The sequence below is a fragment of the Peromyscus californicus genome, unplaced genomic scaffold (genome assembly GCF_007827085.1).
Source record: "Peromyscus californicus insignis strain IS unplaced genomic scaffold, ASM782708v3 Scaffold_8__1_contigs__length_139910024, whole genome shotgun sequence".
In the NCBI taxonomy this organism is placed as follows: Eukaryota; Metazoa; Chordata; class Mammalia; order Rodentia; family Cricetidae; genus Peromyscus; species Peromyscus californicus.
Window position 1 is genome coordinate 91,357,960 of NW_026294606.1, and position 71,146 is coordinate 91,429,105.

Here is a 71,146-nt window from a genome sequence, read left to right on the forward strand (position 1 = left end):
TCCTTCCTCATCATGGCTTTGCCTTGAGTTCCTGGTTTCTGCAGACAGGCCTCATGGCCCCAATTTCCTGTTCTCAGCAAGGCGCCTGTGACATTCCAGGCCTCAGAACATCCTTGAAACACTGACTGACTCAGTCATGGTACTGGTCAAGGCCACTCACAGAAGATCACCCTGTGGCCACGTGCCATGGTAGTTGGCACTCACTGTGGTCCACAGAATCACCGCACTCCACAGGGTCGCACCCTTGGCCATCCCTCTGCGCTGGGTGGTGTAATGTCACAGCCTCTGTCTGTCAGGAGATTGCACTGGAGCAGGTAGGTTACTCCTGGCTGTGGGTCCCCTCTGCATCAGCAGTACATGAGAGATGCAAACCAGCCCCATACTCACTGAGTCCCAAGCCCTAAGCTGAATGCCACAGTGGCTTTCCACAGCTCCCAGGAGCCTGATGGCTGAGCTTCCCACACCCCCTGGTCACCCAGTACCCATTCAGGAAGGAAGGATCTAAAATGGAAGGTCTGTTTCTTCAAGTAGAGCATCATTGTTTTTAAAGGCAGGCAGCACATGGGTTGACAGTGTCTGTTACATGAGCAGAGCAGCACAACCTCCATGAAGACCCCTGCCGGCCCCCAGGTCAACACTGATGTGCTCCTGCCTGGAAGTGGGGCGGGGGGGGGGGGGGGGGCGGCGGCGGGGCATCGCATCTTCCCTCCCAAGGGCAGAAGCTGCTTGCCAAACGTATCCCACCAGCTTTCCCGACACACTGACTCCTTCACGGCTCTCTCTGAGTCCTAGGAGACTGGACCCTGGGAACTCCATGCCCAAGCACTACACAAGCTTGCTTTCTGGTTGCACTTGATCAAGGCAGCCATAGCAAGAGGTTGAAGAACAGGATGGGAGTGGCCAGGGGGGGAGGGGGGTGCTGGCAAGTGCTTAATCAGCTTTTCAGGGCCAGCAAGATGGCTCAGGAGGCAAAGGTGCCTGTGTCCAAGCCCGATGACCTGAGTTTCATCCCTGGGACCCACATGGTGGAGGAGAGGACAGACTCCCCCGCCTGACCTACACACACATGCCACTCCCCAACAATAACTAAAAGTCAATACAAAATTAGAAACGCAAGAACCAGCTTTGGGGGTGATTAGAAAACTGTACTGTGGGCTGCTTCCTGGGGTGCAACAGCCCCTCCACCGCCGATGTCACGTGACCAGAGAGACATCTGGGCCTTCTGAAGGGTATGAGTGGCTGGACACTGCTACTTCAAAGACACACAGCCCCGAGACTTGGAGACCACAGGCAGGGCCAAGGGGGTGGGGCCAGCCAGCCTGTCTCACGTTTATGAATGTGCTGATTTCTAGTTGGTACCATTTGACCTTTAATAGCAGGTGTACTCAACAACGGAGTCACAAAAATTCCTAGAAACTTAACAACAAGCCCTGGACGCTGGGCATGAACAGGCTGGCACTCCGTTGGGCCAAGGCAATGTTTCCTCACTTGGGCCTGTCAAGGCTCCCACTGGGGCCAGGTTCAGTGCCGTGGTTCTGTCGGACTGTCCTCAGGGTTCATGGCACTTGTTGGACAACCCAGGGCAGCTCAAGCTTCCCGCGGCTGCTGTCTTTTGGCATGTCTGTGCCTCTGCCCCTGTTGGGCTTCTTTGAGGGAGCTTGCTGGGGAGCGGATGGATGGACGGACACCCACCTAGCCTGTCAAACTGCAGCCACTTCCTTCACAGGTCAGCCTTCCTTGTGAGGCTTCAGAATTTTCAAAATGAATGTCTCTGAGACCAAACAACAGGAAACCGCAGAGCAGGGTGAATTTGAGGACAGGAAGCTGCTGATCAAGGTGACATCAGCCCCCAGCATGGCTGGTAGGTATGACAGTCAGAGGCCCTCTGGGAGGTCACCAGTTAGCCATGGGACTCAGAGACAGCCAGTCATAGCCTGTGTGCCTGGTTAGGCGTTTGACACACGGACAGACTTTTGGTGACGGCTGTGAGAAGCTATGCACTGTGTGGAGGCCCAATGTGGGCCTCAAGCCAGTGTCAATCATGGAGCCTCATTAAAGAAGCTCTGGCATGTCCTCCTGTTGGAGAATCCCTAAGGCAGGTGGGAAGGGTGCCCAAAGCTGCACGTGAACAGACTGGTGGGTAGAGTATGCCCACTGTGTGAAGGCAGAAGATGGGCTGCAGGAGGGAGGCCAGAGGGGATCAAGGGGCCAGTGGCAGCAGATGGGATGGGTGGCCAAGGCTGGTTCATTTTCCAGATCTTTTTTTCTCTAGGTCTTATTACATGGCCCAGGCTGTCCCAACACTCATTCTGTCTGCAGCCTGAGCTAACCTAGACCTTGTGGAGGTTCTCCTGTGCGAGTATGGGAATGGACTTGACTCTCACTTATGCCCTGGCCCAACAGTGACACACAGTTTAAACATGGATATTTGATCCCACAACAGGCTAGCTCGGTGGCTCCTCTCCTGGAGAGCCTGTGAAATTTCCACTGCCTGACAGAGGACATTCCTGGCCCCTCGGGCTTTGCCACTGTCATGCCAGCCCTCAGCCCCCACACATGGCTTGTCTGCGAAGCCAGCTTGGGTTCCAGTCTTTCTGCTGAGGGGGGAAGAGTCAGGGTAGGAGTGCGAAGGGCTGAAGCTCCATGGGGTGGTGTGGGAGCAGCAACCATTACTTCATTTAGCCACGATGAATGATCTCCAAGGTTACAGAGGGAGACAAGCCAGCTTAAGGCATGCTTCAGGGAACTCCTGAATATTTATGAGCAGGGGGTAAGGAGAAGGGCCAGGGTAAGATGTGGGTAGATGCAGGCAATAGTGGCGGGGTTAGCGACCTGGTGTGCCTTGGTCAGTCCTCAAAGGCAACACTTCACGTGGGCCCCTGAATATAGAGTTATCAGGTGAACAAGATCGGCTCTAGTCTGGGGAGGATGGAAGGGAGGAGGGCTTTGCCCTGTGGCCTGGAGGACAGCGAAGTTCCAGGGGAGTGCTGGGAACCGCAGGGTGTGCAAAGGGCCTGGGGTAAAGGGGTGGGTATGAGGGCCACAGCAGGGCCCCACGGTGAATGCAGTGGGCTTAAGTGGCAGTGGTGACGACAGAGAGTTTTCCACTAAGCACGGTGGGGACCTGGGCCTGTCTATCCTGGAGAAGCGGCCCAACCACTGTGAGCCTCGGTTTCTGTGTGCCCAGGGAGGAGCTGAGGAGAGGACTGGACGAGGCAAATGCGTCAGCAGCCATCTTTATCAGCAGCAGGGAAGAGAGCTGGGTTGAATTCTAGGCCAGCTGGGCTGGGTTTCTGGTCTTCTATCCAACTACACCCCCCTCCTGCCTGCACACCCCAGCTCTGGAAGGCTCATCTGGCTAAGGCCCTGCCTTCCTATCCAAATCTTTTGTGGTGAGCTGGGTTTCTAGAGAGGGCTGTCTACTATCTTGGCCCAAGGGCTTGGGTCTGCCATCCCCACAGCTGGGTGTACTGCAGGATGCCATGTCCTACTCTGGATAGCAGTGAGCTGAAGGAGGGTGGGCTGGGGATGATGAACTTTGCTCTGAGGGCACTCAGGGACACAGTGTTCCCTTGATGATCCTACTGCCAGGGCTGCCGACGGCTGGGTGTGGCTGGGTGCTGGCAGTGGCTGGTGCTCAGGGCAGGCAATGGCAACAGGCAGAGGGGAGGAGAGCAGCTAAGAGCAGAAGGTAGACCCCCAGGAGGCCCAGCAGTCTCCTTCCTTGGGCTCAAACTGCTCAAGGTGTGAGGAAGCTATAGCCACCTCCATGCCAAAGCGGCTCCCACCGCACTGAGTTTCCTCCCTCAAATGCTTCTCCTATCTCAATGGCTCAAACAACTCCATGCTCACCCTGACCCACAGACTCCATGCTCACCCTGACCCACAGACTCCATGCTCACCCTGACCCACAGACTCTATGCTCACCCTGACCCATGAACTCCATGCACACTCTGACCCACGGACTCCACGCACACTCTGACCCATGGGTTCCATGCATTCGCTGACCCACGGACTCTGTGCACACTCTGACCCACAGACTCCATGCACACCCTGACCCATCGACTCCACATCCACTCTGACCCACGGACTCCACAAACACTCTGATCCACAGACTCCGTGCACACCCTGACTCACAGACTCCATGCACACCCTGACCCACGGACTCCATGCACACTCTGACCCACGGACTCCACAAACACCCTGACCCACAGACTCCGTGTACACTCCAACTCCTCAGACTCCATGCTCACCCTGAGCCACGGACTCCATGCACACTCCAACTCCTCAGACTCCATGCTCACCCTGAGCCACGGACTCCATGCACACTCCAACTCCTCAGACTCCATGCTCACCCTGAGCCACGGACTCCATGCACACTCCAACTCCTCAGACTCCATGCTCACTCTGACCCACAGGTTTTCCTCCTGAAAACCCCTCTGGGAGTTGGTTTTGTTCCATGCCTGACAATCCTGTCTCAGAGGCTTGGTGTAGCTGTCCCCTAGGCATACAATGCTCTTCTCACTTCCTCAGTTTGCAAGCTTCCACTAAAACACTGTCTCCTCAGGGATAGCACAGCATCCTGTATATAACTGCTTTCTGGGGCTGGAGAGACGGCTCAGTGGGTAAGCCCACTTGCTATGTAGGAGTTCAGAGGACCTGAATCTGAATTCATATAGAAGCCAGGCATGGCTGTGCATGCTTGTCACTCAACTGTTAGGGGGTGGAGACCCTAAACATTGTGAGTTTCAGGTGTAGTGAGAAGTCTGAGTACAGTAGCAAATGCCTTTAAACCCAGCACTTGGGGACCTGGTAAAAAATAAAATGGAGAGCAATAGAGGGAGACACCCAAGTCTTCCTTTGGCTTCCATGCACACACACACACACACACACACACACACACACACACACACACACACACACAGAGGTTTACCCACACACTGGACGGATCTGTGTTTTTTCCACAGAGTCCTCACTGCTCCTTCATGTGCTTTACACTTACTTACCTATTCGTTTGTTCGTGTGATCCTCCACACAGGGATGTGAGTTCCAGGGAGGTGGGGTAGGGTGTCTTCCCTTCTCTCCCTCTCAGGGATGGATCTTTCTGACCCTGAAGAAACAAAACCAGATGGCCAGCTCTGGCAGGGTACCAGATTCGGGGCTACAAGCTGGAGTTGGGCTCTGAATGGTCTGGGGGGCCCAGGAGGGTGTGTTCTAAAGCCCTAGCTTGGGTCTGTCAGATGGTGGAGGAAGGGATGATCTGGCCAGCAGGAGGCTTTTGGGAGCCAAAGGATCCTGGGCACACAGGGAGCCTCCAACCCTGTCTGAGTGCTGGGGAGTTCACAAGGCAAAAGCCAGGTATGATTAGCTGGGGGAGCCTGGGAGGAGGCACCTTCATGGAGGTTCCAAAGGGACTAGGCTTGGAAGGGCAGCGCTCTGCTGTTGCTCAGGTACACAGATGAGCTTTGAGGGGTGCAGAGATCACAGGGCTACCTCCCCTTGCTTCTGGGGGAAGGCGAGATGGACAGGGACAAGACCCTATGGGTGGTGCAGGGCACCAGACTCGGGGAGGTCAGGAAGCCCTAGGAGGAAGGGCTGAGAGAGTGGGGAGGGCCAGGCTTGGTGGTGTGCAGAGCAACAGGGAATTTAAGTGAGCGAGTAAGGCCCCAGCCTTGCTCAAGAGCCCCAGCCTGGCCCAAGGTCTAACTCTATAAGCCAGCTGGCCAGCTTCTCCCCAAGTGGCTATCCAGAATATTCTGTTTCTTTGCATCTCTCCTATTACTATAAAGGGAAGAATGGGAGGAGGGAAGACAGCGAGTGTGAAAGGGGAAAGGGGGAGGGGAGTGTGAGTGTGCATGTGTGTGTGTGTGTGTGTGTGTGATGTCAGCAGCCTGTTACACCAGACTGCTCATGCATGTGAACAGTTGCAGCAGACCCACATCTATGTAAGACACCATCACCTCTGACGAGAGGGAGCAGGTGTCACAAAGTGTCGGTGGCTGACACATGCCCACGTCCTAACCCCAGGACCTGAGCGTGGGACTGTGTGGGGAAAGGGTCTTTACAGACGTATCAAAGACCTTGAAATGAGATCAGCCTGGGCTGGTTAACCCTGAGCCTGATGTCCAGTGTGTTTCTAAGAAACAGGCTGGGAGATCTGACAGAAGTGGAGACAGGTCAGGGCTGAGGCAGCCTGAAGTACTGGGGATGGCAGGACCAGCAGGAGTAATCCTGGGACTGGGATGAGCTGACCTGTCAGGCTCTGGTCTTCATCTACCCGCTAAGAGATTCTTCTGTGGTCTTAAAGCCCCAGCCTGTGACTACGGACTACACTAGCCACAGGACACTTGCACAAGAGGAGGAGGAGGAGGAGGAGGAGGAGGAGGAGGAGGAGGAGGAGGAGGCAGACGGCGGGAGACAAAGGGACAGTATGGTGCAGAGCAGGGATGGTGCAGCCGGCCCTCCCCACCCAGGCCAACCATGCCCAGTGGCACCTCTGCCTCTGCCAGCAGCTGAGTCTCACAAGGCACTGGGGACCCAGGGCCACATGAAAGGTGAAAACCAGCTGCCTGCGGCTTCATTTGCCTGTGGCTGTGAACTTGGAAGGCTTGGGAGTTGTGCTGTCAGCCTTGGAGGCCTTTTAAAAGTGGGGAGAGACTGTGTGGTGGGGAGGACCTGCAGACCCTGCGGTATGTGCATGGAGGACTATGCTCAAGGGAAACTGAGGCAAGCCAACTTTCCTGAGGTCATTGCATCAGGAAGTAGCAGGGTGCCATGGAAGGCCAAGGGATCTCAGGCTGGGCCAAGTAGCTCCGGACTACCCTGAGCTGTGGAGGCCACTACCTCACAGGTTATCTGCTTCTGTGTGATCTAGGGATCAACCTGTCCGTGGAATGGATGCTCATGTCCAAGAGCCTGGAATCATGACAGAGACAAGTCCCAGCACCGAGAACTGTGATCTGGGCTGAAGGTGCCCTGGGGCCCCCAGCAGGCAGGGCCAGGGAAGGCTGGGCAGCAGAGGCTGAGGGTCCAGGGGGTAAGCCAAGGAGGCAGGACTGGACAGGACATCTAGAGCTCAGTTGCAGTGTCTGCTGGGGGACAGGAAGAAGGACAAACCTGGTGGGCCTCACCCAGGACTCAGGGTGGCAGGGAGAGCCCCTACTGACTTTGAAGGACAGTCAGGGTTTAGTGGATAGGGGTGGGGCCAGCAGGACCCTGTGGGATCTCTGCAAAGACGGGGGAAGGTGAGGTCAGCCTATAAGCCAGGTCTTATAAGCAGGCCCAGGGAGATGAGGTTTCTGCCCGGACAGGACGAAGGGAGCTGGGAGGGCCATGGGCATCTGGGAGAATCCAGTGGCTCACTCCCCTAGGAGTTCCCTGCTGGGGTGTACTGTCATCCCTAGCACACCCATTCAGAATGAGCCTTGGCTAAATCAAGAAAACCCGAGGCTATTTCCATACTTTCTGGGCCCAAGCTGTCCCTGGGTCTAGACAAAAAGCCACTGAGGGCCACAAAAACCAGAACAGAGTCTGGGCAGCAGATCTGACATTCAGTGAGGGCATGTAAGATGAGGAGAACCTAGCCAGGCTAAGATGGGGGTGTCTGTAGTCAGTTCCAGGGTCTGAGGCCCTTGCCACATGTTTGAAGGCCATTCTTCCAAAGTGCCATTCCCATGGCAGAGAGCCAATAAACCCATTTTGATGGGAAGACTGAGGCTTGGGACTCTCAGCACTCTCTTGGGATTACCCAAGAAGAGCTGCTTTGGGGTCCGATTTAACCAACTGACTCCTTAAGGGGCTCAGCTACCACCTCCCTGGAGCCCCCTGCTCTACTGCCCCCAGACTCCAAACAGATCCCACTGGCCCTGCCTGCCTCAGGCCTGTTTACCTGATGAAGTGCTGGTGGCTGAGTTGCTGGAAGGGGCTGCTGGTGGGGTGGGGGGAAGGCACAGTGCAGCTGGCCACCCCCCAGGGGACCCCCATCCCTGATGAGGCAACAGAGGATCTGGGGGTCAAGGATACAGGCGCCTCTTTGTTGCATCACCAAGTTCTGCCTGGTTTCAGACAGTGGGCAGCCTCTGAGAGGCTGGGGCTGTGAGGCTAGACTGCTGCTTCTGCCTGAGCTGGTTCCGGGTGTCTGGGCAGCCTCAGCAGGGCACTGTAAGAACGAAGCATTCTGCTCAGTGAGCTGAGGCTGGTGGGAACTCTGGTGTGATCACCCCAGCCTCCCAGAGCTGCCTGGAGGGGGCAGGCGTGTTCAGGAGTGGGTAGGACAAGGCAGGTTTGAAGGAAGACAGTGAAGGAGAGAAGAGAGAGGGGACCCACGGAGGATGTGAGAGGAGGGGAGGGAGAAAGAGGGGGCAATGTGGGGCTAGAGAGAGGGAGGGAGGAGGAAGAGGAGGGACAGACAGAGAAGAGCAAAAGGAAGGGGAGAAGAGGAAGAGGAAGGAGGGGAAGGGGGAGCTGGGAGGGAGAGGGGGGAGGAGGAAGGAGAGAAAGGGAGAAGCAGAGGGAAGTACTGGGAAGGGGAGAGAGGGGAATAGGGAGGAGAGAAGTGGGGTAAAGAGGGAGGAGATGGGGAAGAGATGGAGGGAGAGAGAGTGGAAAGGAGGGGATAGAGGAGGGAGGGGAGGGAAGGAGGGAGTGCGGGGAAAGAGAGAAAAAGAGGGAAGGGAGAGAAGAGGGGAGGAGGGAGGAGGGGGTGGAATGGAGAGGAAGAAAAGAGGTGGAAGAGGAGGAAGGGGAGAGAAAGGAGATGGGAAGACATGAAAGAGGTAGGAGGGGACAGGAGGGAAAATGGGAGAGGGAGGGGGGGAGGGACATGGGAAGAGAAGGGGAGAACAGAGGCTCAGAGAGGGGGATGGAAAGAAGAGGGGTTGACAAAGGAAGAGAAGTCTGGAAGGAGGAGGTGGGAAAGAGAAAAGGAGTTAGAGCAGTGGAGAAGAGAGGATGGTGCAGAGAGGGAAGAGGAAGGAGGAAGGAGGGGAAGGGGGAGAAGAAGAGGTACAGGGGAGGAAGGGAGAGTGAGATGGAAGGAAGGAGAAAGGAAAAGCGGAGGAAGGATGGGGAAGGGAAGAACAGGGAGAGGAGGAAGAAAAAATCCTGAAAAAGAGAGACAGGAGACGGGAGGAGAGGGGGAAGGTGGGAGAGAGAAAGGACAGAAAGCGAGAAGGGGGAAAGTGGGAGGATGGGAAGTGGAGATGGAGTAGGTGGAGGAGAGGAAGTAGGAGGAGGGTGGGGGAGAGGGAGAGTGTGGGAGGAGGAAGAGTGTGGGAGGGGGAGGCTGTGGGTGGAGGGTGTGGGTGGAGGGAGGGTGTGGGTGGAGGGAGGGTGTGTGTGGGGGAGGGTGTGGGAGGAGGGAGGGTGTGGGAGGGGGAGGCTGTGAGAGGAGGGAGGGTGTGGGTGGAGGGAGGCTGTGGGAGGAGGGAGGCTGTGGGTGGAGGGTGTGGGTGGAGGGAGGCTGTGGGTGGAGGGAGGGTGTGGGGGGGGGAGGGTGTGTGTGGGGGAGGGTGTGTGTGGGGGAGGGTGTGGGTGGAGGGTGTGGGAGGAGGGAGGGTGTGGGTGGGGGAGGGTGTGTGTGGGGGAGGGTGTGGGAGGAGGGAGGGTGTGGGAGGAGGGAGGGTGTGGGTGGGGGAGGGTGTGGGAGGGGAGGCTGTGGGTGGAGGGTGTGGGAGGAGGGAGGGTGTGTGTGGGGGAGGGTGTGGGAGGAGGGAGGGTGTGGGAGGAGGGAGGGTGTGGGAGGGGAGGCTGTGGGTGGAGGGTGTGGGAGGAGGGAGGGTGTGGGGGGGATGGTGTGGGACGAGGGAGGCTGTGGGAAGAGGGGGTTTGTGGGAGCAGGAAGGCTGTGGGTGGAGGGTGTGGGTGGAGGAAGGGTGTGGGGGGGGAGGGTGTGGGGGGGAGGGTGTGTGGGGGGAGGGTGTGTGTGGGGGAGGGTGTGGGAGGAGGGGGTTTGTGGGAGCAGGAAGGCTGTGGGTGGAGGGAGAATATGGGAGGAGGGAGACTATGGGAGGAGGGAGACTATGGGAGGAGGGAGGTTGTGGAAGAGGAAGTGGGAGGACTGGGTGATTGTGAGAGGAGTTGGGAGGAGGGAGAGAAGTGTGGGAGGGGGAAGAGGTAGGTGGGAGAAGATGAGAGGGAGGAGGTGTATAAAAGGAGTGGGAGGATGGAGGAGGAGGGAGGGAAGGGATGGGGGAGTATTTGGCTGGCAAGTGGCTGTGCCTTGCTCTCTTCCTGGGATGGCCAAGAAAGGGTGACTGTGGAGCTGGGGCAGCGTGGGGCAGGCTGCTGTGTGGCTGCTGTTCTGAGCAGTGGCTCTTGAGGAAGGGGCTTTGCTAGTTCTCCTGAGGTGCCTGGGCCCCAGCTAACAGGCGGAGGAGCTGGGGAGAGGGGGCACTGGTGTGACTGCCTGCAAGTTGCCTTGGATCTCCAGGAAGAGGAGAGTCACCTACCCTTGCAGGTGGGAAGGGCTCTGAAGTCACCCCTGTCCTGTGTCCTGTGAGTATCTCCTTGCCTGTGCCCCTGGGAGGGGGCAGAGGAGGAGGATTGGGGGCAGACTGGTCCTTCCCTGAGAGAGGGCCTTCACCATGCCCACAGTCCGGTGTAGGCAGGCACCCTAAACTGCCTCTGAGTTGATCTGGTACAGGCCTGCTTCATGTGCAGGGGAGTCAGGCCCTCACCTTGTCTCTCGGTCCCCTTTCCCATGGTGCCACCACCACAGCCACCCTAAGGACACTTCAGATGCGCAGTGAGCAAAGTCGCTGTTCCCTGGAGGACAGGCTGATAGTGTGAGGTCCGCAGCATGGCTGGCTAGTGGGAGGAGCACACTGGTATGGGGGAGCACGGCTCCTACTCAACTTGGGCTGCTCAGGTGTGCCTGTCTTTCAGCCTAGACATGGGTAGCTGTTCTCCGGGGATGGGGCTGTGGAAGAGGCAAGGACTCGGTTCCCTACGAGCCAACAGAACTCAGAAGCACCTGTCACCAGCCCAAGCACTGCCCCAAGAAGTGTGATGGGGACCAGGTCTTGCTGGCCAGGCTAGTCCCTCTGGAGTTGGAGTGTTACAACAATCCCTTCTCTAACTCCAAGTATGCTCCTGGTGCTTCACAGGGCGGGCTGTGATGGTCCTCTCTGTCTGGGGAGAAGACAAAAGGCACAGCCTGGGGACATGGCTCAATGGGTGAAGACACCTGATGACCTGAGTTCAGTCCTGGGGGCCCTACCTGGTGGAAGGAGAGAACCGACTTCCACAAGGTGTCTTCTGACCTCCACATTGGTGCTTCGCACCCCTCCCAATAACTAAAAATGTAATTGAAAACTTTTTAAAAATCGTCATCGGTCTCCTTTATAATTGTAGAAAACACTGATTTCCATTCAGAGGTGAGAAAAACAGAGCTTCCTCACGATGCAGGTCTGAGTCCTGGTGTCTAAGACCCACGTGGAGTACAGTGTTAGGGGGCAGGCATGGACTCGCTCCCTGTATTAGTACACAGCAACATCCAACCTTCCACGAGGAAGGTCACCACTCAACTTCACCCCCACGCCAACAAGTGTCACTTGGATATCCATCCTATGCCCAGCTCTAGGTGGCTCGCATCTGGCCATATAAGGAAAGAATATTAAACTAGGTGACCTTTGCTCTTGTACACATATTTTAAAGAAAAATGTATCTTTTTGGGATAAACGAACCTCTCTTCCCTATGCTATTGAAGGACCAGTTGCAACAGAACTATTTTTTTTTTATTTTTAAAAAGTATTTGAAGCTTTTCAGGCTCGCATAGGAACCCAACCTTTATTTGTACTCCTGTTTCTATTCCAAAAGGTATTGTAGGTTCCAAAAGGCCAAATGAAACATTTCAAGAACAGTGACCGCATGCTGATAGAAGTCTGTCACCGGCTAACTGACAATAAAGTAACGATGTAAGTAGTTAATTAATGTTGCTTCCTACACATTTCTCCTGTAGGTGAGCTCATGATCCAGGTAGGGTGTACCAGAAAATGTGCACACAAAGATGGGCAGCCAGAAAACACATCAGGGCACACGAGACGGCTCACCTGTAAAGGCCCTGATGCCAAGACTCACTGCCTGAGTTCGATCCCTGGGATCCATGGTAGGGGACAGCTGACTCCTGCAAGTTGTCCTCTGACCTCCACATGAATGCCGTAGTATATGAGTGCCCACACACACTCATAAATAGAAAAACTGAATGTAATTTTAAAAAAAGAGAGAGAAAACACATCAAACGTGAAAGCAGATGGATGATACAAACGCTCTAAAATTCTTGTTCCTGATTAAAAACTTAAAAAAAAAAATGGGAAAAGTAATGCAACAGGATCCATGGTAGAGTTCTAATAAAACACATTCTAGTATCCCTCCTTTGAAACCACCAAGCTGCGAATCTGGGCCAGGCTGTGACGTATGTCCACAGGTTGCAAGATCCACAGATAGCTGACATGGCTTCGTCCGAGACTCCGTGGAGGACAGTGAGATCTGGATGAGATCAAGTGCAGGCGCCCGTCATCGACAAGCCCCACTGGGAGGACGTTCTGCTCTGTTCTGCATCTCTGGGCTCCTGCCAAGGGTGCTGCTGGCTACAGGTATACTTCCTCTTGAGGCTGCCTAGGCTTCACTCTGACCTCTTCCACTCTGAAGCAGGGTCCGCCTCTGTGAGTGGAGTGCAGTCAGCCTTCATTTCACAGACTAAGATGAGGGGCGGTTCAGGCTTGACTGGCCTTAGTGATGCTTCTTGTCTTCTGACGTGCTCACTTCCACCCTGCCCCCCCTTGTGTGTGTGAAGCAATGTGTGGACATGTGGAGGTCAGAGGCTGACGTCAAGTGTCTTCCACTAGTGTCCTCCACTTTATCTTTGGAGGCTGCTCTGAAGTCAGAGCTTAGGGCTGGCTAGACAGCTGACTGGTGAGCTCCAGGGAATCCTGGGGTCCCTGCCTCTCCACTGCTAGGGTTACAGATATGTATCATCATGCCCCATTTTCATGTGGGTCCTGGGGATCCCACTTCAGGCCCTCATGCCTACATGGCAGGCATTTTAGCCCCAGACAAATTCTCCAGCCCCCACCCCTTTCTGAGAGAAAAAGCAACTACCTAATAAGCCTTTAATATGATTGTTTTCAATCACCCATTTTTCAGTCTTATATTGAATTCAAGGACATGAAATACTGAATCCTTAAGGCACAGAGGTGATATGGGAAAATTCTAACAATGGTCACCCAAGGGCTGATGCCTGAAACCTGGCCACTAGTGCACTGGGATTTGGATCTGTGATCTGGGCTCAGGCCTGAAACTGCTGTTTAGTCAGCCTGAATGAGACTCATGGGAGGTAGAGAGGGACTCTCTGCAACACGGGCAGACAGCCTTTGTTGGCAAAGCAGACCAGGGCTAGAAGAGCCAGGGAGCTTTGGCGGGATGGGAAGTGGCAGTTTCATGTCTCTAGCTCTGTTCCTCCACCATTATGTGTATCTTCAGCTCCATGCACTCCCAATTTCTGCTCCCCTACAGTTCTGTGGTCCCCCTCAGCTCTGAACCCTCAGCTCCCTGTCTGCCACTAGCTCAGTATTCTGGGAACCTAGAGTTGGTTGTGCAGCCCAAGCTCAGGTTCAAGGTCTATGTGGGCTGTTACAGCTCTGGATAGACTGCCTTTGCATGCAAGGGAGCAGCTCACACCCAAACCCCGCTCTTCTGCACCCTTTGGAAAAGGCAGGGGAATCACAGCAGTGCTATCTGACGGCAATGGGGTGGACAGCGCCTACCATGACTGGACGGCCTAAGAAAGGACCAGAGATATCTACCATATCCCAGGCGCTGTGTTAATTCCAGTCCCGCATTTCCACCATCCTCATTTCATTTAGATTCCCCAAAGTCCTGGAGGGAGCTTCCAGGAATGTCACTCAGGATGGAAGCAGCAGTGCCTGAGGCCACTACGAAATGTCTGAGGGATGTGGGAAGCAGCCCAGCTCCTGAGAAGGGAAGTGGGATTACCAAGAAGTGTCCTTTTTAATTTCCCCTTTGTATGGACAGGAGCTCCCTGTGACGGGTCTTAGTGAGAATGGGGTTCCAGAGCTGCTGGAAGGCCCTGTAGACTGTAGGGCCAGTCACAGTGGGATCCCAGCAAGTCAGATGGCTCAGCACGGAGAACACACCACAAAGGGAAGCCAGTGCTGGAGTGCTGGCAGCAGGTAAAGACCGGGGAGGGAGGGGCTCCAGGACCACACTTCGAAGGGTAGTCAGCAAGCTGATGCAGAGAGCCAGGTGGTATGAGGGTGCTCTGCAGAGCAGGGTACTGAGTGCAGCTGGGGGATGGATGCCTTGGAGGTCTCCCTGTCTCAGGCACTCCCTGCCTCTAGTTGGGTGAAGACAGACACTAGCCCCTAATCCCAGCTACTCCCAGGAGCCCTCTGCAGTGGAACCCACAGTTCACCTGATGTTCTGTGTGTTACAGGCAGCCCTGTTTCTGTAAGCTGAAGCTAAACCAAGAAAAGCCTTTAATACATTGTTACAGACTTAACAAGGCAGGGATGGGACTCCCTGGTTGTGGAAAGTTGGAATGTTGCAGATCAGAGTCAAACTATCCTTTCCTTTTGAAAGTCTGACCTTAAGCATGTTCAATGCAACTCTTAGGTTTGACCTAGTAACCTTGTGACTGTCAAAACCTTTAAAATGTATTAAGAAGTATCATTACATTTTTATTTCTTTTGTGCATGTGCCATGGCATGTATGTGGAGGTCAAGGGACAACTTGTGGGAGATGATTCTCTTTTTACTGAGTGTCCTGGACTCAGGCTGTCACAATTAGTGCCCATGAGCTGACTTGCTGGCCCTAAAATGCTTCATAACACATCACTAGCTCCCATCAGTCAAAAGGTAAGAATGGCATTAGCACCTTAACAACCTTTATCAGGTTTCCTGCATTACTGTAACCCGCCTATATGGTCCCTATATGCCTATATGCCAACATGTTTGGCAAATGCTTTACAACTTAGCTCTGTAATTAATAAAATCAAACAGAAATACTTTCATGATGGGACTGTCTTTTGGGGCAACCTAAAGCTATGTTCCTTGGACCATGGTCACTTGCATTTGGCTTAAGTATAAATGGTCTTTAATTCTCAGGCTTTGAGGTGAGAGCTGTTTTCTGTTGACATTTCCACCTAGGCCAACGTTGAGCCTGAGGCCATGGAATCCAGTCGATCTAGGGAGGCCAATCCGGGAAGGTCTAGAAGATGCAGTCAGGGAGAGCAAGGGGACATGTGTGTCCAACCAAGAGCTGCAGCACTGTGCCTGCTGATGTGTGTCATGCCCACAGATGCACATGTACGGGTGTAGATGCATACAGATACACTCACAGACCGCCCCCCCATAAGCATACACACACACACAGTCACACACACATACAGTGTGTCTCAGACCTTCTCACAGCCACGTAGACATGCTGAGATACAGACAACCACACATACACCACACATACTTGTCTTGCACCTCTGTCCTCATCCACACTCTGTTCCCAATGGGATGGCTGGGGAACATACGCTGTGGACATTTCAGGGCTGATCCTAAGCCTTGCCAGGACTCTAACCTGGAAGAAAAGCACACAGGGAAGTCCACTCAAAGAAAGGTGTACAATGAACAATCATGTTTAATGTTTACAGAACAAACTTGTTCCTTACTGTTCAGTTCATTATGAACTGGAATCTCATTTAAAACCTCTAAGGCAACCCTGGCCTCAAGCAGCAGCATCTTGAGGAGCTGGCTATGTCTTGTGCATGTCACAAAGCCTCCAGTCTGAGCTTCAGCTGCAGTGGCAGCCACAGCACAGACCTTAGCCCTCTCACTGCAGAGAGGACAGAAGACAAGACTGTCAGCTCTACAAGCTCTGCCCTGGGCAGCCTGTGGGTGATGCAGCAGAGCTTCCTGAAGGCACAGGCTGGGGGCAGCAGCAAGGGCTTCTGGAGGAGCACAGGGATATTCCCAGGCATGTGTACCCACATCACCACCTTCTCCAAGCAGTGAGTCAGCCAGCACAGTGACAGCTGAGGTAGGGCCTCCTGAGTGCCTGCTGAGGTCAGGGGACACAGCACAGCTGTGGCTTCCCTGAAAAGGCTCCTGGGGTAAGTAAGCCTGGCCCATCAGAACGTAGCAGCTCCCGTTCTGAGCAGGGGCCCAGGCTTTGGGAGGATGTTGCTAGAGCTTACTGTTATTCTGGAACTGGGCCACCAGGCTGAGGACCTGCTCAGAGGCTTTGATGTTCTTGGAGCCCAGGTAGCTGACGCTGTTGGTGCCTGTCTCCTCCAGGTAGTAGCGGTAGTTGACCATGAGGCCACAGGAGCTGGTGAGGCCTTTCAGGCTGCTGTCAGCCATCCAGTTGATACGCCACATCACAGCCCCATTCTGCAGATGGAAGTTGGCCACAGGGTTGAGGGCATAACCTCGGTGCTTCTCACCATACAGGTACCAGGCACACAGCCTCATCAGTGGCCCCTGCAGGGCCTGTACCAGCTTCTCCGATTTCACCCACTCACCACTGCTCAGGAAGCCCTTGAGGCTTTCGTGAACTGGGTCACCTGTGACCTCTGAGATTTCTTTGCACTCTGAGTCTGTGAACAGCTCGTTCCTCCCATTCTCCTTTCCCTGCACATTCAGGAGGCCCAGAAGCCACTTGGTGAATCCAGGTATAGGCGACAGACTTGAGAAGGCCCCCAGGTGAGGAAACTCCTTCTGCACAGCAGGTAGGGAGAGGAGGGAAGGCAGAGGGCACATGGTCAGCAGGGGGGCACACACACGGAACGCTCCCAACACACAGCCTATGTGTGCTGCCTCAGGCAGCAGAGCCAGCTGATGGCATCACTGTACTTTCTTTCAAGCCTTGTCCATGAGGACCCTGGTGAGGGTCAAGGCCTGGAAGCATCTTGCATTCTCAAGATCAGCCTATAACCATGATATTTCCAACCACACCATTGTCACAGTGGTGACACAGGAAGTGGTCAGGAGCGGGCAGCCTGCTTACACCCAGAGAGCTGGCCCTTAGGATGGGATGTAGTCTTTATCTTCTCTCTGCACCACACCTCTCCTACAAGTGTCCTAGAGCCAGGTCCTCCTGATGCTTGCTTGACATAAAGACGCCATGTTATGTGACTGTCCAGCTCTAACCCAGTGGTGGCAGAGGGGTCAGCAGGGCCAGGCAAAGATGTATTACCACAGGACATAGCTTAATCACCTCCATACAAATTACACATAGATCTTACGGAGGGTCTTCACACATGAGCACTCCCTGGCTATACACACAGTAAGTCCACTATGGGAAAATCCCACTGCTGTGGGAACACAGCTCTCTGGAGTCCAGCATGTCATGGTACCTTTGGTTTTTCGCTGCAGCTCTTGCACAGCTGAGGCTATTTTACATCTTGTATGGGAGTTTACAGTGTGCACATGTCCTACTTATCATTTAGAAAACAGACCAGTACTGAACGGTCAGAGGGTTCCTACTTCTCCTTACTAGCACTGGGGCTCTCAAGTGTGCTGCCTCTGGAACCCTGGTGAGCCTTTGGTGCAGAATGGTGCCAGGCCTCTGCCAGCATTCAGGAGAGGACACTGAGAAGGACTTCTGGCTCACAAATGAGTATCAGAAGTGGCCACAGGTGGCTCCTGGTCAAGCTCTTGGGTAGCTCACCCAATCCTGGATCCTGTTCTCTCCCTGCCTTCCTTGTCCTCTGTGTCTCCTCTCCCTGTGGCACTCATGACAGCAGCAGAGAGAACGGAGAGGAGACGTGTTGTCCCTCTCTGGGGGATGGAGGTAGAATGATGACAAGGCAGGTTCCCAACACTCAATTCTCCAGTCTGATTCCTGCCAGGCATGTTGGCACTACTAAGACCAGCCTGAAAAAGTTTGAGGTACTTTGGCTCAAAATAAAATGTTAAAATGGGGGGACGGGGAACAGGGGACTGTGGTTGCAGGTCAGTGATAGGTTGCTTGCCTTACATGATCAAACCAAATTCCTAGTGTCAGCCAGTGCAAAACCAGCATGGAATCAGTTTGACTGCCCTTGGCTGGTGAGGCCACCACTGTGAGTCTGCCACTGTGTACCGTGCCTGGGTAGAAAAACGTAGGGAGCAGGAAGCAGCTGGTGCAGAACGCTGTCAGCAGCCCGGAGTTAGACTCTCCTCACCTGGCTACCCGGCTCCCCATGGAGCAGCCGGAAAAGCTGAGCCCAGGGTAAACGCAGCATTTTTGTCTCAGGACAGTAATGTGTCCCTCCCAGGCAGCAAAGAAACAGAATCAGACCAACACAGCTAATGCATTTATCTTCATGCTGCCTGGCCTAACTGGGGAACTTCCCTCGCAAGGCCCTGAGGGCTGCAGGGAGGGAGTGTCTGGCATGGCATAGTGGGGAGGGCTGCCAACTGTATTATATGGATCAGAGCAGCAGAGAGTGATAGGTGGCCATGCGAACATGTGTGCCCAGATGTGTGCCCCCAGGAGTGTAGAGCAAGGTCTCCCCAGACAGCTGGTGTCATGTGACACGTGTGCTGCACAGCCAGTGAGATGCTAGGCTTTAGTCACCTGCTCTTTGGGCTCCAGGCCTGGCCCAGCGGCCCTGATGCTGTTCTGCCTCCTTCCCTCTTCTCCAACCCTTCCTGTCTGGGTCCTTGTCCCCAGGGAGTGGCAGACCTTACCTGCCATCACGACAGGGACTTAGGGAGCAGTGACCTACTTCACCAGGCTTACCTGCAGCTCCTTGACCACTCGCTTTATGAGGAAGGTCCCGAGCTCCACCCCCTGCAGGCCCTGCTGGGTCAGGCTGATGGAGTAGAAGATAGCAGCCGAGATCCTGTTCCTCTCCTCGGTTTCAGAGGGAGGGCACTCCTTCACAATGCTCTGGAAAATACCCACAGCAAGCCTCAGCAGGGCTCCATGACTGCTCACACCCAGTCACCCTGTCACTATTCACAGGACAAGCCCCAAGGAGACTTCAGTCCCCATCCCCACTCCCAGGTTCTGGTGGCTCCGGTTCAGGGCCTGTTTTGAGAACACTGGAGGACACAATTTCATACTGCCCTGCCACTACTTGGAGAACCCCTGCCAGCTCCACTGAAGAGCAGCGCCTTTGGTCTTTCCAGGCCCCTCTGGAATAAGCGGCTTCACACACTGAGCCTGTGTAGAGGGCAATGGGCTACACGTGGGGATCCTTCCAACTCTCTGCCCAGTTCCGTCTCTGTTCCTTTGCTCAGCTTGCATTTGCGTTCCTCAGAGGGCCCCAGGCAGCCCAGTGTAAGGTTTCCTTCTCAAAATGTACCCATTAGAGGATTTTCTATGCATTTCTTTAGCCTCACGCCAGCACCCTTATTTTCTCTAAATAAAACACATTCACATAGTCGCCTCCACACAGTAAGTTAAGAAACGACTTCTGCTGTGAAGTCTCTTAGCTGACTTTACTGGCTCTCATTTTTTACTAAATGTGTGGGTTTTTCTGTTTTGCTTTTGTCTTACACAAGGTCTCTCTGTGTAGCTCTCACTGTCCTGGAACTCACTCTGTAGACCAGGTTATCTTCAAACTCACAGAGATCTGCCTACCTTTGCCCTCCACCCATGCTGAGATTAAAGGTGTGTGTCACTACTGACAGCTTCATTTCTAATTTTTCTAATTTTTTTTTTTTCGAGACAGGGTTTCTCTGTGTAGCCCTAGATGTCCTGGAACTCGCTCTGTAGACCAGGCTGGCCTTGAACTCACAGAGATTGGCCTGCCTCTGCCTCCCAAGTGCTGGGATTAAAGATGTGCGCCACCTTGTCCAGTTCACTACGGCGTTTTTAAGCCGATTCTCTGAAGGTCACTTCATGGCAGGTGATACTCTTGGTGCTTAATCAGGCACAGCTTGTCTTGGATGAACAAACAGGTTTACAACACAAGTGCCCACCAGCAAGTGATCCCTGGAGCAGGGCTGCTCAGCCCAAAGCCCTCACCAGCATGTGATCCCTGGAGCACTTTTTTCCTGTACTCCGGATATGAGGCCCCTTCAGCCTCAGCACTGTCTAAAAAGAGGCCTATGGTAACCAGGTGTTCTGTGGACTGACAAGCACAGAGCACACATTCAACAGGTGTTATGAAGTCACAAATGAGGCCATACCACATACACTCTTCTACAGTTTGGAGTCCAATCTTCAGGAAGTCAAGGTTGGCCTTTCATGCAAAACATGAACCTACAGCAACATTTCAATAGACACAGGTCAAAGGTTCCTGAAGCCACCTCTGAAGGACACTTACACATGGCTGCTGCCTTCTAGTTATACACAGGAGCTGTACATACGAGCATCTGGACTTTCAGGCTGGACAAGAGCTGAGTTTTCAGATAAGAAGGAATACATTCTCAACTTTAACACACATGTCGAGCTGCCCCCAGACAAGCACCAGCAACTGGTCCCCATGCCAGCGTGAAGGTGTGGGAACTTTGAGGGACTTTGTCTCTGCTCATCAAGAACATGTGCCCATTTGCCTGATGCTCATCCTCTGAGTCCCCAGCTGGGAAGCCGAAGCCAGGGAGCCTATCTCACGATGTGTCATCATTCATTCACCTCTGTAATGTCTATCCAGACCTGAGTCCGCCCCACATCTTCTAGCACTGAGCAAACCTGCTCTCCCCAGGGATCTCCCTTCCTTCATGGTCTGGAGGTCCTGTTGTGTGGCCATTCACCTACTGTCCCAAGTGTCACATGCTTGTCCATACATTCCTGCCAGAAGCCTGCGGAGGACCAGCTTTCATAGGAAGGGGCAAATCAAGTCCTCACAACTTCACCTCCCCAGTGGCTCCCGGTTTGCAGCAGCACACAGAACCAAAGTCCATCTCTTGTCAAGTTGCCTCTCAATGTCTTAGCACATCTGCCCTGCACGCCTCTTCCATCACACAGGGTCCTGTTAATGGACTTCAGATCTTCTCAACTCAAAACCACAGTCAGGTGAGAGCTTGTCCTTGTCCTGGCCCAAAACTATAAATCAGGAAATTTACCAACTCAGTCACACTATCCATGAGAGTTTAAAGCAGATTCTCTTAAAAAGGGAGAAAGCCACACTAAAAATCAACATTTAAAAAATACTTGGAAGCTGGGCATGGTCACATAGTATTCAGGAGGCAGAGGGAAGCAGATCTCTGAGTTTGAAACTAGCCTGGACTACACAGAGAGTTCCAGGCCAGCCAGGGCTACACAGTGAGACCTATTTGAAAAACAACACAAAAAGACAATGGGGTCAGATGAGAAGGATCAGAGGTACAGGCACTTGCTGCCAAGCTTTCGGGCCGAAATTTAGTCACTGGGACCTATGAAGTAGAAGAGTGCCACCATAAGCCTGGAAGTGGTGGTGCATGCCTTTAATCCCAGCACTCGGGAGGCAGAGCCAGGCTAATCTCTGTGAGTTCGAGGCCAGCTTGCTCTATAGATCGAGATCCAATACTACACAGAGAAACCCTGTCTCAAAAAACAAAAACAAAAACAAAAAAGGGTTCCAACACATGCACGCACACGCACGCCACAGTGACAGGCCCATTTTGTCTTGAAAGGATCACCCCTAAGTACCTGAATGTTGTTGGAAATGTCACTGGTCAGAGCCACATGCAGGACAACCAGGGGCTCCTCAGGGGTGGAGCAATGGGAGAAGAAATAACATCTCCGGTACGGCCCCACACGCCGCTTCATGTCCATCCAGTTTTTCACAGGGTGCACAGCCTCACACCTGACCAAGTAACACAGAGATTAGACAGATGTGAGAACTACAAACTGACAAGTGCTGAGTTCTAGTCCTGCTAGCCACTTCTGCTCTGCATCTTCACACCAGTCCATCTGATCTGAGACAGGGTCTGGCTTTATAGTCCTGGCTAGTCTGATACTATAACCCAGGCTGACCTTGAACTTTTGATGATCCTCCTGCTCCAGCCTTCCAAGTACTGGGATAACAGGATATGCTGCCCCATTGAACACTTGTTTTCAGAGTACTGTGTGGGGCTCTCAGGTGCATTTATGCAGCAGTTTCATGCAAACCTACTGGAATTTCTTGCTGCTGAACACTTTATCTTTGCTTTGGGTCCCAGCAGTTTGGAAGCAGATGTCCATGCTGCAAACATTGGTGGTTACACCTCTCTCCAGCCTCATCCCACATGTTCCTGCTTCCAGCGTGGGGAATAGTAGACATTACCAAGGTTTACATCCTGGGATGCTTTCCAGTCCTCGATTATACGGGCCAGCATGGAGTGTGGGCAGGACAGCAGGCCATGTACTGCACTGTGCCCTGAGCATGTGATTATGCTGACAGTGTATTTTAACAACTGGATGAAATAGCACCATTCTGACCTCTCAGGCCAACAATTGTTCAACTAGTCTCTACAGCTTTGGTGATCGGGCCATTTGCTTTAAATAACCTTGGGTAACTAACAGACTGGTTAGGGTCTTTATGGGGTGCACCCCAATCTCCACCCTCTCTGTGGTAACAGCCCAGCACCCACACATACAATGTGTTCATGCATCAGGTGAAATAAAACCCATGCAGGCCATGGCCGCCATACTCACTCACTGATCTTCTGAAGCACCTCACAGGGTGAGTGCCAGGTGACCCGCTCCAGGCTCAGGAAGCCAGAGGAGAACCACTCAGACAGCATGCTTTTTAGTACTCCATTCATTTCCTGGGCAGGAGAGAGGAAGGCAGCCTCAGAGGAGCAGGTGCCCATCCAGGAGCCTATCCACCCACTCACAGACATACACTTCCATATCCTGATGTCTTGGAGTCCATACCCACGCTTTCAGCTGGCTCATGGCTGCAGAATCAAGTTTGTACTGCACATGGCAGTGACCGTGTGCCTAACTTCTGGCCAATGAGCTGTAAACAGAGGAGTCTTTTTTTTTTTTTTTTTTTTTTTTAAGATTTATTTATTTATTAGGTATACAGCATGTGTGCCTGCAGGCCAGAAGAGGGCACCAGATCTCATTACAGATGGTTGTGAGCCACCATGTGGTTGCTGGGAATTGAACTCAGGACCTCTGGAAGAGCAGTCAGTGCTCTTAACCTCTGAGCCATCTCTCCAGCCCAACAGAGGAGTCTTATAATGGCTTTGGGAGCCTTAAATGACATCAGGGAATTGGCTTTTGCTGACCTTTTTCTTTTGTCTTTTCCATGGTGAGATGGTAGTTGCTAGGATAGATAATTTTGGAGCAGCCACACTGGGTCAGGAGGTAACTGTGGTGGTTTTTCAGAGCAGAAAGAACAGTATGCCTCCAATCCAGGACACCAAAGAGCAGGTTCAGCCTGGGGCTTCTCCACTCCAGACTTTGACCCAAATGATCAACTCCTCTGCTATACAGACCTCTGTGACTCTGGGTCTATTACTCACAGATTGATTCCACACTGATAGAACGGTAAACATCCCAGGGCATCTAGGTGCACTGAGGTGACTTTCCACATACCCTGTAAGGTTCACTACATGTGTGATCTGTACCTATGGAGATTAGTTTTATCACAGCTATAAAAACTTTACAATGCATCTTAATTCTCAATAAAAGATTAAAGGTCTCCAATTTGGGTGACCTGGGCATAAGCTGCAGGTAAGGGGTAGGTGGTGGTTCTAAAGAAGTCTTTACATAAATATGACTTTGCCATTCAAGTAGCTAAGTACCAGGGCACAGAGGAGGCAGTTTTGTCGTGTGTGGCTTTACGGGGTGGGGAGGACAGACCCAGGACCAAGGTGTGAAAAAGGTGTTTTGAATGTCAGGGCTGCACACAGCTTCAGGCTCATGGAGAGTGAGAGCGCTGGAAGTGACTGCTTGCAGGGTACACGAGAACTCAATGGACCTGTTCTGGAAGGGATGCAAGACTGGAAAAGTGGCTGGCTGGAAGCTATGCAGGCCTTTACCTTATGCTCCCAACCTCATTTTCTTTACTCGCTGAAGGCTCTACAGGGCAAAGCCCACCTCAGTCAAAGCATTCACCCACACACTAATACCCAAGAAGAAAGAGAAAGTGTTGACAATGGTGACTGGGGAGCGGCAGGCTGGCAATACAGGACAGCTTTTTATGAAACCTCATGCTCTGGCTGACGATAGATCAATGGGTAAAGTGCCTCCCACTCAAAAGTATGAGGATGAAGCTGGACACATGGCCTGTGTGCCTGCAATCACAACACTCCTAAGGAGAGATGGGAGGTACAGTCAAGAGAATACTTGGAAACTGTAGGCCTGTAGCACTCACAGGAGTGAAGAAGAGACCTATCTCAAACAAGCTGGCAGACAAGGGCCAATACCCACGGCTGCCCTCTGATGGCAAGTGCATTTGTGCTCACAACACATACATAATGATTTAAAAAAAAAAAAAAAGCTAGGTAGAGTGGTGGTCCACACTAGCACTCAGGGGTAGAGGCAAGTTGATTTCTATGATTTTGAGGCTAGCCTGGTCTACACAGTGAGACCCTGTCTCCAAAACAAACAAAGAAGCTTCTGTACACTCTGCACTGACTATGATTCTTCTTCATGGTCCTGAGATCCTCTCCATTTTTAAAGAGTAAGCTAGGTATCACTAACGCTATCCCTAGGAAAAACAGTCTCTAGAGCTTGGGGATCTGTTTCTGTGCCCCTCGCTGTGGGGCTAGAACAGGCTGGCTGTGCAGATGTGATGGGCTACATTTTGACACACACACGGCAGGAAAAGGCCAGGAGCCCTGGCTCCATTGATGACGCCTCTCCTCTGGAAGCCTCTTCTATTTTGGGCTGCTGACAGCTGCGACATGTGATGCTGGACACAAGAGCAAGGAATGTGGGCTAAAGGTGAGAAGTCTCACTGTCTGGTGCTATAACAACTGTTCCGGTGGGAAGTGACCAGAGAGGGCCGGGTCACCAGGTCACACACAACAGTCTCCTGTGCTTTCTGCTCATTAGCACAGCAGTTATGAGGCACAGCAAAAGCTGAGGCACCTGAGAGCCCCGAGAACCCCAGCAGGCTGCCAGCCTTCCCTGTGCCTGCTTGGGGCACTTAGCCCCAGTGCTGTGGAGGCTGCTGTTTTCTCAGCAGAAAGCTCTCTGGTCTCTCTTCGGAGATGCTTGGCTTTCTAGAGTGACCTCTTTGGGGATTGTGAGGAAAAGTTGCTTTGCCTTGTGCAGAACCCAGAGCTGGGAGGGAGGCAGAGCTACTGTCAGGGAAAAAGGGTAGGGCCAGAAAGAGTGCAGCTCCAGCTCAAGGGCCAAAGGGGTGGGGTGGAGCACTTGATATTCTGGGATCTCTGTCTGTATCAAAAACTAAACTTTGGTCTAACACAGAAAAGCACGAAATTAACACAGAACTTCTTAGAACACGGAATTTGCTAGAGCGCTTAGGAGGTACTCGATAGCCTAGCAGGCAGGAGGCTGTCCAGCAGCACCAAGCATGGTGGCTGTGAGGGGAAGGCGGGTGGTCTCCTTCTGCTTCTCATGCTGGCAAGGGTCACTATCTCCTACCTTACTATGAATCCTGGCCCGAACTGCCTGTTCAAAATCCTTTAGGGCTGTAACTGCCAATTTTGGTCTGGTGCCTGCCAACTGCTAAACAGTACTGACTATCCTTCCCCAACCTGGGGACAGTCCCCCTTCACTGCATTTTTACCTATAAGAAATGTAATTGATAACCACATGGGCAGGTGCAACTGTGTGGAGAAACAAAAAGCCTGCCAACATCACCCAGTGGGAACTTCCCTGGCACCCTCCCATACACCCACAGACACAGCCTGAGGCAGGGGCCACCACACAGGGCTAGCCATTGTCCTCTGGTGAGGACTCAGCTCCTGCTAGGGAGCCCTGCCTGGCTGACATTGAGTATTACCTCTCAAACTGCTCCCAGGTCACCTAAGGGCATGTTAGAGACAAAACTGAACACAGGAGGCCAAGCCCAGCTGGCTCAGATCTCAACTGGTGCCTCTTTAAGCCCAAGCCCTCGGTGTGCATCTCCAGAAAGACCATCAAGCCAAGCATAGCAAAGAGCCTTTGGACTCAGCAGCTATTTTTTTTTTTTTAAACAACACTGTTTAACTTGTAACCAAAGGGAACTTTTCCTGGCACGGCAACACTGCTTTCAGGATTTTGTATTAGTCCCCACACTGAATAATCCATTCATGTTCTCTTCCCTATGGGCTAACATTCTGGTTTTTTTGGAAACAGGGGCTTATATAGCCCAGCTTGGCTTCTTACTATCAGCTAACAGCTCACCTCAGCGGATAGACCAAGAATTCCATGGGAATTGAGGAACTTAGCTACAATCATCCAGACCACACCCACCACCCATAGCAAGACAGGTAACAAGACAGGCTCATCTCCTCACTCAGAGCTTCTTCTACTCTGTCCTGGGAAACACACAGAATCTGCACTGGGGGCTGCCATTTGCCACTTATTCTAACATGACAGCGCCAGCCAGGGTTCAACACACAGAGACCTGAACCCACATGATGGGAGACCTTGGGTCTATAACCAACTGTCCCGAAAATACAAAGGTCACACGGGCCAGGCAAGCAACAAACCTGTCAATCAGTAGTTCTAACGTTGGGGACACTCAGTGTGAGCACACTCTTGTCCTAGTTAGCTTCAGTTGTCAACCAGACACACTTTGGAAGAGGGGAAGTCCACTGAGGGGCTGCCTCCATCAGACTGCCCGGGGGGTGGGGGGCATTTTCTGGAGTGATAATTGACATGGGAGCACCCAGCCTACTGTGGGGGGTGCTACCCACTGGGCAGGTTGGGCCTGGGCAGCATAACAAAGGTGGCTGAGCAAGCCAGTAAGCAGCATCTCTCCACGGTCTCTGCTTCAGTTATCGGCTCCAGGTTCCTGCCTTGGCATCCCTCCATGATGGACTGTAACCTGTAAGCCAAATAAACACTTTTCTCCTCAAGTTGCTTTGGTCAGAATGTAGACACAGAAGAGGAAAGCAAACTGGGACACTTCCTAAGAAAACACTGCATTTAAGAAAGCTCTGGGAGCCCGGTGGTGACACATGCCTTTAATCTCAGCACTCGGGAGGCAGAGCCAGGTGGATCTCTGAGTTCAAGGCCAGCCTGATCTACAGAGCAAATTACAGGACAGTCAGGGTCACACAGAGAAACCCTGTCTCAAAAAACAAACAAAACAAACCAAAAAGGCCCAAGGGTCTGCAGTCAGTTCTAAAGCCTTGTGAGCCAAATTGGTGGTTTTGTCCTCACCCCAGTGGCCTGGCGAATGCAGGTATCTGCACACCAAGTTCACAGACACCTAGCAGTGGAACCCTCTGGGTGTGGTGATAATGGCGAGGCTGTGCCTGTACAGTGCAGAGACTTGGAGAGTCTGAACCTTGCACTCAGGTTTACTGTGATCCTAAAACTGCTCTAAACAGTCTTTAAAATGGGACTGTTCAGGGCTGAGGAGATACCTCAGTCGATTAAGAGCTTTCCTGAGTTTGATCCCTAACACTAGTGTTTTAAAACTGGGGTGGGGCTGGAGAGATGGCTCCAAGGTTAAGAGCACCAACTGACCTTGCAGAGGATATGGGTTTGGTTCCCAGATCCACATGCCATCTCACAACTGGCTGTAACTTCATTTCCAGGGGATCTGATGCCTTCTTCTGGCCTCTGTAGACACTGTATGTACATGGTACACATACATACATGCAAGCAAAACACTGGTACACATAAAATAAAAAAACCAGTACAGTGGTGCACTTTGTTGGCTGGCACTGGGAAGGTGGGAAAGGATTATTTCTGGGACTTACTAAGCAGTCCACCTAATCTAACTGGTGAGTCCCAAATCTCAGTGAGAGACCCTGTCTCAAAAACTAAGGTGGATAGCTTCTGAGGATGACACTCAAGGTTGACCTCTGGCTCAGGCATGTACATACATACTCACACTCCAAGTTCTTCTGGTGACAGGTGACAATACCAAATCCTGACTGACAAATGCTAGGGAGAGGAATAAAATCTCTAATCTCAAAACAACTTAACTGATAAAATGTTATAGAACCGTGTGAGGGATAAAGAAATTGATCAGCTTAACTATGTACAGTTAATCAGAGCAATTAGCCTAGGATCTAGGTGGAGAAACATACAGGGCCTCCAAAGTGTGCACCATGTGGAAGGGAAAAGGTCAGGCTGTGGCTATTCCTTCTTTGCTGACAAATACCTCTAAGCCTCATTCATGACTCCTGGCCGGCAGGAGGCACTGTCTTTCTCCCTTAAGTGGAGGGCAGCCAAAGCTAAAAAGCAAGGGGACCTGTATGTAAGATATCTAAGCGTGGCTTGCTTCTGATTGCCAGATACAAGCTCCTCCCTAAAGTCAGCCTCAATGTTACAAGTGTCAGTGGCCATGATGAGCTACCAAGAGCTCTGGCTGGTAAAGGAACTCCCAGAATCAGAGAATTTGGAATTGGATGGGGCATTAGAAGCTATCTGAGGGCTGTGGTTTTTGCCTTGTATCTGGGTGTCTTTCAGGCCCTTCCTGACTTCCTTTCTAGTTCTGAACCTCAAAAACAAACAGTGGGTTAACATTTGCCTCCCTGGAGCCTATCTCCAGGACTCTGCCATCACTTCACTATGCAGAAGGTTTAAGACAAGGTTCCAGTTTTCAAAGAACTGACCATATAGTTGTGGGGACATTCTGAATGCCACAGAGCATGGAATACAAAAGTTCACCCACTCTGACTGCGACAGAGCCTGGAACAGGGTATCACAGAAACCAAGACAGATTCTGCAATACCCACTGAACATCTGGGGCTTTCAGTCTGGCATGAAAGCTTACAGCCCTGGGTAACACTTAGCCTCGGAAATGAACCAGCTATCTTGAAAAATCTGGTCATATGCACTGTTGTTACACATATTAGTCCCTGAACTATACCCAAGATTAAGCAACCAAACTGAGAAGAAATTCCAGGGTTAACCCTCACAGAGAATGGTGCTGGGCAGTGCAAAGGAGCCTATCTTGGGGGAATGTATCAGAAATGGATGTCTTTGCTCTGAGGTCTGGAGCAACTCAACACCTGGCATGGGTGCCCTTCACTGTAAAGGAGATACATGTCACCCAAAACGAGGGACTGGAAGTAAAAAACTGTCCTGCTTGTCTTAGAGTTCTCAAGTGAGTCAGGACACAATCACTCCACTGTTTGACTTTGAAAAAGTAGATGAAGCTCTGAATGCCAGGAACTTCTGAAATGTTGGTATCACTGTGCATGAACTCAGGGTCAGGCCAGTGTTGAGCTCTATTGAATATTAATGGTATAAAGGGCTGGGAGCAACCCTAGACAATCTGTTGGGTCGCAGCTATGTAAACCTCCGTTATTTGTAAGCTTGGTGATCTCGCTGGGTAAGCAGCTGACTGGTTCAAATACTAAATCACTGCGTCTAGAGCTGAGCTCGGAGTCAAATCTCCTATCCAGAGTCGCACTGCAGAAAGAAGGCTGGAGGCTTCGGAGACTCATAAGGTGGTGACCTTCACTTCTGGCCATCTTTGTGCATGCCACATAACCTGTTAGGGCTACGTGGCGCTCGCGGTAGGCACTCAAACTTTGCCGTGCTCCATTCTTGCTCAGGTAAAGAGCAGTTAAAACCAGAGCTATTTTGGAGTGAGCGCAATGAGTACCGCACCTGACAGTCGCCCCAAGTATAGCGCTACGTACCACGCAGTAAGCACTGTGTACCTGCGGCCGGCAAGGTGGAGCTGCAGGGGCTTGGATATGGACCTGGGTAGCGGGGGGAGGGAAGGGGCAGGGCCCCGGGGTGGTGGCGGGGGGCCCGGGTGGGGCCTTACCCGGACGTGCGGCCCCTCCACCAGCTTGAGGGCCTGCGCCTCCAGCAGATCGGCCCGCAGCTGCACCAGGAAGCGCACGCCGCCGTCCAGCTTGCTGATGTGGTGGAAGAGGCCGCGGTAGCGCGGCACGAGCGCATAGCGTAGCCGGTCCTCGGCCTGCAGCAGCACGGCCGCCTCGCGCGACTGCTGGCGCAGCTGCAGCACTCCGGCGCTCTGCTCGGCCACCTGGCCGTGGTCCACGCCGAAGCCCTGCGCTAGGCGGCCGAGCAGCTCGGCGCGCTGGGCCGTCTCGGCCAAGGCGCCGTAGAAGCTCACGAAGTCGGCGCACTGCCCCTCGGCGGGCGCCGGCGTCTTCTCGCGCAGCTCGTAGGCCGGCGTGGGTGGCACGGCTCGCCGCAGCAGCTCGTCCATGGCGCCGGCCGTGAGCCCGCTGCACAGCCGAGGCACCCGAGGCCCCGGCGGCCGCGGCGGGTACCGGGGTGGCAGCAGGCGCCGAGCCCTCAGGGTTGGCCCAAGGCCTCTCATGATAGCCTTGCAACAGCTGCTAACGGGAGACGCCGCGGGACCCTGCCTCACTTCCTGTTCCGGCTTCCGGTACCTCGCCGGTCCTATTGGTCAAGGCGGGACGACGGACGGGGCATCGGCCAATCGGGAGGCGGAGCTGTAGGGCGGGGCGAAAGAGTTCCCTCAGGCTGGAGGCCAAGTGCAGCTAAAGGTCCCGGGGGGAGTACTCTCCAGGCACCTGACTCGCCCCCTTGGCCTGCATCCTGACACTTGTCCTGAGAGTCACCCTCTCAGCCCCTTGCCTCTTTCCCTACCGACTACGCACGCGCTTCTCTTAATCTGTGTGCTTGCCATTTCAGCTCCTCCAGGGACCGCGCTGTGCACGCAGTTTCCTAGGCTATAGCTCGGATCCAGCGTGAGCAAGGAGCTGAGGAATTTGCGTTTGCATGCTGAACGAGGATTCCTAGGGCTGGGGATAGCTCAGTTGGTAAAGCATTGGAGGACTTGAGTTCATGTCTAGAATCCATGGGAAAACGTGTGTAACCCCAGCGTTGGGGAGGTGGATACAGGAGGATCCCTGGGGCTGGCTGGCTGACCTGCCAGTCCAACTTACATGGTGAATCCAGGCCTGCCAGAGACCCTATCTCCAAGCCAAACCAGGCAGCTAGCGCCCAACACCCGAGGCGTCCTCTGGCTTCCACAACACATGTGTGCATTCGTGCACCCCCACTCGTGTGTACACGAAGTGTCATTCTCTGGCAAGACATTTTGTTTGACCCTGCCTAGGCCCTCTCCTGCTCTTGTCAAGGGTCCCACCCAGAGAGGACTGCCAGAGACCCAACCCATGCCTCCTACTGCACCCTGGAGAGCTGGCCACGCTGCAAATGGAGATCCTGGGAATCTTCCCTACCAGCCTCCTTGCTGAGCCTCATTCATTCATTTTTATTCGTTCATTCATTTAACAGACTGGTTCTTATCTGCCTGGTGTGGTCTAGGTCCCACACTAGGCTTGCATTTAAAATGGTCCTGCCCTTGTTCTCATTCAGTTTACAGTCTGAGGAAGAGACACGTTAAAATAACTACAAAAAAGAATCAGAATGCTGGAGTAGGCTCTGTATGGATTCAGCTTGATATGACCACAACCATCTTGAATCCAGACCGACACGACTATCCTAGAGAAACCACAGTCCATTTTCAGTGTATAATTTCACCTCACACTATAGGTAGACCAAATCCTGGGAATGAATGATGCATGGGGTCTTACAACCAGATCCAGGCTCCAACCTGTGCCTGGTACTTTGATAAGAACTTAAGATGAACTACGTACATCCCAGCCAGGGTGAAGTCACTTCATCCTAACTCATATACATGACTCTCTTTCTGACCCGTATGGTGGGATCCAGTTGGTTTTGCTGTCTCCCAAGACTAATACATTTTTTAATAAGTCTGCCAATAAACTGTGCTCTCCAGTTCTTCATCTGCCTGCATCTTCCTTCGGTCTTGCAGCACCTCAGGCTGGGCTGTGCACACTAACTAGGAGCTGCTGTTTTGGAAGAGTTTGCCATCGTGGATAGGACAGCCAGGAAAGGCCTGTCAGAGGAGATGACATTTAAAGTCAGGGGCAGACACTGGTTATGGAATAGGAACAAAGAGAGCTGTCCAATCTATTCTTCTAGCTCAAACACATGACACATAACTGCTGCCCTGAGCTCCACTGCAGTATCTAAATGCCACTGATTTCTAGTTCTTTCTGGTCCCCTGTTCCTGTGGCTCCTGTCCTGTCTCACCGCTGCCCTTCTTTGCACCCAGGCTCGCTCCCTGGAGCCCACCATCTGCTCCACCTGCTGAGTGTGGTTTTTTTTCCCCTTGTCCATTTATTAACACCTGCTGTTCACTTGCTCAACAGCCAGGCACTGTAGTCCTACACACAGAGCTGGCTTCTATGCTCCCCCTGTGTCCTGCCCGTCTTCTGTCTCTCCTTGCATCATGATGCCTCCTAAGCATAGAAAATTTGACTATCATGTGGGAGCTCATTTTCAGGTTCCTAGTGGCTTTACCCAGCAGGTCCACATAGAGAGGATGATTGGACCACGGGCCAGAGTGCAGGTGTCTGAGATGGTCTGCACTTAGCTGTGCTGGGGGGAGGTCTTTTGCTCCACCCCTTGGCATTTCTATAAATACCTTAGGGCAGAGACAGTCAAGGCCCATTGGAATAGGTTCTAGGCCCTCTTGAGGCTACTTTGTATTTTCTATCTGTTTATCTCCACACTCTAAATCCTTCTATCTAATATTTCCTGCTGCTCTTACACAAGAAAACTCTGGGGAACTGGGGGGAATGTTGGGTAGCTGCCCCGCACTATCAGTTTTGAAAAAGACTTTAAAACAGGGACGGGAATGAATCTAGGATGGGAGGATGGGGTGGACAAGTGAGCTCCAAAGATGAGGCTTAGACCCGAGGAGGTGGATACAGAAGGATCTCTGGGTCTCATGGGGACCCCTAAAAGATCTGTGGGTGCTAGAGGGTGGGCCCTTCTTTTCTGTAGTCACAATAGTTGTAACTTATGCCCCCCCCCCTTGAGCAGACCTGAAGAGGCAGATGTACAGAGCAGTCGAGCACTTTTTGTACTTACATACACGAACCACTCTGTCACTTTAGCATGTGCTAGATGCAGGCCTTCCACAGTTCTTGCACATTTAAGGCCACAATAACTGTTATACAGTGACAACTGTTATTCCCATGTGATGAAGGTGGAACTGAAGCCCAGAGAGATACAGGGAAGGATTTTCATGAATGAAAGTCCAGCTGGAAGATGGCAGTCAGAATCCCTAGGCTGCTCTGAGCCTGGGGTGGGTGTGTTAGGAGGACTTGAACACAGGCCCGCCTCCCTCCAGCCCGTGCTTCTTCCACCCTGGGCTTTCCGTGCTGAGAAAAGCACTTGTTTGCATTGTGAGGCTTGGGGTTGTCTTGTTTGCATTGTGAGGCTTGTTTTTGTGCTGTGGTGCTGAGGGAAACACCAAGAGTTGGGATGTAACAGACACCACATCCACCATCAGGAAAGTTCATGCTTTAATTCCCATGTCCGTTATATCAGCCAGCAGATAAAGTGGAGACCCGATGGGGTCACCTGACTTACCAAGGCAAATGTGTGAGTGAGAGGCAAAGCCTACATTTGACCCTTGTCCTGTGACTCTAAAGATCTTTCTTTATTCTACTTTTGGAAGTGAGGTTTCTAGAGTTTTCTTCCTAGAGGCCATAGGGGAATATTTTCCTTATTCCCCAGCTGGGTACCAATGATGATGCATTCAGGAAGATGCTGGGAGAGGATATTCAACAGACTGATGGATCTAGCCAGACCTAGTGGTGCAAGCCTATGATCTAAGCTATTTGAATGGCTGAGGCAAGAGGATCATCGGTTCAAGTCCAGCTTGGGCTACAGAATGAGGTCAAGACCAGTCTGGGCAATTTAGTAAGACCCTGTCTCAAAATAATAAACCAAAAGAAGGTGGGGGATGTAGCTCGGTGGTAAAGCACCTGCCCAGAGTGTGTGAGGCTCTGGGGGTTCAATCTCCAGTACAGGAACCAAACAAAATGGTGACAGTACAGTAATTGAAACTGTGAGCAAACAGCTGTAAGGCATAATTGAAGGCCCAGAAAGAGGCCCAGCAGTGTGGGGTATTTAGTGTGTAATGGATATGTTATGAGAAAAACCTTAAACAAGCCGGCTGGCTTTGCTGAAGTGACCCCAGAGGCCAGAAGAAGGTAGAGCTAGAGCTACAGGTGATTGTACTCGGGTCCTCTACAAAAGCAGCAAGTGCTTTTTTAGTTATTTATTTTTGTATTTATTTGTTTGGTTGGTTTGTTTTTACATCCCGTCCACAGTTTCTCCTCCCTCCTCTTCTCCCAGTCCCTCCCCGCCCACTCCTCTGTTACAGAAATTTTATTTATGCCATTGGCCCATTGGTTAATTGAAAAGAGGCGGAGTTTCCATTCAGCTGGGCGGAATGGATCAGCAAGCAAGCCTTGGAGGACCCAGGAGAGGAGAGAGTGGCCCCAGGGGAGGGACGAGGAGGGCCTGAAGGTTGCAGGGCTGCTTTTGGGCTTTTGGATGCCAGGAATCGACCAGCCGAGGGATGCTCTCGCCATAACTTGGATCCCTCTCAGGCTTTCCTTTTCCTTTAATATTTGTGCATGGGATTTGTTTATTAATAAATGATAAAAGAATCATTTCCACTCCTCTGTTTCTCTTCAGAAAAGGGTGGACCTCCTGTGGTTATCAACCAGCCATGGTATATCAAGTTGCAGTGAGACTAGGCACCTCTGTTAAGGCTGGATGAGGCAACCCAGTAGGAGGAATAGGTCCCCAAAGCAACAGGATCAGAGACAACCCTTGCTCCCACTGTTAGGAGTCCCATATGAAGACCAAGATACACAACTGTAATATATATGTGGAAGACCTAGGTCAATCGCGTACAGGCTCCCTAGCAACTACACTGAGCCATCTCTCCAGCCTCCCACCTTTTGAATCTTAATAACTGCAGAATCAACTGTTTCTGGCAGAAGAGGAACTAAAGAGATGTATGTCATAAGACTTTTCTCACCAGTAACGATTTCTTCCACTCATAGAACACAGAACATCCAAGACTTACAGAGACAGCAATCAGTGTGTCAGCAAAGCAGTCCCTTCCACCTCCCCGCCCCCGCCAGCCTCCCCTTCAAACCCTCCCCCCACAGCCTCCTCCGACTCTCATATGTAAACTTTGAACCAGGAACCCTAAGGCAAGATGGTCTCTGCCAGTGCTAGCCTGTCTCTCTGGTTTCCTAGCTTTGCAATGACATCATTTTCTTATACTGGCTTGTCCTCCAGTCATTGACTTCTCTTGCCTCAGGTTCATGGTGACAGAAGCCTTGCACATTACTGGGGGGAAATAAATGTGTCTCCTGGGAGAAGGGACACAGTTGAGTGCCAAACTCGGACTGTACACACTAAAACTCAGACGCATGAAGCTTTCAGTGGTTTAAAATGAAATAAAAACAGAGCACTGACTCCAAGTGAGACACACACAATCCTGCAGGATTGGAGGTGTCTGATACATGCTGCCACCAGGGCCAGACTGATCTGGGTGGCCTGTGCTGCCACTGGGGCCATGTTTGGGTCTGTGGTCCTGCTGCAGCTGGGGTCTGTGATGATGCCCATGGCTGGTGTTAATACAGGGGTCATAGGAACCACACATGGGGAAATCTGAGGCGACTCTCTGTCAGCCTTGCCCTTCACTGACCCTGATATAGATGGCCCTGCCTCTGGCTGGATACTACAGCAGGAGAGCTGGACCAGTCTCTCGGGAGAGCTGTCCCCACCACCACACACACTACACTTGGAAAAGATGGCTCCACCCCTCACCACAGGTGTGCAACTCACCTGGACAGCATGCTAGAGCCAGCCCTGAGGTCATGAGAGCAGGATACCAATCCCACCCCCTTCCTCTGCCATGTGGTGGCTTGTGTGAGAACGATGCCCTCCCCCCTCACCCATTGCCACCTGCAGCAGGTGAGAGAGCTGGCCCTGCCCCTCAGCAGCTGCAGCACACAGAAGAGCAGGCCCTGCACCCACCCTGGACAGCACACTAGAGCTGACCCTGTTGTCAGGTGAGCCAACCCTGGGAGCATGAGGGGAGGAAAGTTGACACCCCTGCCCCCTCTTCACATCATATTCCCCGCTACAGCAATCGGGAGAGATGGTCCTGCACCTTGCCTGGGCAAAACAGGCAGAATTGGCCCTGGTGGTATGAGAGTGTGTGAGACGGATCTGAGGACCTAAGAACAGGAGAACTGGCCTCGCCTCTTGCTGCAGGCTGCACTGGACAAGCTAGCCGAGGCTGGGTAGTGACGATGAGGGAAAGCTGGCAGGCTGACCAAACCAGCTACAAAGGCCCAGCACCAGGTCGAAGAGAGCCCACTCCACCACCCACCGCATCACATAAAGGGAACATACAAAGGGGCTGAATCTACAGATCCGAAACTGCAGGATCTCTACGACACAGGGCAACAGCAGGATATCCAAGAGGAGCCCCAGTGAGAGCCCATTATCTATAGTGTAGCAGAGACCAGAGGCCTCAAACCAGACCAATAAGTCATAGCATTGAACACGTGCAAGTAAAGATGAATGGACTAAAGGGTACACTGTGTGACTCAACAGACTGCACTACAACCTCCAAGATGAGATTCTTCTCCTTTTTTGCTTGTTTGATTTGGTTTTTCTTTTAAATTTGGTTTTGTTTTGGGGGCGGGGAGGTTGCATGGGCAGAGGGCAGAAGTGAGGGGATGGGGAGGTAAGTGGGATCGGGATGCATGATGTGATCCACAGAGAATCAATAAAAATTAAAAAAAAAAAAACCAGAATGTAACAAGCCAGGCAGTGGCGGTGTGGGCCTTTAATCCCAGCACTCAGGAGGCAGAAGCAGGCAGATCTCTGAGTCTGAGGCTAGTGTGGTCTACAGAGCGAGTTCCAGGACAGCCAGGGCTACACAGAGAAACGCTGTCTCCATCGAAAAACCACTAGGTATATACTACAGCATGTTTAAACAAAACTTATTGTTAAAGCACAATTTTCAGCACCCATGACATAGCTTGAATTGATTTCCCTAAGACATGGAGAGTGATAAGGCCCAAGGGAAAAAGACTCCGAACATAGGAAATGGGGAAAGGAGATGGCCGGATCATCCTCAGAAGTAAGAGTGCTGCTAACAAGTGTGAGAACTGGGGCTGGCAAGAGGGCAAGTTGTCCTCTGACCTCCACGTGTGTGCCATGGTTCACACATACATGCACATTCAACATCTGCACAGGCAGACACAGACAAAGTGATGAAATTTAAAAAATACTAACACTGCTTAACTTGACCCATAATAAGAAAATGCAAATGAACACTCGGGTGGGCTGTCCATTTTATGTATTTGGTTGTAATGACTGAGAAGCCAGGCTGGGGCTGAAGCTTGGTGGGTAGAGTGTTCATCTGGCATGGGAGAGGGGTTTGACTCCAGCACTATGGAAATAAAGCAAAATGAAAAAGTGGGCAATTGTCTGCACTTAAGAGACGGGGGGTGGGGGTGAGAACAAACTCCTTCTCCGTGCTGGTAGGATCTGAAGTGGTACGACCCCGTGGAGGTTGCACTTTTTGCAATATCTGTCAAAATTGCTAATGAACACAGCTAATGTTTTAATAAACAAATATCTGATCTGCTGCATGGGCTCATGATGCCTTGGAGGAGACCTAAGACACCCCATGACATGGGTGGCCCAGGCAGGCACAGATGGGGAGCTGAGCAGGGACACCCATTCCGAGCTCAGTTTTAAAAAGCCCTCTCCCAGGGTCTCCCTTGACTAACAGGCAACAGGAAAGTGAAGATGAAGGAGTTGGCTGGAACAGCCACTTGTGCAGAGGGTGGCATGAGCAGGCATGCTGGCACTCTGTAACAGGGACATCCCCAGACAGTCCTGGGTGTGCACAGTGCCGGCTGCAAGTGGCCTCAGTGACCTTGAATAGGTCTGGTCACCTTTTTCTATTGTTTCTTTTTTTTTGAGACCAGGTTTTCCTGTGTAGCCCTGGCTGTCCTGGAACTAGTTCTGTAGACCAGGCTGGCCTTGAACACAGAGATCTACCAGCCTCTGCCTCCTGAGAGCTGGGTGTGTGCTACCATGCCTGGCCCTGGCCACCTTTTTCAGGAGAAGTGGATGGTGTGAATTCCTACCTCATGGGCTACAGAGAAGAAGAAACTGTTCCTGATCCTGAGGAGGTGGTGGAGAGGATGAGGCTCTTACTGTGTGAGCCTGAGGACCACAGTTCTGACCCCCACGGCTCACACAAATGCTGGGTGGGTACGATCGCCCCTTGTAATTTCAGCACTTATAATGCAGAGATGAGACCCCCCAGAGCATGCAGGTTAGCTAACCAGCTGTCTCAGTGAGCTCTGGGTTCAAGTGAGAGCAATGTATGAGCGCCGTATATGTAAGGTGGAGAGTGATCAGGGAAGATGGCATTATTGGTCCTCCTTTGTGGCGTTTGGTGACTGACGTTAAGGAAATGTGTGTGATAATTGTCCTATTGTTGTGGGAATATTCACCCTGGGGGAGACTAGGAATCAGACACACTTTCCCCAGGTCCCACTGACAAACCACAGTTTGATTCCACCAAAGTTCACCTGGGGTAGCCAATGAGTTTGTTAGGTTTACTTACCCACAGTGGGTGGGGGTTACAGGCAGGAGTGTAGGTAGCCTTAAAGCAGCCACACTGGAAGGTCTTCACTCACCATGGATGAAGAGTCGCCCACGGCTGTGTAGAGAGCACCCCATCCTTCAGTCTTTCCCAGCTTGTATAATATTCTAGGCCCTCCTTGAGACCCCGAAGCCATGTGCAATTGTGGCAGATCACACAAAACGGGTTGGGAGGAATGTCTGGGTACTCAGGTGAGGGTCCCATGACACCCCTGCCCACTCCTTCTCTGAGGAAGTGTCAATGGTCAATAAACCCAGTTGTGAGGATCCTTTGCAAGTGGCCACAGATGGTCTCATGAAGATGGCAGCAGTGTTTGGATAGCGCCAAACAACATTTAGCAGATCTCATGGGATACATACATCTGCTAAACAAACAAAAAAAAACCTAACACCATTCTGGCATATTTTTACATTATCTGAGTGCCTAAGAGCCCATGTTAGATTTTTACTTAATACAAATTTGTAGCAAAATCCACAAGCTCCAGTAGATGGGGGTATTGTCCCGTGAAAAGAAAACACTGCCTGGAAAAGGATGTTCTGAGCAGGGAGTTGAAGATGCCACTCTGGGGAAGACTGTGGCCTGGAGAGAGGACTCCATCGTGAAGGTTGCATATCTCAGGAATACGGGGCGGCAAACCCCTTGTAGAGTACGTTAGGGGGTTCAAATACTGATGAGGTCAGAGCCCTGAGGGCCCGATCGTGCCCCAAAGTTCATCATCTGGCAGCCAAGCCTCCAGCCTTCTAACCTTTTGGAGGGTGTTTCAGATTCAAACCGCCAACATCCGGTCAGATTCCCTCGGGACAGAGAGTGCCGAGCTGAGACCTGGATTTTTTTCTACTCAAGCCCAGTAGAAAACAGAGCAGCCATCCTTGTCTTAGTACCTAGAATACGCAATCTAAGTATTGTTTCAGTTTCATTTCTGTTGCTGTGATGAAATACACTGACAAAAAGCAACTAGGAGAGAAACTGAGGGTTTATTTTAGCTCACAATTCTAGTTACAGTTCATCACCATGGCGAACACCAAGGCAGCAGGACCTTGAAGCAGCTGGTCACATCACATCCATGGACAAGAGCAGAAAGAAGTACATACATGTGTGCATGCTCGCTTGCTTGTGCTCAGCTTAGTTCAGTTATTCAGAACCCCGTGCCTAGGGAATGGTGCCACCCACAGTTGCCTGGGTCTTCCCACATCAATTAACAACAAGCTCACCGCTCTTGAACTTGCCCACAAGGCCAACCACATATACAGAACCTTGAGGGTCTCTTCCCAGGCGCTTCTAGGTTGTATCTGTATAAACTGATATAAACTGATGACATGACTGCTCTATGGTATGGTTAAGGTTTTATTGTAGAAGAGAGAGAGGGGGGAAGAGAGAAAGACAGAGACAGAGACAGAGACAGAGACAGAGACAGAGAGTGACAGAGAGAGAGAGAGAGAGAGAGAGAGAGAGAGAGAGAGAGAGAGAGAGAGAGGGAGAGCAGGCACAGCTGAAATAACAGGGTTATTAGGAGAATGAGTAGTTGGGGGGAGGGAAGCCCATGGGCTGGAGGGAGTTTAGGGTAGGGTAGGAGGCTGCCTGGTTTTGCTCACATCCTGAGGAGTTGGGACAATATGCAAGTACAGTGTGTGACTACATCACCAAGATCTTTGTCTCCAAGCGCCTTGGGGGGATTATTTTGCACATGGCCCACCACACCCTCTTGCTGGTTGCTAATTTTTGGTTTGTTTATGTCCATGGCCAGGCTTGGCATTCTTGAGGAAGCCAGGAATTGAGCTGTGTTCTTTCAGGCTAGGGTGCTGGCATGGACTTTGGAAAGTGTAACAGGTACATGTGATACTGAAGGAGCCTGGAGGCCAGGGGGTGCTTTGGTATGCTAATAGGCACCAGTGGTAGGCATTTGTCCCTTCTGTTGGTGATAAGAGAAATAGCTCCTTTTGGTAGAGGGGAAGCAGCTTCACAAGTTCCTGAGGAAGGCTGACTTTTATCTAACAACAGGCAATCCTCCATAGTCCAGGTTGAGCCCATTTCTGGATATTTGGACTGCTGTTTGGAATTTGGGGAAACAGAGTTTCCTTTGGATCTGGCAGCAGTAAGCTGAAAATTGAAGATAATCAACACAATGATAGAAATGAGATAGCATATGTAATGGCTGAACTTGGTCCAGAAGCCCCTCAGTGTGTGTGTGTGTGTGTGTGTGTGTGTGTGTGTGTGTGTGTGTGTGTGTGTGTGTCTGTGTGTCTGTGTGTGTGTGTGTCTGTGTGTGTGTGTCTGTGTGTGTGTGTGTCTGTGTGTGTGTCTGTGTGTCTGTGTCTTTGTGTGTGTGTGTGTGTGTGTGTGTGTGTGTGCTGTGTGTGTATGTCTCTCTCTCTGTGTGTGTCTGTGTGTGTGTGCTGTGTGTGTATGTCTGTGTGTGCATGTGTGTGTCTCTGTGTGTGTGTGTGTGTGTGTGTGTGTGTGTGCTATGCAAATGTGGAAGCCACAGCAAGATGTGAGGTGTTGTCTACTATTGTTTTCCATCATGCTGTTATGAGACAGGGTTTGTCATTGGGCTGGAACCTTGTTATTTGGGCTAGGCTAGCTAGCCAGTGAGTTCTCGGGATCCATCTTCACCTTGAAGTAGTAGGATTACAGTCATGTTCAACCACACCTGGCTTTTTATGTGGATGCTGGGGAATTCAAATTTAAGCCCTAATGCTTGTAGATCAAGAATACTTACCGCCGGGACATCTCCAGTTGCTAAGCAACCCTTTTAGTGGGCTGGATGTGTTTTACATCATTGTTTTATGATGGACCAGATGGTCTCCTGGGTGAATTTTACCCAACAATCAGAGATTAACATCAATCCTTCTTGAATTTTTCCCAAAACTAAAAGTACGAGTATTTCCAATCTCATTTTATAAACCAACACAACCCTCATAGCAAAGTCAGAGAACACTGCAGGAAAGAAGAGGCCAGTGTTTCCCAGGAACATAGAGGCAAACAGTTTCAATAAAATTCTTGCACACTGAATTGAATAGTGTGTATTGAGGGATAGCACATGATTACTAGGCAAGATTTACGTCTGGAATGCAAGGATGGTTCAACACCTGAAAAATCAACACGGCATAACTTATCAACAGAATGAGAGATGACAAATGGTTGTCTCAGCAGATCTGGAGATGGCACTTCACAAAACTCAGTATGAATTCATGATAATTGTTCTCCGTAAAACAGTTAAAAGGAGTTTACCTGAGCACAGGAAGGGCTGTGCATAAAAACTTCATAGCTAAACCACTAAACAGTGGGAAAATTCAAGAATTTTCCTCTAAGATCTAGGTAGTACTAGGCAAGGGGACCTGCTCTTGTCACTCTGTTCAATACAGAACTTGAAGTCCTGTCCAAAGCAATTAGACAAGAAAAGGAAATAAAAGTTATCCAAAGCCGGGCGGTGGTGGCGCACGCCTTTAATCCCAGCACTCGGGAGGCAGAGCCAGGCAGATCTCTGTGAGTTCGAGGCCAGCCTGGGCTACCAAGTGAGTCCCAGGAAAGGCGCAAAGCTACACAGAGAAACCCTGTCTCGAAAAACCAAAAAAAAAAAAAAAAAAAGTTATCCAAAATGGAAAGGAAAAGGTAAAGCTGTTCTTGTTTGCTATGCAAACAATTGCTTTAAATTTTTAAAAATTTAATAATTAGCTAAGTGTGGTAATGTCTACCTTTAATCCCAGTACTTGGGAAGCAGAGGCAGGCAGATCTCTGAGTTGGAGGCCTCACAGATAGATAGTTGAGAATTATATATTGAGTTCCAGGACAGCCAAGGCTATAAAAATAAAGAGACTCTGTCTCAAAAACACCAAAACTTAAAAAAAAATAATAATTACTTTTTATTTTGTGTGCATGTGTGTGTTTTGCTTGCATGCATGTTCTTGTACCATGTGTGTGCCTGATGCCTGCAGAAGACCCCCTGGGACTGGAATTACAGATGGTTGTAAGCCACTGTGTGGGTGCTGGGAACTGAACCTGGGTCCTCTGCAAGAGCAGCAGGTGTTCTGCACTACTTATCCATCTCTGTAGTGCTTGTGCTGTTCAGCTTTAACTATCAACATGACCAATGTAGAATCACCTGGGAAGAGTCTTGGTGAGGGATTACCTAGATCAGGTTGACCAGTAGTCATCTCTATGTGGGGTTATCTTGACTGCTGATTGAGGTAGGAAGACCCAGCCCACTGTGGGCAGCTCCATTCTGTAGGCAGTATAAAGGAATAGTAAAAGAGAGGGGAAAGCTAACTGAGAGCCAACAAGCAAGGACCCATGCATTTATTTTCTCTACTTTTTAAACTTAACTTAATTTTTTAAAGACAAGGTCTCTCTGTGTCCTGGCTGTCCTGGAACTCGCTATGTAGACCAGACTGACCTTGAACTCATAGAGATCCACCTGCCTCTGCCTCCTGAGTGCTGGGATTGAAGGTGTGTGCCACCACTGCCCAACCTTATTCTCTCTGCTTTTGCTTTAGGTTCTTGCCTTGACTTCCCTGTAACCTGGAATTGTAAGCCAAATAAACCATTTCCTCCCCAACCTGCTTTTTGTTAGGGTATTAGTCACAGCAACAGATATGAAACTAGGACATTTGTAGATGACATGATTTGTATAAAACACACACACACACACACACACACACACACACACACACACACACACATGCTCTGGCTTAACCAAAATTGCTATAGTTAATAAATACAATAAAGTGGCAGGATACAAGTCAATACACAAAAAGTATCTTTCCTTTATACAGACAGTGAACTTTCCAGAAAGGAAATTAAGAAAATAGTCCCGTTTCCAATTACAACAAAAGAATAAAATTTGTAGGAATAAATTTGACTAAAGAGGTGGAAATCTCACACAATAAAAATTAGAAAATGCCAATAAAGGCAATTGCCAAGGATATAGATAAACTGAGAGATGTCATGTGTATGTGGATTGGACTTAATACTGTTAAAATTCCCATAAGCCCCAATGTGATTCACAGATCAATGTGATCTGTACTGAAACCCCAAAGACATTCTTTGTAGAAACAAAGGAGTCCTAAAATTTATATGGAAATAATATACCATGAAAAGCCAAAGCAATTTTGTGTAAGTAAAACAAAATTGAAAGAACTGTATTTCATCATTTCAAAAATTTCAGAGCTGGGAATGGTGGTTCAGTGGCTAAAGGTACTTCCTGCAAAGGCCTGGAGACCCGAGTTCACTCTCTGGACCCACAAGAAGGTGGGAGGGGAGAACTGGTTCAACACAGTTGTCCTCTGACCTCCACACATGCACATTGCACTTGTGCCTTTCTGCATCCCATAATAAAAGCTACAGTAAGTATACAGTACAGCAATGGCATTGAAATAGACACACAGACCAAAGGAACAGAATAGAGAGTGCCCAGGACTACAGGAGTCTCTTGTATGATGAATGTCTCTTGTATAGATGAATTTCTAAGCGGTCTTATTAAATAAAGAACATGGAGCCAAATATAGAGGTGAAAGCCTTAGAGATCAGGGAAATAGTGAGAACCACCAACCACCTTACCTCACCAGCTCTGTAGCCTCCAAAATGCCTCAACTTCCTGTCTACCCAGGCTTTTATAGCCTTGCTGTTCTGCCCTCTCATTGGCTCTTAGGCCAGCTACCTCACTTCCTTGTCACTGCCTGTCTGTACAGACCTCAAGGTCTTTATGATTGGTACTGGGATTAAAGGTGTGTATCACCACGCTTGGCTCTGTTCCCTAGTATGACCTTGAACACACAGAGACCCTGCCTGCCAAGTGATCAGATTAAGGGCATGTGCTACCACTGCCTGACTTTTGTGTTAATGTCTTGCTATTTCCTCTGATCTCCAGGCAAACTTTATTTATTAACATACAAATAAAATATCACCACAGTCTCTTTAAGAAGTGATGTTGACAAAACTTGATATCCATACAGAAGAATGAAATTGGACCCTTGACTCACAAAAATAAATTCAAAATGGATCAAAAACTTAAATGTTAGATCTGAAGTCACAAAACTGTTAGACGGAAGCATAAAGGGAGAACACCTTGACTTTGCTCTTGGCAGTTTTTATTTTTTGATTCTTTTATCAAAAATACAGACAATAAACAATGATAAGTAAGCCTACACCGTATGAATGCAGCCTTGTGAGCCTAGCTGGTTGGGATACTTCGGCAGAAGGACTGCAAGTTCAAGGGCTTCCTGGGCTATAGAGTGAGTTCAAAGCCAGCCTGGGCAACTTAGAGATCTTGTTTAAAAGTAATAGTAAAATTTTCTTGGGCCATAGTTCAATGGTAGAGCACTTGCCTTGCCTAGCATGTGACAGACACTGCCTTCAACCCTCAGCATAAAAATAAAAGTCACTGGGCTATAGAGATGGCTCAGTGGTTAAGAGCACTGGCTGCTCTTGTAGAGGTCCTGGGTTCAGTTTTCAGCACCCACTTGGTGGCTTACAACCATCTGGAACTCCAGTTCCAAGGAATGCAATGCCCCCTTCTGGCCTCTGTGAGTATGGCACACATATGGTGAACATACACACATGTTGATGAACACTCATGCTACGACAATGTATCATGTCCCATTTGTTAGAATTGCCACAACTTAAAAAAAAAAATAACAGAACAAAACTTCCAGGTTGGTGAGGAAGTGGAGGAAAGAGAACTATTGAAGTGTTGGTAAAAATGCATTCGTGCAGCCATCATGGAAAACGTTGTGACTCAGCAGTGTTCTCTATCCAGATGGATGAAAATCAATGCACCAGGGTGATTTCTACTCCTGAGTCTACTGGGAGATTATTCACAACAGCTGAGATGGGGAAGCAATTCCTTTTTCCATCATCATTGGATAAATACACTGTGCTCTGCACACAAAGGAATATTACTTAGCCTTAAGAAGAAAAGCCTGACATTTGCATTAATGTGGGAAAACATTATGCTAGGTTAAATAAGCCAGACACAAAAAGACAAACACCGTGTAAACTCACTGACATGGGGATCTAAAGAAATCAAACACAGAGTCACAGAGAATAGGATAGTGGTTGGCAGGGGCTGGGTGGTGGAGAGGAATGAGGACATTGGTCACAGGTACAAAGTGCCAGTCATGCAAGACGAATCCCCTCTAGCAATGTGAAGTCATTGCAGAGATTTTTAACTAACAATGTGACAAAGCATGCTCCAGACACACAGCGTGATGGCTCAAATTCCATTTCCGGTGAAAAGTGACGGTGTAGGCATTGGAGCCATGGCTGTTTCAGTTTGTCAGTCTTCTATTTCGTCCTCCTTCTAGCTGTTTGTTTAAAATTAAGTTTTTTATTTATGTGTGTGTGTGTGTGTGTGTGTGTGTGTGTGTGTGCATGCATAACTGTGCAGTACCTTCTGAGGCCAGAAGGGGTGTCATCTACCTTAGAGCTGAGGTTATCAGTGATTGTTAGTTGCCGGTGGGTACAAAGAATTGAACTCGGATCCTCTGCAAGAGCAGCCAGTACTCTTAACCACTGAGCCATCACTGGCCCCAGGTACTACATTTAAAAAATGCTTTCCTTGTGAGGTGCCACATTGATTCAGTACTTGTCCTCTTGCCTTTTGGTTTATGCTTTGGAAAAAAAATATTTTTTTAAGAATTTCTATGGAGCACAAAGACATCACCCTGTTTCTTCTATTAGCATCTCTCTGTCGTCTCGCCTCATTTAGCTCAAATTCATCGGAGGTCACTTTTCTGTAAGGTGGTTAGTCAGGAATCTTGTCTCGGCTAGGTGATCTAATACCATTTATTAAATAGCCTGCCTTTTATCCACCCATGTGACATGCTAACACACGTGTATACACACACACACATACCTATACACACACACACACACACACACACACACACACTCTGAGCTTCCTATTTTAGTCTACCACTAGTTAACTCGGGCAACTTTCCTGGGAGCCTATTCTTATTAAAGAGGTAATGTACTATTGAGAATACATATTCCCTCAGATACCTTTCATTTAATGGCTCACAAAGTGGGTCTTTTGCATATTTCTTTACTGAAACAAAATCTAGCAAATACCATTAGCTATGACATGTTTTCTTCTGTAAGAAAGAAAAAGCCCAGCACACCCGAGGAGCTGTGCAGAAAAACTCCCACGCCCCGCAGCTCTCCCGTTCCCGCTTCTCCAGGCGGTTGACGCTTCCTGGGTCTTTTCCAATGGCAAAACTGGCAAGAAAAATGCACATTCCATTCCCCACCCCCCCTTTCTCCACACTCTTCACCCAGTTTTCCCCACAGCAGGAAGCCCATCCCCCAATGACACTTGTGTCTTTTGTCCTTTACTAGGAAGTCTGAGAGGCTTTTCCACATTTTCAATGACATGTAGTAGAGCCCTGTAAAGCACTGCCCTGAGTATTGCCAGTGTTTAAATACTACTGAAAACTCCAAGGGAGCTTTGATGTCATGTCCTGGGTACTCGCTTTTTACAAGTCCTGCTGATCATGACAGAACAGATGCTTACTAGCTAACGCATCCTGACATAATGTCAGGTGTGTGGAGATGGACGCTTGGTTGACATGGGGGGGTTAATGTGTGACAGCTCAGCTCCTACACTGAAATGGGTGAGATCATGTCTGCACCTCTGGCACGTGGAGTTCTTTGTTCAACTGTTGGGGTCTGAGCAAGAAATGTCCCTCAGAGACTCGTATAATTAAATATATGGTCCCCAGCTGCTGGCACAGTTTGGGGAGGTAGAGCTGGAGAAAGTGTGTCACCAAAAGTGCGCTTTGATGGTTTATAGCCTCACCCACCTCCATTCTTTCTTTCTGCTTCCTGTATGTGGATGAAGATGTGATCAGCCAGCTTCCGGCTCCTGCTACCAAGCCTTCCAGGCCTACCACCGTGATGGACTCTAGCCCTCTGGACCTGTATGCTAAATAAACTATTTTAACACACAAAAGCAAAGGAACCAATACCACTAACAGCAATCCTCTGAGCCAGAGATGAACACACGACCCAGGCCCAGCCAATCAGCCTATTCTACTCTTCTGGCCTCAGCTGTCTCCGGGATGGACTAAGGACCCAGGCCAGGCCCAGGAGACTCTATCTCAGGGTTCTGTTGTGTGACAGACTTGTTCTAGGGAGACACAACACTCAGGTCTCCTCAGACCAGCAGGGGAAGCCACACCAGACCAATGAAATGATTGCACCAAAGACCAACCTGGTCTAACAATGAGTTTATTGGGGACTACTAGCAGGAGGGTGGGTGAGAGGTTATGTGTAGGATCACGGATGACTCAAAAGCAGCTGGATAGCCAGAAGGTCCACCCCAACATAGGTGACAACCACAGCTCACAGAAACTGCAGCCCTGGTGTTCTCTGTGCAAGCTTGCAGCAGCTCAGAATGCATGAGGTGTCTTCCTTCTGCAGCTGGCCTGGCCAGCATCTTCTTCCCCAGAAGTTGTCTACTCCTTTTATAAAGCTGGGGAAGGGACTTCTAGAATGTTCCAAGGTTTTGCTTTGCTAGCTATGTGAACTTTGAGCCTTCCCCCCCCTCCACACACCCCTCTTGAGGGAGTGTTTCAGAAGAATCCTCTACTCTATAGCTTCAGCTGGAATATTCTGAAAGAAACCCTTTCCCTTTCTCCTGAGATTGCTCTCCTGAACATGTCAGCCTGGACCACCCCAAGCAACACAGCCAACGGGAGGAAGGCTGGGGGTGAAACACAAGTTCCCGTTTCCAGCCTGGACTGTCTTCAGTGATGCACAGACACTTGTTTAACCCGAGTCTCTTGTATTGTAGCGATGTGTGTTTTTTCTGGCCATTTCTAAGCTAGGGAGAATCCAGGGATCCACTGTGCCCTGTTGCTTGTGGTCTAGGTATCTCTCCATGGTCGTTGTCCTGGGCCTCAAGCCCCATTTCCCACTGAAAAGGATCTGTAGCCAAGGTAGGGACAGAGTGACTGCCCCCTCCTAAGATTTTTGGTATTACCAACATGCTCAACGGTGGCCAGCTGGGATGTTGTGAGGTAGGTACCAGAGAAGACTACTGGGACGTAAGTTTAAGCCAATAGAAAGCCTTTATTAATTGGCCAGTGAGGATACTGGGTGTTCAGGACCCCAGTGCAGTCCTGAGCCTTTCTCAGGGTAAGCTTTTCAGCACCAAAACCATATCCTGGGTTGACACACCTCAGTTAGCATGAAGAGTTAGCCGGAAGTAGAACTACAGAAGCCAAAAAGCAAGGTTAGTAGATTTAGGGACTTTCCCAGAACTATGGACTCTGATGGAGTAGGTCTGTGTCTTCATTTTGGCAGGTGGTGCTGCCGACGTGCTGGGTTCCATGACCCGAATGGTACTTCCATCATGGCATCAGTTGTGCTAAGGCCTGGGGGCATGTTTCAGGGAAGACCATGTTCTGAGTTGGGCAAATAAACCCAGACCAGACCCACTTGACACCTTCTGCACACCTCATGGCAGGGGACTGTTGTGTCTGGACACATGGGCCCAAGCACAGCAAGAGAAGCCCAGAAGCCTGGCCTAAGTAGGCTTGGGAGTGACCTTCCCTTGGCTACAGACAGCAGAAACCCAGTGCAAACACAGTCCAAAAGGTCAGCCTGTTTAGTGTATGCTATCAGAAACCGGGGACAAGGGTAGGAACAAAGGATCTCTCCTATTGTTTGTGGGCCTTGCCTCAGAGGTGCTGAGTTCAAAACCTGCCTAAGTCACTGGGCTGCACCTTCAGCTGGGAGAAGCCCTGCCCTAGGTGACTGCTCCTTCCAGAAGAGAAAGGTTCAAGGGCAGAAGACAGCTCTTCTTACCCTTGATTGTGGAGCCTTTCTGGATTTAGCGGATGCCTTATAGCGTCAAGTCTCAGAGCTTGCTAGTCTCAGCTACAGAGTGTTCGACTTCACCAGGATAAGTGCACAGGGTGGGGCCCCCTCAGCCACCCCACCCCCACCAGGTACATTCTCAAGACAAGTGTCTGACCACCTCCCACAGTCCAGCGGCCTTCCCATTCCCAGCCCTTCAAGATTATCCCATAATTAGCTGTCATTAGTTGCCACGCAGGGCAAGTCAGTGGTAAAAATCAGGACTCTAGGATTCAACTGTCCCTTAGGAAGACACCCAGGAGTTGTTTTTGTGTTTGTTTTCCCCCTGATTTTGCAAACGAGGCAATCATAAACAAAACAGCCCCATGGCAGCATCCTAATGTGCTTCTCTCTCCCCTAGGATCTCGGGGTAGAGGCTGGGGCCTGTGTCTCTGCACCTCTCCCCACTAACACACGATTAGACACTAATTGCTCTTAACAGGAAAGCCCTTGCATTTTCAAAATTTAAAACCTACCAGAGTGATTTGTGTTGCTCAATAGCTACAAAGTTGTTAGCTTGACTCCAGACCAGCTAAACCTGGGGCACCGTTGCGTAAATGCGGGTACCGTCTCTGCAATGACAGTAACGGATGCATAGAGAGGTCTGTGAGAGCAAACAGTGCAGGGTGGAGGTGCATAGAGAACCCCAGGGCACTTCCCCCACCTTGCACCTGAACAAGTCGTTTGCTTCACTTATGGAGGGCCAAACACAGGGTGAAGCCCCACCCTGAGCAGACTGGCTTTGGCCACCCATCATCACCCTTTTCTTCCCTCTGTGGGTCAGTTTCAAAGTGGATGCTGGGTCTAAGGTTGAGTGTGCTGATGTGTGTTACAGTCAGTGCCATTCAGGGTTATGTGGGGCCTGAGGTGGAGCTCAGTGGTAGAGCATGTGCTTAGCATGCTCAAGGTCCTGGGTTCGATTCCCAGCAGCAGAGAGAGATGGGGCTCGTGTACATGCTAAGCCCTGGGCACACAGGTGTTGGGTGCTTCCTGTACTGCTGGGCCTGGAAGTTCTAACGCAGTGTTCAGAAATGGCTTCTTGACCCACTGATCTCACACTTGTGTTTTACAGAAGGGGACCCAGAGTTCCAATGAAAGGTGAGGATTCCTCAGCGTGAAGAAGCAGTAGGTGGACCTTCAAGTTGGCTAATCTGAGTTCATTCCCTGGGACCCATGTGGCTGAGAGAGAGAACTGACTTTTAGGAGTTGTCTTCTGGGTTCCACATGCACACAGTTACACGAGCATGCACATACACACACACACACACACACACACACACACACACACACACACACACATACACACACACACACCCTAAACAAATAAACAAACAAACAAACAAATAAATAAGAAGCAGTGATAGATGGAGCTCTTAGTGTGTGGCTGGTTTTTCTGGTCATTCCTGACCAACTACTGCTAAGGATTTTCAAGTATGTTGGGTTTCCAGGTGCCGGAAGCCTAGAGTGATGAACCAAGATATGTCCTTGGCTCTCAGGAAGTGTTCAGTCCAACATGAAGATCAGATATGAGAGTAAATCACCAGTAAGTTATGGCAGAACATCTGTCTGTCCTGCTGGCCCAGGAACTTTGCACATGCTGTCTTCCCTGCTCGTTCACTCTGCCTCCCCACCCGACTCAGCTACCACCTTCCTGAAGCTCCCCCTCCCCACTTCCAAGCTCCTTTCTTGCTGTGTCACTACGCAGTGCCCCCCACCCCACGAGTTCCTTGACATCTTCCCGGTTCACCTCTGCGCTCACCCACAGATCATGTGAGCAAGCATGTTCTGTGCATGGGAAGTCTCTGTGCCGATGCCTTGGATGACGTGGGGGAGTGTTCCACCTTCACAGATTCCTGCTGGGATGACAAGGCCACACAGAACAGGGCCATTTGGTCTTCACTGTGCTTCATGCCCCTCCTTCAGGAGACCTAGCTTAAGAAAAGTTCATGTGAACAGTGCGTGTGTGTGTGTGTGGGGGGGGGGTATAGTCTTTTCAGAGCCTCAGTGGGACTTAGAAGTGGAAAAGTGACGTCATCCACTGGTTATATGAAGTAAGGCACTGGGTCCAGATGCAGGGAGGGGACAGGCCTGCCAGAGACGCCGTTGTTCTTGACTTCTTGTACATTTCACTTACAAATCACACTGTTCCTGAGGCCCCCTTCTCCCCATTGTTGGTGTTCCCATTCTGCAAGCATCTTGATGCCATGGAAACAAGGAGGCTTCAAGAAAATCTGGAATAAAATATAATAGGAAGAAAGTGACCCCTCCAAACCAGATATGTGTGTGTGTGTGTGTGTGTGTGTGTGTGTGTGTGTGTGTACTTCTACATGTGTCTGTGGAGTTCCAAGGTTGATGTTGAGTCATCCTCCATTGCTTTTCTACCACCCTCACTGAGACAGGGTCTCTCAATCAAAGCAGAACTCATCAATATGGCTAGTCTCGCTAGCCAGCTTGCTGTGGAGATCCTGGCTCTGCCTTCCTATTAATTCCCTAGAATTACATCCTTCTCCCTTCCCTCAAAAAGAAAAAAAAGGAGGAAGGTATTGAGTCTTGTCTTAGCTAGGGTTTCTATTACTGTGAAGAGACATTATGACCATGACATCTCTTATAAAGGAAAACATTTAAATGGGGCTGGCTTACAGTCTTAGAGGTTCAGTCCATTATCATCATGGCGGGAAGCATGGTACTGGAGAAGGAACTGAGAGTTCTGCATCTTGAGCCAAAGGCAGTAGGAGTGAGAGTGACACTGGGTCCAGCCTGAGCACCTGAGACCTCAAAGCCCGCCTCCCCAGTGACACACTTCCTCCAACAAATCCACACCTACACCAACAAGGCCACACCTCCTAAGAGTGCCACTCCCCGTGGGCCAAGCATGCAAACACATGAGTCTGTGGGGGCCATTCCTATCCAAACCAGCACAGGATTCTCTACAGTTCTTCTAATTTAACAGACCACAGGCTTGTGCTGGCTTTCTACCTTGGTCATTAACAATGTTGGTAGGTTGGTGGGAGGGGCCTTGCATCTGTGACACATATTGTCATAGCTCTCTGGGTGACGCGGGGCTTCATTTTTTTTTTTTTTTTCCGAAACAGGGTTTCTCTGTGTAGCTTTGCGCCTTTCTTGGAATTCACTTGGTAGTTCAGGCTGGCCTTGAACTCACAGAGATCTGCCTGGCTCTGCCTCCCGAGTGCTGGGATTAAAGGCGTGTGTCACCACTACCCAGCGAGTGGGGCTTCTTGACCCTAGGAATGGCATTGATAACTTGAATTCTCTCTGTGTCTTAGATCCCTAGTGGTTAGCTCTTCTTCTGAATCACTACACGGGGTGGAATTTGCAAATGGTAAAAAGTGCACTATCTTGTGTTTTAATTCTCTGGCCATAGCAAGGGATGAGAGCTTGTCTTTGACTGTTGATGTTGGAGTTCTTGCCTGAGAAGTGAAAAACAGTCCCCTATTTCAAATGGGGCTTTTATTGCAGGTACTCCCTTCCCCTCCTTCCTCCATGCTTGGGACCAATAGGATGCTGAGTTTTTGTTTTGTTTTGTTTGTCGAGACAAGGTTTCTCTGTGTAGCTCTGGCTGTCCTGGAACTCACTCTGTAGACCAACCAGGCTGGCCTCAAACTCACAGATATCCACCAGCCTCTGTTTCTCGAGTGCTGGGATTGAAGGTGTGCACCACTATTGCCTGGCTGACCAATGGGCTTCTTAGAAGTACATTGCTACATTCTGTATTATAATCCCAGGGGGATTATACTAGGCATCCCCATGGTGATATTCCCCAGAATATTCTATCAACTTTTACTTAAAGGAGAGCCTGTGCTGGGTGGGGATAGCCAGAGGAATAGCTGTGCTGTGGTGTGTAGAATCAATTGCCAACTTGATAGACTTTAGAATCAGCTGGGAGCCAGTCTTTGGGCGGATTGTCTCGAGCACATTGACTGAGGTAGGAAGACCTACCCACTGTGGGTGGTGCCATTCCCTGGCCGAGGTCCTGGATTGTGCAAGTGGTGAAAGTGAGCTGAGCAGAAGCATGCATTCATTGCCCTCTGCTTCTTGGCTGTGGATGTAACGTGACTGGCATACATGTCCACCTGCGGGAGAAAAGAGTTAGTGTACCAGCCTACTAAGGTCCAGTAGAGTGCGCCATGTGCAGTAAATTGAATAGGTCAGAACCACGTCTAGGCTGTCACGGGAGGACAGAAGTGATGATGGCAGGAAGAAGAAACCCAACAGGCAGCTCAGGTCAGGAACTCATAGCAGCATTCCAGGCTGTCCTCCCCTCTCTGCCCAAATGCTGAGGAGCCCTGGTTTCTTATCCCCTCTCAATGAGTTGCCTGGCATGAGGCCATATGTAACCATGAAATTCAAACTCCAGCCTAAACACCAATCCCTCCTGGGGGATCGCCTTCAATCCCAGGACTTGGAGGCAGAGGCAGGTGGATCTCTGAGTTTGAGGCCAGCCTGGTCTACAGAGAGAGTTCCAGAACAGCCAAAGCTACACAGAGAAACCTAGTCTTGAAAAACAAACAAAACAAAACAAAAAACTGGCCACAGTCTGGGCATATCTTCTAGACACTCGGGGCTTTCTCATACTTCTTCTGAAGCTCATCAGCCCCGAATCTGCCCCACTTCTGCCGTGTGGTTGCCTGTCCGGCTTCCATTGCTTACCTCCATGTTTAACCCAAAGGCTGAAGCAGGAGAATCGCACGTTCAAAGCAAGCCTGGGCTACATAGTGAGACCCTGTCTCAAAAACAACCAATAAACATGGCAGGGGCTGTAGCTCAGTTGGCAGAGCACATGCTAGCGTGCCTGAGACCCTGGGTTTAATCCTAGCACTGTCTGATTCCAGAGTGGTGGTGCACTCCTGTAATCTCAGAGTTGGCCTGTAATGGAACTTTAGGAGTTCAAGGTCACCCTCAGCTACACACCAGGCTTCTTGAGGCAGTCTCTCAGGTGTCTCACCGCATCCTTTTCTGGCCTTTTTTTCCCCCCCTGTTCTAAATCCAACACCAGTGAAGTCAGCTGCCTCCCTGAATCTTCACAACACAATAAGTTGAATATAGCCACCGAAAATACTCATGCAAATATCTTCATTAGCGAAATCACGCAATTAACCTGAAATACGTGTTAAACGAAGCAGCTAAATTGTTGCATATTTTCCCAGCTCTTAATTATAATTTTGGTAATCAATTTTTCTTCTGATTAGCAAAAAGAAAAAAAAAAGAAAGAAAGAAAGCCAACCATTAGCTGGGGCACCCTCGGAGGAGGAGCTGGAGGGAGATGGAGCCGGATCCTCTGGGCTGAGAAGGCTGTTAACCTTCAATGCATCTTGCTCACTGCCGTTGGTGTTTCTTGTTAATGCTCACTGCAGAAGCTGATTAGATTGACAAGAGCATCTTGGATCCAGCCTTAGCTGCGGACTACAGTGTGTAAAAAATGTCTCCAAGTGAAAACTGATGTCCCAGCTCGCAACCCTGAGGACCCAGGTGACCAAAGTGCCTGGAACTGCAGGTCGTTTTTGTTTTTGTTTTGTTTTTTTAAAGTAGAGTGCAGGACATGCTGTAACATAGATCTCCCATGCTCCTAGACTCTTGCATGTGAGCTGTTGAAGGTGGGAAGAACCTCACAATACAGGGTTTCACTAGAAGGGGCTCCTGAGTCAGGAGGCCAGCTCAGTTTCTATACCCGTCAAATGTGGAAAGGGACTGGGGTGTGGCTCTGTGGGTAGTGTTCACCTAGCATACATCATAAGGCCCTGGTTCCACCCCCAGCACTGCATGAGCCAGATGTGGGGTGCATGCCTATCATCTCATCGCCAGGGGGGTGGAGGCAGGAGGATCAGAAGCTCAATGTCATCCTGGGCTAAATATTGAGTTAGAGGATGACTTTGACTCCATTAGATCCTGTCTTTTAATTATAGGGGAAAGAATGAGCTCTCAGGGTCTGGGGCTGTGGTAATGAACTGGTCCACCTGTGTGAAGGAGAGAACACATTTGTGAACATCTAGGTAAACCCCTCCGTTCCCCTTTAGCACATCTTCCTTGAGGCAGCTTGTCTTCTAAGCTAACCCAGGAATGTATCAGCCCTAAAGAGGAGAGAGTGAGTGCTTCATCTCTCTAACAAGACAATGGCTTTAGCCATTTGACCCCAGAGCCCCTCTCTAGGTGTGTCCCCAAATGCTTAGGGCTTAGGTGTGAGGATAGAGCGGGAAAGAACACACACATGATTTATCTAGGAAAGCACAGGAGTTCAGGCTGTGTGCTTCGAAAAGGTCCTGCCTAAGAGGTGGCTGTCATTCCTAGCAGACAATGTAGATTTATTCTGACAGTTTTCTGGATCCAAAATAAGTATATTATAGCAATTTTCTGTCAGGTCAGAGTGATGGATCTGAGGGAGAGGCACATCACTGTCTATTGCATCCAGATGCTGTCCAGACCAGGTGCTCTCTGGGGAGGCTCCTCTGCTGACTGCTGAACTTGGTAGGGAGAGAGGGAAACAGGCATGGGGCAGTTGGGAGGGGCTGTCCAGAGGGTCCTTCTGGGTCTTTTGTGGGAGGATCTCCTCAGGGAAATAGGAGGGAGGCTGAGGGTGGGGTTTGCTGCCCTGGCCACAGAAGAGGGAGCTGTGGTGACACTAAGAAGTCCCCCAAACCATGCAGATGCCTGACAGGAACTATGTCTGCTCAAGCAGGAGCCTGAGACACAAGAGCAGGGTACATAAAACCTAGGAAGAACACTGTGGGTCTGGACCAGCAGAGCCAGGAGTCCTCAGCCTGCTGGACTTGCAAGAGGGAGCAGCAGGTTAGGCAGCTGGGACACTGGAGAGGGCCTGGCAGATGTCGGGTAACAACCCAGTCAGTCACCCACGTCCCTCCTCTTGACCTTGGTAGGTACTGCCCGCTTGGCAAGTCCACTGCAGCCAGAGGCAAAGTCCTCCAGCAGCATTGGGCCCAGGGTGGGCAGAAGAGGGAGGGTTCTGGAGGGCAGGTGGTCATCCAGCACACTGATTAAGCCTTGTTGACTCTTTTCATTCCCAGGTAGAGAGGGATGCTGGAAATGCCTAAGTAACTGGTCATGGACTGTCTGGGGCATTTAGGCAGACAGAGGCACTTCCAGGGTGTAAGAGGGTCCAGGGGAAGCCCAGTCAGTTACAGGGTATCCAGGGTCTTAAACAAGCCCTCTGAAGTTACCCTGGTGGCATTTTACAGGGGGATGGCCAGCAGGATTCCCCATCCTCATGGCAGAGAGGCAACTTCCCTTGGCTGCTAGCCACCATAGAGATTTACCTCCACTCTTGACCTGATCTCTGAGAGGGGTTGGCAGGCAGAAATGGAAGGGAGGGGATTATGGCTAAGTGTCAGCTGCTTCAGGAAGCCAGGACCAAAGCTAACTCGTGCAATCACTCCTCTGATGGGCCTTGAGGAGAAGGCCAGACAGGGCCCCGGGAGAAAAGGAGGAAGTGACAATCAGATGCGAAAGCTGGGAATCCTACATGAGCGTACGTCTGTAGTGTATGTCTTTATCCTGTGTGTGTGTGTGTGTGTGTGTGTGTGTGTGTGTGTGTGTGTGTGTGTGTGTTGTGAGAGAAAGAGAGAGAGAGAGAGAGAGAGAGAGAGAGAGAGAGAGAGAGAGAGAGGGAGAGGGAGAGAGGGAGAGGGAGAGGGAGAGAGAGAGAGAGGGGTGGGGAGACTATTAAAGCAAACTGCTCTCTAATACTCAATCCTTAAATATTACAATATTGTTTTACAAAAGAATACTCTAGAGCCATGAAAAAAACCCACTTCTGAAAAATGCCGCAGATCAATAGACCTCGTGGTGACAGACGCAGCTGTCTCTGGGGACATTTTGCGAACCACTGTGGAACAACTTGTTAGAGGGAAGGTGACGAGGCCACAGGCTGTGCTTTGTGGTCATTTGTCACTGGATGAGAAAAACTGCTGAAAAACTCTAATAATTGAGGACGGAAAACTTAAAAAATGATTCTCTTCCCGTTTCATGAAACATTGAGACAACGGGTTGAACAGTTTCATGAACACAATGACACATCACAGTTGAGGTTCGAGGTCAACAGCTATTTGTGGGGGACCTTTGTGCTGGGTGCTGCTCCGGGGTGCTTGCCAGCCTCACTCTGTCCTTGGAGACAAACGCTGCTTCTGTCACAGCAATAAGAGGAGTGACCGGTGAGTGCTCCCCCCGACACATGCACTTGACTCTCTTACCACGTGCACTTTCCTTAATAAAGTCTCACTTGGCTTCCTCCTGGCCAGCCCTGCAGTTCTCTGCGGTGGAAGACAGTAACCTGGCTGCACCCGAGTGGGACTATCTGAGGGGCATGCCTCCACGCATGCAGCCAGAAACAGGCCAAACTGTGTTTCCTGCTGTCAGGTGACTATCTCCCCCCCCACACCCGTGGGTGATGACACAGAGAAATGAGACACAGTTCCTGTCTCAACCGTGAATGTCACTGTCATCTGAAATAATGAGAGAAGAGTGCGGGGAAAGCCTCCTGAGACGGGAAGACCACAGGACAAGAGCCAGCTGCAATACCTCTTGACTGAGCATGTGCAGGGTCCAAATGCAGATTTCCCCTGCAGAGGTACAGCTTTTCTTAGTTTCCTAAAATGGATAACTTTACAGTTGCTGTGTCTGCAGTTCCTCAGCATCACTAGTGAGGAACCAGACTGCCTCCATCATATGCTTAAAAGCTATCTTATAGTAAAGACCAACTAGGTTCATTCCTGTTTATGATTAAAAACCTCTGCTTCTCAAGGAGTGGCTCTGCCCCACCTGTAACCTTACCTACAGATGGTTCTGTACTACCTGTTCCAGGAAACAGCAACCATGCCTTTGTTTCAAAAAGTTAATAACCATCTTGAAACCTTCCCTTTGTTTCAAAAGGGTTGTTATGGCTACCTTGTTATGACTACCTGTTGTTACGACCACCTTGCAATCATGTCTTTGTTTCAGGAGGTTGTTATGACTAATTTGTTATGCTTATGTTCTGCTCCTATACCCCACCTATTTTGCCTGCAAAAATCCCCCATTGGGAAACCCCTTACCCCTTAGCTAAAAAAACCTTGTCTTCCTCACAGCTAATGCTGACCTCTCAAACCCCACCTTAGGGGGAGGCAGCCCATGTAGACAAATAAAAAAGCTTGCTTTAATTAATTGCTTGCTTTGGTTAATTTGGCCATGATGATTTGGGCCAGTGGTCTTTCATATTCCACCTTTGGGATTAACACTAGGTCGAGGCCATCCTGGAAGAGGCTGATTCCAGTGGGCCTGGACTCCTATGATCTTATTTTGGGGTGGTGTGTCCTGAGCTATGTCAATTCCTAGGAGCTCTTCTGATATTAAAGAAATCAATCAGCCCCTTGGAGATGCACAGTGCTTGCCGTCTGTCATGTCATTTGATTGGTTTATGGTGACCACTTCCAGTCAGGGCAGCTTAATTTTCTCGTCAAAGGCATCAGCTTTTTCTTCCATGCTGTCCAAGTTTCATGTTATTCTTAGACACACTTTCCGGAAGCCAGCACTAGACAAGACTCTCAAGTGCCAGCGTGTGGTTTGATTGCCTTTGATCTTACACACTGCGCTGCAGGTCAGGAAGGGACCCATCCCACCATGTTCCGTGAACTAGGACCGGAAGTCATACCTGGCTTTGCCAGGGATCTTAACTGTCTCTAAACTGGATTGGAAGATACCTGGGAGATTAACAAAGCACCATCCTGGTGCATCTGTGTCAGTACTTCCAGAGATGACTGACATGTGGAGAGAACAGACTGGAGAAGACCTGCCCCAGAGATGTGCAGTGTCCCAATCCAATAATCTGGTGTCCTAGATGGAGGAGAGGGGAAGACCTGCCCCGGAGATGTGCAGTGGTTCCAATCCAATAATCTGGTGTCCTAGATGGAGGAGAGGGGAAGACCTGCCCCGGAGATATGCAGTTGTCCCAATCCAATAATCTGGGGTCCTAGATCGAGGATTAAGGAAGGGAAAACCAACTAGCGTGGGAAGCCTCTGATGTTGTGGTCATCATCTGTGACTTAGGACTCCAGCTTCTTTGTTTTTTAACCCAGAGTCTCTCTTGTGACATGGCAGGAAGCTACCAAAGCTTTCAGGCTGAAGTGGGGTGGCATCATCCATCTCTCTTGTTCTGAGGCTTCCAGACTGGACAGAGAAGCTACCAGACTGGATCTCTAGCCTACAGATGGCAACTGTAAGATTACCCAGGGTCCATTGTGTATGATAATCTAGTAATTCCCCTTGTACAATTCTATCTATTTATCTATCTATCTACTATCTTCTATCTATCTATCTATCTATCTATCTATCTATCTATCTATCTATCTATCTATCTAATCTATCTATCTACAATCATCTATCTTCTATCTACCATTAATCTATTTTTGTCATCTATCTATGAATCTACTGTATCTTATCTATCCCCTATCTATTTCTATTTTCTATCATCTATATAAATACATATCTATCATCTTCTATTGTTGATGTATCTATTTTTATGTAAGGGTGCTGCTGGCTGTATGTGAGGAAGTCTGCTGTGTCATCTTGGACTCAAAAATCCAGACAGGTGAAGGCTCCACCCGTAGGCAAGTTTCATAGGCAAGGTTAGAGACAGCTTGGGGCATTCTGGATCTTACTAAATGAAGGGGCTCAAGACTCACTACTCCAGAGTAATAACTAGCTCCTGCCTTCCTTCCCCCAGGTGATAGAAAATGCTCCCAGCGCCCGGCAGGGAGTCACTTCCCAGCTGCTGTGGAGCTCTACTGGAAGACTTGGGAACTTGTGCCAAGACCAGGTCCCTTATCTGGCCAGCACCTGTCCTGGCTCCACAGATCCTTTAGTTTCAGAGATATTCAGTCTCAAGAGTTTAGGTTTAACAAGTTGAGCTAACGGGATTGCTGACCTCTTCAAGCCTGAGGACCTGAGTTCAATCCCTGGCACCACATGGTGGAGGAAGAGAACCAACTCCACAAGTTGTCCTCTGTGTCCACAAACGTTCTGTGACACTTGCACCTGTGCATGTCCATGTGCATACGCACGTGCGCTCTCTCTCTCTCTCTCTCTCTCTCTCTCTCTCTCTCTCTCTCTCACACACACACACACACACACACACACACACACACACTCAGAGACATATACGCAAGACACATGCAAACACACCCATTCTCTGTCCATTTAGAATTAAGAAAAAAAGATGATTAAAAACCATCAAAACAAGCCGGGCGGTGGTGGCACATGCCTTTAATCCCAGCACTCGGGAGGCAGAGCCAGGTGGATCTCTGTGAGTTCGAGGCCAGCCTGGGCTACCAAGTGAGTTCCAGGAAAAGGCGCAAAGCTACACAGAGAAACCCTGTCTCGAAAAACCAAAAAAAAAAAAAAAAAAAAAACCATCAAAACAGAAGTCACCAAGTTTTCTTATTAAACTGTATTTTTTTACTCTGGATTGTGCTCTTTGGCCCCTGGGATGAAACATGAGAAAAGTGACCACTTATTTTTTTCCTTCCCATTTTTTTCTTTCCTTCCAGCCTCAGGAAAATCATTAAAATCCCAAAACCCTTCACTTGACGATGGCCGATGAACAAATAGTTTGTGCTGTAGAAATCCTCCAGACTTAACTATTGGCTGGATTGACAAGACTGAAAGTCTGGGGGAGGAAGACAAATGAGACGACCACAGCTGTGGCCCGTGAGTTAATTAACCTGCATTCTCTGCTCAGCTCCATGTTAAGCTGCAGTACCAGTCAATGGCGCTGAAGGTTTTCTTTCTCTCTCTCTCTCTCTCTCTCTCTCTCTCTCTCTCTCTCTCTCTCTCTCTCTCTCTCTCTTTTTGCCTCAGGAATCAGACGAGCTTAACACAACTGGAAAATTAAGATTTCTGCCAGACGCGATAAAGATAAATGAAAAGAATTTCACAGAGTTCAAATTATCTGGAGGGTTCTGAATCCGTGATTATCCACCGTCCAGGAGGGAGGAACTCCCAACCTTAGCAATAAGTAAGATTGCGAGTTTGGGTGTAATTTCCCCAAATGTAGTAATGGGTGTTTTAGTTCTTACAGCCAGCCGTCTGGGGACCTGGATCTGAAATGTGGCTGTTCTCTTGCTAGTCATGGAAAAGCACCGTTTATGTTTTGAATGTGGGATGTCTGTCTGCCATAGGCTAATGTGTGGAATGTGATGCTAGAACTCAGCCTCTTCTCAGGCTACAGCATTTGAAGGACACTGACCGGGACAGGCACCCCACTGAGTCACTTTAGTGTGAGTCTTTACATAATAGACAAACCAACATCAGTGTCTTCCACCTGAGAAGTGAATTTTTCACCAAAGAGGGTACTGGGGCTACACATTCTGCTCCTCACCCACTTCCCTGCTTCTGGCTTGGGAATCAGAGAGCCTGGCTGCAGGCTTTTGCTGTGAAACTTTCCCCCACCCTCAGAGAACTGTAAGAAGGGGGCTTTTCTCCCATCCACCGGGCTCTGATTTTCCTCAGAGACTCCGTGCTGGGGCCTGAACTCTCCTTGGAGCCCCTCCACGCTGTTGCCCCTCTGCCAATCTGTCTATAAAATCGATCACTCTTCTAATAAACTCCTCATTCCCTAGTAATTCACCTCCCTGTCCTCTTGAATCCCTCCCTGTCCCCATTCAAAACCTAACAATGTGTTTGAACACCTTGTCCCCAGCTGGTTCGGGAGGATGTGGAACCCTTTGGAGGAGAAGCCCAGTCACAGGAAGTGAGTCACTGAGGATGGACCTTGAGGTTTGGAGTCCAGCTCTGTCCACCTCACCCATTTCCTGTTCCATCAAGATGTGAGATGAAGATTCTCAGCAGTTCTTTCTACCACCATGCTGGTCACACCCTGGTGGTTGGACTCTCAAACTGTGAGCTGAAACAAATTCTTCCCTGAAGTTGCTCCTTGTCAGGAATTTGGTTTATAGCAACAAGAAAAGTAACTAATACCAGGTACACAGTTGTCCTAAATCCTTAGACGAGTGAATTCTAGGCACCATCTATGGAATCAGCTATGTTGTAAGCGGAGCATCCTACTCTGTGACATTGATCTATATGGAAAGAATGAGAGGTTTGGGAAGGAAAGACAGGAGGATCCTGGGACTCACTGGGCAGCCAGTCTAGTGTAGTTGGTGAATTCCAGGTCAGTGAGAGACCCTGACTCAACTCAACAATGTGGATAGTGTCTGGGGGGCAACATTGGATGTTGACCTCTGGTCTCCACATGTGTATGTGCACCTGAGCATACATGAGAAGACACACATACACAGATGCACAGAGTCACACAGACACACACACACACACACACACAGGATATGGGCATGCAGCTCAGTTGGTAGAGTCCTTTTCTAGCATATACAGAGCCCTGGATTCCACGTCCAGCACTGTATAAACTAGGGGTGATGGTACATACCTGCAGTCTCAATACTTGGGAGACAAAAGGATCAGAAGTTCAAAGTCATCCTTGGCTAGGCATCAGGTTCAAGCCTAGCCTGGGCTACATGAAACCCTGGTTTTGGTTTGTTTGTGTTTTTTTGGCAAGCCAAGCAGAAAAGAGATGTTGCTTTGTAGTGATGGGCATCTCCCTGTTGTAGGCTGATCACTCACAGACTTTGAAAACAAGTGTTATTGCTTAAAACCATTTGTTTTAGGGTTTCAGTTCTGTGAAGAGACACCATGACCATGGCAACTCTTATAAAAGAAAACATTTAATTGGGGCTGGCTTACAGCTTCAGAGGTTTAGTCCATTATCATCCTGGTGAGAAGCATGGTAGCATGCAGGCAGACATGGTGCTGGAGAAGGAGCTGAGAGTTCTGCATCTTGATCCTCAGGAAGCAGGGAGAGACTGTGTACCATACTTAGTGTAGCTTGAGCATGCATATGAGACCTCAAAGCCCGCCCCTACAGTGACTCACTTCCTCTAACAAGGCCACACCTACTCCAACAAGACCATACTTCCTAACTGTGCCACTCCCTATGGACCAAGCATTCACACACATGAGTCTACGGGGCAGTACCTATCAAACCACCATGCCATTCATGGCTAGCAAGATGGCTCAGCAGATGAAGGTACTGGCCACTAAGTCCAACTACTTTGGTTTGATCCACATCCACATAATGGAAGGAAAGAACTGACTCCCACAGTTGTCCTCTGACCCCCATAGGCATCCCCATGCACATGCCCCTCCTCTCACTTACAAACAAATAAGTTAAAATTTCAAAATTCCACACATAAAATTAGAAAGGTAGGTGCCAAAAGGATAAAATATTAACAATATGCATTAATTCAGTCATTTCATTCAGCTGTTGAGCAAGCATTAGATTCCACAGCTCCAGTCCCTCTCCAGGCTCTCACCTACATGTACACACATACAGAACACCAGCTACAGGCCCATCCATCAGGAGCTCAACTCCCTTTCTTACTACACTCTGTTCTCTTAACCCTGTCCTCATAATCAACACCAGTTTGGGAGGCCTTGTTCATGTTTCTGAACATACCCTACTGTTTGTTTAAGTCTCTCTCTCTCTCTCTCTCTCTCTCTCTCTCTCTCTCTCTCTCTCTGTGTGTGTGTGTGTGTGTGTGTGTGTGTGTGTGGGCATGAGCATGCCCAGTGCACATGCAAATATTAGAGGACAATCTTATATGTCAGTCTGCACAGTTCCCCTTGTTTGAGGCAGAGTCCTTTGTTGTTTTTCTGCTGAATATGCCAGAGCAGCAGACCCATAAGCTCTTGGGAATTCTCCTGTTTTCACCTCCCATCTCCCTTAGGACTGCTGGGATTATAAATACTCACATTCTACGTCTGGCTTTTATATGGGTTCTGGGGATTTGAACTCAGGTCCTCAAACTTGTGTGGTAAGTGTTTTACTCACTTAACCATCTTTCCAACTCTATTTAATTTTTTAAAAAGATTTATTTTATTTGTAATTATGTGTATGTGTGTATGCACACATGAGTGCAGGTACCCAAGAAGTCCAGAAGAGGGCATCAGATCTCCTGGACCTGGAGTTATAGGCAGTTGTGAGCTGCTCAGCATGGGTTCTGGGACCTGAACCCAGGTCCTCTGCAAGAAGAACAAGCACTCTTAACCACTGACCCATCTCTCCAGCACCAGCCAGGTTTGTTTAAATCTCGATGGGCTCTGGTTTTTCTTTTTTTTCCCTCCATTTGTAACCAGTATTTGTTACCATCTCTGGGTATGAGGCTAAGTCTTCTTGTAGTTTAATCTCCAGACATGAAATTGTTGTGACAAAGGGTGTGTATTTTCTAAAGGTGTCAATAGCTCCTGACAGGATGCCAACAAATAAGGCTGAGCTAATTTTCATATTACAAGTATCTGCCCCCTTGTCTAAGACCTCATATTATCAATTACTGAATTTTTTTTTTTTTTTGATTTTTCGAGACAGGGTTTCTCTGTGTAGCTTTGCGCCTTTCCTGGAACTCGCTTTGGAGACCAGGCTGGCCTCGAACTCACAGAGATCCGCCTGGCTCTGCCTCCCGAGTGCTGGGATTAAAGGCGTGCGCCACCACCGCCCGGCCTGAATTTTTTTTAAAAAAAACAGTCTGAAGAGCAAACACAAACCAACAACACAACAACAGAAACCCAAAATCTATCAGAGTTGAGTTAGTGTGAACTTGAATCTCTTTGATCTCTAGGGTGGCCCTTCATGTGTTCAGAGTGGCCACCTCAGAGGACACATCTCATTTGCAGAGTAATTGGCATTGGAAAACGTTTTTGTAGTCTTCAAAAGTTTGTGTAGATTGAGGGTTAAATTGCATTCAAATGAAGCAAAAGCTTCAATGAGAAACACAGCACTTTCTGGCCACTCTCAGAGAGCCTGGATGAGCAGGGACTCCGTGATTTGTCCCTCCTAGGCTTCCTTTTCAGGTAATCACACACGTTGGAAAGCTAACTTCTCTTCTGAGCAGAGTAGATGTGATTACGTCCTGCACAGGACAGGATGGTGGCATCTGTGTTGAGAATGGCTGGCTTTAATATTTCAGAACTGTTCTGGACAGCAGCCACTCCAGATGAAATGCAGACAGAAATCCCCATAAAGTCAGAACTGGGCTTTTGATGAGAGCTGGTTTGTTAAAAGGCCCCTTTTATGTCTACCTAGATGTTGATATTTTAAATCTCATCATATCGAAATCTTAAGAGGCATAATTTTATTAAAGATCAGATTGTATACAGTGTTTTCTTTTTCTTTAAAAATGACTCCAAATTGGGCTGAATTGGCTCTAAATTCTTAGGATTGGAATGCTGGTTAAATTTATTAGCGCCGGGCGGTGGTGGCGCACGCCTTTAATCCCAGCACTCGGGAGGCAGAGCCAGGCGGATCTCTGTGAGTTCGAGGCCAGCCTGGGCTACCAAGTGAGTCCCAGGAAAGGCCCAAAGCTACACAGAGAAACCCTGTCTCGAAAAACAAAACAAAATAAAAAAAAAATTTATTAGCAATGATAGGAAACGTTTCTGGAAAACTGTGTGTGATGACTCACATCTTTAATAGCAATGTGCAGAAGGCTGAGACAGGAAGATTGTGTGTTTGGGGTAGGCAACATAATGAGACTGTCTCAAAAACAAAACAGATCCTGATAAATTAGGTCTTTGGTTGTGTGTGTGTGTGTGTGTGTGTGTGTGTGTGTGTGTGTGTGTGTGTGCATGTGTGCACAAATGTATACCCATGTATGTGCATGCATATTGTGGTCAGGGCTTACTGCCAGATATCTCCCTCTGTAGTTCCACATCTTATTTTTCTCTCTTTTTTCTTTCTGGGACAGGGCTTTTCACCAAACCTGGAACTCCTCAGTTTGGCGAGGCTGTCTGGCCAGTGAATCTCAGTGAATCTGCTGCCTCTTTTTGATTTCTAGTGTGGTCCTTCATGTGTTCAAAGTATGGGGGTTACAGGTATCTGTGATATCACCTGGCTTTTTATGTGGCTGTTGGGGATTTGAACTCAGGTCTTCAGGCTTGCATGGCAAGCACTTTACCCACTGAGCCATCTGCCCAGCCTGGTCCTTAATACTCTGTGATTTCTTATTACACTCTTGGTAGGGAATGTTGGACCCCCACTTTTCAGGTCCACATCTCTAGGAGAATAGTGCTTTCTGTGGCAGATTTGGGGTACACTTATCAGTCAGATGAATGTGGGTCAACAGCCATGCCACACTTCACCATATGAAGAACTAATGTCCACACAAGCTCGCCAGTCCACCCTGAAATCCTATTGATTTTCCCTCCTGAATATGCATCTGATTTATCCAGGTCTCTCAACGTCTTCCAATAGCCCAAGGCATGTGCCTGGCCAAGCCTGGACCCTGCAGGCTCTGGATGACAGACACGGTGGAAACTTTGGGAAGCAAGGGAAAGTGTTCCTTCACCAATCCACCGTAGTCTTGGGGACGTGTGAGCTACTAGAGTGGCCTTATGTGCTATGCAGAGATTAGCTTGGGGTATGCACACAGGTCCTCTGGGGAACTCCAAGCACAGTCCTCTCATTCCTGACACCTACATGTGATGCCTGGAAGGGTGGTCCCCAACTGTCACCAGCCCAAGGATGTGGCCAATAAACGGGGGGGGGGGGGGAGGGCAGGTTGAAATCAGAGTCCACAAAATTCAAGATTGTTGGTTCTAGGACCAACGGTAGAGAAAGTCTTCCTCCTCAGCTCCAAACCTCAGTGGTGCCCAGAGTCCCTCAGAAGGGGGTCACACCCAGTCACCTGCCCTCTAAGAGGTGCCCGTGCTTCTCAGGCTTCCTCCTCCTTCTGGGTTCCAGTCATGGGGTTCTTCTCCCAGCTTCTAGAAACCACGATCTCCTGTGAGACCACGTGGACACGTTACTGTCACCCCTTCCAACTTCTTTAGTGGTCAGCCGTGTCCTGGCCACAGTCCCTCTCAGCAGGTGTCCTGCATCTCATTCCCTGCCAACCCCCTTCCTCTTCTTGGCTTCACAGCACTCTGGACTTGCTGAGAACGCTGGCCAGCTTCTCAGACTCCTCTTGTTGATGACCTGGGTAGGTGTTCTGTAGTACTCACTCTATTAGGGTTTATTTTGTGGTTTTATCATAAGATTGGCTTATGAATTTTGGGGCAAAAATTACAGGCAAATGCCTGTGATGGTTTATCTTGATAGGATATGGAATTGACCAAGAGATGCATCCCTGGGTAGATTTGTGGGGAATTAACTGAGTAGAGAAGACCCTCCTTGAGAATGGCCTTCTACACCTTCCAGCAATGGCCCGACATAAAAAGGTTCAAAGGAAAAGTGGTGCTATTTGCTGTCTACCTTTGCTTCTTGTTGGTGCGTGCATCTACACTGTTGCTGTGGCCCTTTGCTAAAATCAGATGCCAGGTTTTTTTGGTCTTCCAATGTGGACCAAAGACCAGCCATTATCCAGGCAACTCCCAGGCCTTCACCACCTTATTGGGACTGCTGAGGCATCCAGCTTCATTGATTGACAAATGACTAAGTCCTCGGCCTCTCCAGGATGTAGATGGCCATTATTAGACTACCCAGCCCATACAGTGTAAGCTAATTTAACAAACTGTCCATTACAGCATACATTCTCTCTATGGGTTCTGCTCTGCTAGAGAGCCCCGACAAATGTGACATCCATCTCCTATCTTTTCTGATTTCCAGTGCTAGAGGTTGAGGCTGGGGCCTCAATGGTGCTGGACAGTTGTGTCCCCTCTTAACGCACATCACAACCTGTGCAGGAGACTTGTCACCCACTAATGTTGACCTTGATCATCTGCTTGGGGTCACCTTTCTCTATGCAAAGTGACTCTTGCCCCTCTTCCCATCTCTTACCTGAAGCCACATCTCTATGCTGTAGACTGGGAGGCGGGAGGATCCTGCAGCAAGCCCTGGGTCACCTGGCTCAGTTTGGTGTTCGCTCACCTGGCTGGGAATTTTGGGCTCCCCTGACCATGAAAGCACACTGATATGGGGAGATTGAGTCTCTGGCACAAAGAGGTCCTGACAAGGACACTAGAGCGGCCTTTTGTGACTTCTAGAAAGAACTGAAGCCCCGCTCTGTGCAAACACAGCTGCTGATCTCCAGCAGTGTTTATTCACCACCTCTAGGAAAATTAGGATTTCTGTTTAAACAAAAGATTTTCTTCTCATAATCTATTTATGGCTGACATTGCAGAAGTCATTGTTACGTGAGCCAAAGAGTCAGAAGTGAATTAGTGACAGTCAAGGGCAGAGGGGTGACGGGAGCACAGAGAAGCCACCTGAATGTTTGTGGCTTTGTGCAAGAGCTTCCTCAGGGGGAGGAGGCTGAAGGACAGAGAGGAGGGGAGGGAGGGAGAACGAGAGGGGACAAGGGTAGAGAGTCCCCTGGTCCTGGCCTGAGGACATTCTTCCATCTTCTCTGTACCCACCCCCAGGAGAAACAGCTCTTGCCTCAGTCTGGCAGCCAGAGGCAGCAGTACCACACATTGTCGTCGAAGGATGTAAATTCTAGAATCCGATGGCTTGGGTTCAAGTCCCAGCTATTGGGGGCTGGGGAGATCGTTTAGGGTGAAGTTCTTGCTATGCATGCATGAAAGCCTGGGTTGGATTTCTAGAACCCCAAAAAGCTAGGTTCAGAGCCCAAAGTGCTGAGTGCTTTTAATCCCAGCACTCCTGAGGCAGAGACAGGTGGATTGAAGAGACATCACCTGTGTCAGGAAGAGAGGCGGGGCTCAGCCAGGAGGAGGGGCCCAGCCAGGAGGAGGGGCCCGGTCAGGAGGAGGGGCCCGGTCAGGAGGAGGGGCTCGGTCAGGAGGAGGGACTCGGTCAGGAGGAGGGGCCCAGCCAGGAGGAGGGTCCCGGTCAGGAGGAGGGGCTCGGCCAGGAGGAGGGGCTCGGCCAGGAGGAGGGGCCCAGCCAGGTAGTGCTGTGATTGGATAAGTCAGAGAAAGACTCCCACTGCAACCTTCCCCCTCTCCCCAGAGCCCACAGCTGTGGAGCTGTGTGGTTTGGGACAGCTCATTTTACCTCTCTGTGCTTGCATTCTCCTGTTCAAGTCATAGTGGGAAAAGTTACCTCCTTAGTGCTTGGAGAATCCTGGGGGAGAAGGACCGGCAAGATGGCTCAGTGGGTAAAAGTGCTTGCCGTCAAGCCCCAAACCACGAGTTCGATGCCCAGGACCAACTGGTGGAAGGAGAAAACTGACTTCTACAAGTCCTGACCTCCCCACACACATCTACACACAAAAAGAATACAGAAATGCATGTTTTTTAAAAAGTGAGGGAGAAATCTGTCAATCAGATGATCACAGACACTTGTAGCCCCAGAAGTGAGAGCCCACTGACAGGAAAGCAGCAAGCCTGGGACCCTGAGCAGGTCTGTGGACTCTGAACAGCTCTCCTGGTGACATGATGTCAGAGCTGAGCAGAGACACCCGTCAAGCGCAGAGTGCTGGTGCAGGATAGCCTATCAGGAGGAAGGAACAGGGCACGCAAAGACCCTCGGGTGGAAGGAAGGCCAGTTAATCCCCACCATAGCTCTCAGGACGTTATTTATTCTGCTATTTAAAAAAATTATTTGTTATTTTATTTTATGCACATTGGTGTTTTGCCTGCATGTATGCACATATGGGAGTGTGAGTCCCCTGGAGCTGGAATTAACAGTTATGAACTGCTATGTGGGTGCTGGGAATTAAACCCCGGGTCCTCTGGAAGAGCAGCCAGTGCTCTTAACCGCTGAGCCATCTCTCCAGCCTACTATTCTTCTATTTATAAATAGAGGGATTTATAAAAATGTTTACCCCTCTAAGACATCACAAAGATTGAATGAAATACAGGAAAGGGTCTGCCAACTGTTTTTTTTTTTTTTTTTTTGTCTTCTTTTCAGCTTGGGAAAGCTACTTGCTTCTTTGAAGATTCTCCACCCTGGAAAAAGGGATGAGAAAGACATTTTACAGACCTTGGGAAAGGGATCACTTTCTACTGTCTATTTGTCTGCAGGCAGGTCATGTGCCTCTAAAGTATCCATTGGGGCTTCCTTTACTGTAGCTTAGGAATTAATCATCCTAGCTTCCTGCCATACTTCTTGTAAAGTAGTTCTGGGTCGTTGGCTCTGCCTTAGCTGTGCAATGCTGCCCCCTGCTGGCCACCTTTGGAGGTCAGGGGCCACGTCTAAGCAGAAGCGGGATTCCATGTAATGTTGGGGGCCATCCAGCCACCAAATTGTGGGTGGAGAAGGGGTGTCTACTCACAGGCAATGGTCAATCAGTGACCTTCCAGTCTCTCTTCCCCCATCTAGCTGGGAATGCAAGCATTACTCTGAATACTGCACAATCAGCTCCGAGTGTCGTCTGCAATAACGGGTCCAAGTGCCTAAGAGTGGTAAATGACCTAACCTGGCAATGGGTGGTAAAACCTAGAGGACAGGGATGGCAGAGGCTGGGGTGGGGAGGGTGGCATGTGATGGGTGCACAGAACCCTGTTGGGGTGACTCCTGTAGGGTGGTGGTGGGTTTGAATCTCTGCTGTTGCCATCTTGAAATTTTTAGTTGTTTTTAAACAAAGACCCTCGATTTTCATTTTGCTCCTGGCCTCCAAGTACGGACAATTCTGGAACTAGGCATCCAGACCAGAGCCCCTTTACTCCTAAGCCAGCACTCAGTGGCTCTCTGGATTGTAGGGAATTCCTATTGGTGGCTCTAGAGCTGTTTCTCAAATACGAGCCTGTTGCCTCCCTCCTCCTCGTTTATGGCCCCTACAAGAT

At 49.9% G+C, this 71,146-nt stretch overlaps 1 protein-coding gene and 1 long non-coding RNA gene across 2 annotated transcripts; both read right to left on the minus strand.

Annotated features, from left to right (window-relative positions):
- Positions 1 to 15,627: 15,627 nt before the first annotated feature.
- On the minus strand, positions 15,628 to 30,341 carry Mlycd (malonyl-CoA decarboxylase). Its single transcript, XM_052728116.1, has 5 exons — positions 29,768 to 30,341; positions 22,558 to 22,670; positions 21,571 to 21,727; positions 18,733 to 18,882; positions 15,628 to 16,724 (listed from the first exon to the last, which is right to left on the minus strand). The coding sequence occupies exons 1-5, from the start codon at positions 30,290 to 30,292 to the stop codon at positions 16,191 to 16,193; spliced, it is 1,479 nt and encodes a 492-aa protein (XP_052584076.1). The 5' UTR covers positions 30,293 to 30,341; the 3' UTR covers positions 15,628 to 16,190.
- LOC128103596 (uncharacterized) lies at positions 24,565 to 29,754 on the minus strand. The gene is made up of 2 exons (XR_008215732.1): positions 27,505 to 29,754; positions 24,565 to 26,857 (listed from the first exon to the last, which is right to left on the minus strand). It is a non-coding gene; the product is annotated as an uncharacterized LOC128103596 (long non-coding RNA).
- Positions 30,342 to 71,146: the final 40,805 nt, after the last annotated feature.

Excerpts from the sequence above, each read along its gene's own strand:
- Mlycd (XM_052728116.1), bottom strand. The coding sequence starts at position 30,292 with ATGAGAGGCCTTGGGCCAACCCTGAGGGCTCGGCGCCTGCTGCCACCC. Across the intron at positions 22,671-29,767 it reads TGGAGGGGCCGCACGTCCGG|GAAATGAATGGAGTACTAAA; the intron begins GTAAGGCCCCAC and ends TCTCCTGCCCAG. Across the intron at positions 21,728-22,557 it reads GTGCTTCAGAAGATCAGTGA|GTGTGAGGCTGTGCACCCTG; the intron begins GTGAGTATGGCG and ends TTACTTGGTCAG.